Source organism: Setaria viridis, chromosome 2 (genome assembly GCF_005286985.2).
Source record: "Setaria viridis chromosome 2, Setaria_viridis_v4.0, whole genome shotgun sequence".
Taxonomy (NCBI): Eukaryota; Viridiplantae; Streptophyta; class Magnoliopsida; order Poales; family Poaceae; genus Setaria; species Setaria viridis.
Window position 1 is genome coordinate 30,909,834 of NC_048264.2, and position 70,129 is coordinate 30,979,962.

The 70,129-nt window shown below is 47.8% G+C and overlaps 4 protein-coding genes, 1 long non-coding RNA gene and 3 pseudogenes across 6 annotated transcripts; 3 read left to right on the forward strand and 5 right to left on the reverse strand.

The window, feature by feature from the left end:
* The first annotated feature begins 3,193 nt into the window (after positions 1-3,193).
* Positions 3,194-6,076, forward strand: LOC117843662 (uncharacterized). The gene is made up of 5 exons (XR_004637799.2): positions 3,194-3,483; positions 3,649-4,159; positions 4,255-4,422; positions 4,915-5,637; positions 6,006-6,076. It is a non-coding gene; the product is annotated as an uncharacterized lncRNA (long non-coding RNA).
* A 6,477-nt stretch (positions 6,077-12,553) lies between these two features.
* On the forward strand, positions 12,554-17,719 carry LOC117843661 (probable serine/threonine-protein kinase PBL8). 2 transcript variants are annotated; one of them, XM_034724320.2, is made up of 8 exons: positions 12,554-12,758; positions 12,845-12,932; positions 13,113-13,323; positions 14,584-14,918; positions 15,233-15,368; positions 16,244-16,380; positions 16,488-16,611; positions 16,961-17,719. In XM_034724320.2, exons 3-8 carry the CDS (start codon positions 13,269-13,271, stop codon positions 17,404-17,406), a joined length of 1,233 nt encoding a protein of 410 aa, XP_034580211.1. In that variant the 5' UTR covers positions 12,554-12,758; positions 12,845-12,932; positions 13,113-13,268; the 3' UTR covers positions 17,407-17,719. The 2 variants fall into 2 exon arrangements, with proteins under 2 accessions (XP_034580211.1, XP_034580210.1); XM_034724319.2 differs by having other exon boundaries at positions 12,850-12,932.
* A 625-nt stretch (positions 17,720-18,344) lies between these two features.
* Positions 18,345-22,374, reverse strand: LOC117842876 (trimethyltridecatetraene synthase-like; annotated as a pseudogene).
* A 2,857-nt stretch (positions 22,375-25,231) lies between these two features.
* On the reverse strand, positions 25,232-27,165 carry LOC117845810 (trimethyltridecatetraene synthase-like; annotated as a pseudogene).
* A 2,274-nt stretch (positions 27,166-29,439) lies between these two features.
* LOC117846447 (dimethylnonatriene synthase-like) lies at positions 29,440-32,483 on the reverse strand (annotated as a pseudogene).
* Positions 32,484-50,811: 18,328 nt separating this feature from the next.
* On the reverse strand, positions 50,812-52,888 carry LOC117842836 (trimethyltridecatetraene synthase). Its single transcript, XM_034723360.2, has 2 exons — positions 51,930-52,888; positions 50,812-51,565 (listed from the first exon to the last, which is right to left on the reverse strand). Exons 1-2 carry the CDS (start codon positions 52,851-52,853, stop codon positions 50,933-50,935), a joined length of 1,557 nt encoding a protein of 518 aa, XP_034579251.1. The 5' UTR covers positions 52,854-52,888; the 3' UTR covers positions 50,812-50,932.
* Positions 52,889-53,956: 1,068 nt separating this feature from the next.
* Positions 53,957-56,016, reverse strand: LOC117843313 (trimethyltridecatetraene synthase). The gene is made up of 2 exons (XM_034723883.2): positions 54,727-56,016; positions 53,957-54,654 (listed from the first exon to the last, which is right to left on the reverse strand). The coding sequence occupies exons 1-2, from the start codon at positions 55,642-55,644 to the stop codon at positions 54,022-54,024; spliced, it is 1,551 nt and encodes a 516-aa protein (XP_034579774.1). The 5' UTR covers positions 55,645-56,016; the 3' UTR covers positions 53,957-54,021.
* Positions 56,017-63,900: 7,884 nt separating this feature from the next.
* Positions 63,901-65,918, forward strand: LOC117842231 (trimethyltridecatetraene synthase). Its single transcript, XM_034722606.2, has 2 exons — positions 63,901-64,908; positions 65,076-65,918. The coding sequence occupies exons 1-2, from the start codon at positions 63,988-63,990 to the stop codon at positions 65,706-65,708; spliced, it is 1,554 nt and encodes a 517-aa protein (XP_034578497.1). The 5' UTR covers positions 63,901-63,987; the 3' UTR covers positions 65,709-65,918.
* Positions 65,919-70,129: the final 4,211 nt, after the last annotated feature.

Consider the following 70,129-nt stretch of genomic DNA (forward strand, 5'->3'; position numbering starts at 1 on the left):
CGAAGCTGAATCGGGTTGGCGAGGGTGTCATTCATCCTCTCAGGAAATATGATGCCGAGGCGAGATGCCATCGAGCTTGCTAGGGAGGATCTCACAATCGCCCCTACCTGGCACGCCAACTATCGAATTTAGTAGTCTGGCAGTCCACCAGGGGGTTACCCAAGTGGTAGATTTGTAGGCAGGGAGGATTGCGAGATCAAGAACTCGAAGGTAATCATGAGAATACGAAGGTTTAGACAGTTCGGGCCTCCGGAGAGTAATACCCTACGTCATGTATTTTGCTGGTTTGTATTGCTTTGCACGGGTGCGAAGAATAGATCGGGTGCCTTCGGGAAGCGCCTTTCACCACCTTATATAGGTTGACGACATAAGGTTACAAGTCGGTTTGAATCTAATCTAGTTGGTTGTTACATGGAAAGCAATCTGAGTCGGTTTACAACAAGTATCCCGCAATATTAAAGCTGATTTGAATCGCGCGGCCTCCTTCACTTGCGCTTTAAGTATCTTCACGTCCTGACACGCACGTTCTGGTCGGGCGGGTCCACTTGTCAGGGCCGGCCAGTATCCTGGTCGATGGGGATCCATGGAGTACCCATATCCCTCATGAACTATTTTGAGCACAAGAAAAATGTAAACTATTGAACACCAAGGAATTACCCATCAATAATAAAGATGTGAACTATTTCGAGCACAAGAAAAATATCCCAAGAAAAAGAATATGATGTCAAAATATAAGTTTTTGGAATAAATAAAACTGTTCCATAAAAAATTATTAAGAGTAAAATTAAAACGTTCCATCAAAAGTAGAATCGATTGAATGAAATTATCAGAAATTACTGCATCCTGCAACTCACGAAAAATCAAAAACGAAATTACCGCACAACTAAGAACACACTGTTGATCATAAATTACAAGACATGATAATAAAAAACAAGCACAACAACATCAACGAGATGAACACACTATTCATGATTTGAGGAGGGCAAACAAAATTTAATTTGCATGGGTCAACAAACAAAGCAGGAGAGAAAGAGATTCAAAAGCACAGCTGCGTGGTCTGCCAGCGCATGGGGCTTGCGGCCCGACCGCCTCACTTGGGCTGAATCGGACAATAAAACGGCCGGTAGGCACCATGAAGAATCAATCAATCGAAGGAAACCACGTAAGGCAGCCCACGAAACGTCCGCACATCTCTTAATAACGAAACCTAAGGCTAATCCCAATGGAGAGTTTCATTTTGATGTTTCCAAGATAGCCACATAAGTAACATGAAAATGAAATTGTATTTGAAACTACCTCTACAATGCAAAATTTCATGGTGTAGTTTCATATGCACTACATACAAGACACAAACTGTGTTGGTAACTGTGCATACATGATTTCATCTAGATGAAACCCCTCTTACCTCTCTCCTCATTAACTCACTGCCACATCATCAAAAATGCTGACATGACACCCTAATTAATGTGCATGAAACCTCTATGAAACCTGCACTGGGATTAGTCTAAGCCAAGCTCTAATATATCATTGGGCCACGTCTCTTTTTTTAATCTCTTAATAACGAAACCTAAGCCAAGCTTCTAGTGTATCATTGGGCCACGTCTCTTTTTTTTAATCAGCCGTCGGATGTTGATCAGGCGTCCAGTGTGGGCACTACAGCTAGCGTTCCAGAGGCTTCGTCCACACCGGTTTTCAGCTTGCACCGCCGCTGGTTGTTCCCCTCCGCGGCTCCGCTGCTGTCGCCTCCTCCAACTCGTTCGTCCTCCATCATCCCCATCCGCCTCGGCGCACATGCTCGCAGTCCTCTCCTCCAATCCCCATCACCCATAGCAACTGCGATATTGATGCCGCCACCCGCTACCTGCGCGCCTGCCTCCTGTGTCCGGGGAGAGGCAAGGAGAGATCCATGGCCACCGCTTTGGTGCAAGCACGTCGACGACATCCGCGGAGCGAGCTGGCATGGGATCGGCGAGCGGCGGAACTGGCACGGCACGTGCACGTGGGGCAGTCGACCGGTGGTCACAGGCACGAGGCGGCGGACCCGCTGGGCGAACGTGGCACTGGCGCGTGAAGAGGGCCACGGCCATCGGCAAGGCGAGACGCGCGTGCACGGTGTCAGGCTGCAACCGGCACGGCCGCGTCGTCCCCTGCGGTACTAAGGGTCAAGCTATAACTTCCTCGCTGCCTTCCACCTCTGTTCTTCCTCTTCTGCTTATGCATTGTAGCCTCTTCCGGTCGCGGTCCCGTGCTAGGGAACCATGGTGCAAATGTGGTGAGCGCCTTCCGAGCCGGTTTACCTCCACTCGCGGCCGTAGCAATGTCTGCTATTCTTCGTTCTTCCATCTGCCCGTGCGTATGGGAAAATGGCAGGTTGTCGCAACTGCAGACAAGTTGCTCGTAGAAATGCGTAAAGATAAAGAACTCAAGTAAGACCCCGTAATACTGAATATCAATGTGATGATCTGGACTCTGCTTATAATTAGTTCTGTGTGAGCCATGCACACAAGACAGGTCGTCGTCTCAGCTTTGATGAGGATTCCAAATCAAATTGTCTCTCCATTCGTAAGCATCTAAAGAAACATTCTGAGATTAGATTTTCATGTGCATAAGCAGATGCTAGGTTGAAATTGCGCGTACAACTATATACGAACCAATTTGGTATTCGAAAGTGAGTTGTTTATAGTAATGCCATTAGCCCATGGACCACGACAATGGCCAGAAGTGCCTTCATCGACTCAAAGCAACTGGTTAAACAGTGCCATATATCAGCTTGATTGCTGATCAACTTGGCTGCAGCATCTATCGGCTTCCTGAAATTATCTACAGGCTTTGAACCGGCTGTGGCCAATGCATAGATTTGTTATTCCTGAAATTAGCTGCATAGCTTTGAACCTTCAACTTCGTTGCTTGTCATGTGTATTAGGTATTCTAATCATTATAACGAAGAAAATGCTGGTCCACCCCAATTTGGGCGCGGCAAGGCCGCGCCAGTCTTTCGATATCCGAATGAAAACATCAACGAAAATCTTCCGAGTGATGATTAGAAATCCTGTTTTTCTTGAGGGAGAATTCCAATTTTGTTTTTTATGTCCCAAAGCCGTGCACGAGCCCAAAATCAATCAGCCTCACAGGCCCAGCCCAGACCACCCCACACGAGCACACGGCAACGGCCCGCAACGCCCACACAGTCCCTCCCCAGTCCCCACTCCCAAGCAGAAACACAAACACCACTGGCGTCAGAGCTCTGCTGCCGCCGCTCCCGACTTGCCCCTCGCCGATGCCACCGCTCTCCCTCCTCGCCGACGCCGCAGCCGCAGCCGCAGCTGCCGCCCCCAACCCACGCCCTTTGGTGCTTCCTCCCTCTCTTCTGGCGCACGCGGCGGCATACCCGCGACCCGCGACCTAACCCTAGAGGCCGGCCACCGCCCGCCAAGAATGCCGAGCAGCTTAGAGGGAGGTCAGGCGCAGGAACAGGAGAACAAGGTCAGTAAATAGATACTGTTCCTAGTATCGTGCAATGATTCAGCTTAGTTCGTTCGCCAATTCCGAAAATCGATTTCCCCCCACTGAATGGAATTTAGGCGAACCTAAAAAAGTAAGTGGATTAAATGGATTGATGCGCGGCCTGACGAGCAGCACGATCTGCAGATCACCTTGGGCACATACTCGGAGGGAGACATCGCCGGTGGCTGCCGGGGCAGCGGGACGGACCGCATCTGCGGCCTCCCGGACAACCTCCTCCACAGCATCGTGCTCCGACTCCCGGGCACCGCCGACGCCGCGCGCACCAGCGTCCTCGCCCGTAGCTGGCGTGGCGTCTGGGCCCAACTCCCCGAGCTCATGTTCCCTCCATACGCTCTGACTCGCTGGAGCGGCTCGAGATCACTAGTCAATTCCAGGGCTGTCTTCAGATTGCAACCCCGGAGCTTCAAACATTTTGTACACTCTCTGTGTCTGACTTTCACATTGCTGCACCAAAACTCTCAGAGGTCTACTGGAATTCCAGCATTTTCTTTGTCTACGACCCAAGCTGCCATCATTTTACAGAGTCCGGGCACCATCTTCAGTGGCTGGTGATAGCAGTAAACTACGGGGGGTTGCTGCTGATGCAGCGTTTTGACAACGTCAAAGAGTTAGAGCAGAACGTCCATATAAACAGGTGTGCGTGTGCCTATGCGTTTTTTTTAAAAAAAACTCCTATTTTCGATAAAAGAGAATTCTTTGGTGATGCCTATTCTTGTGTGGTTTTTGCAGGGCATAAAACAGTACAAGAGATTTTTGGAGGACACAAATAAACTTGCAAGCTGTGAGGTGTTGGTGGTGAGATTGGAAACAGAGCATGGCTGTAAGCCAACCATGCTACGTCTTCTCAGGAAATGTGCTGGGTTAAGAAAGATTGTGGTGGAATTAGGTTATCGTATGGTACGTGCATCTAATTAATCCATTTTCATTTCGGGCCATATGCTCTATAATGTTTCTTAGACCAATATCAAATAAGTTAGTAACACCATACGATTATGCAAATCTGAAGACTGTTCATCAATTAAGGGCTTGACTTTTACTTCTAGAAGAGATAATACTGTGCAACTGCGTGCATCACTCTTGAAGCATATGCGATTAAAAAAATAAAAATGTTAAACTGACAATGTACCTCTTGTATACGTGCTCCTACTGTATAGGCTTAGATCCTAGTTTGTGACCGAGCACTAGTTTGTTAGCCGTCGGTGCTTCTTGTACATGTATTTAACCATCTCCGCTCATGAATGAAAGTGTGTTGGATCAAACTCTTCTCTTTCGCATTCTCTAGTTCTACAAAAAAAATTAAATTGTCCATTCACAAATCCAAGCTCCATGATAGAGGTGGAGTCATGGAGTGCCTCTTGTCATAAATTGTGTTTTTATTCTTATTTTCAGGATGATTATGATTATCCGTGCAAGTCTGGGTCGTGCTGCCCATGCAGTTGTCTAGAGAATCGTATGACAAACCACATTGTGTTGGATTCAATAGAAGAAGTAGAAATAAGAGACTATGGAAGAGCAGCTGACAAAGTAGAACTTGTGAGGCTGTTTGCCACACTTAGTGCTAGGTGCAAGAAAAGGGTGTCCATCACTGTATCAGAAAGGTGCGAGGATATGCATGAGAAGATTCGCAGCATTTGTCCTCCAAACGACAAAGTTGAAATTGTTGTACGATCAACATAAGCTGGGACTTAGCTAGCTTTGGAGCGTGAGGCGATCCATATTCTAAAATGTAAACCCTATGCAAACTAGGTTTGAGCTTAGCTTAACTGGCCCAGACATACGTTAAGAGTTTGTGCAGCATTGATGTGATCAGTGTCCTCAGTTTGTCTAAAGTCCAAAATGCTTGAATCGAATCACCAAGTAGAAGGCACATACCATTTAAATAACTTAGAAGTTTAACAGTTGAGCCCTCTTATGTATCGAGTATCGACCAAGGGTAAAAGACAACATGCTGCAATTTATCGCAAAATGCTTGTCAATTATGTATATCAGGATGTTTCAAATCCATATGCTGTTCCAATGGCTGTGGGTATTTGCCATAGGCTGGAGAGCCATTTGGATATCACTACAAGTACCATTATAAGGAGAATTGTTGCTAACCGTGAAGCGTAACAGGTAACTAATGTGATCCTCCCCCCTTATATTACGCTTCTGGGTTCTGGCTATGGGTCTTCTGTATGCATGTAGACAGTAGTAAAGTACATATTTCAAGTACATACATGTTATTTGATTTTGTCCTGTTCATATCAATAATGTGCATATGAGAGCTATTGTTTACTGGTTTTAAAAGTGCTGATGCATTATTGCCTGAGTAAAGCTTCTTGCATGTGTACATTAAATACTGTCTGTTTCCCTGGGACCAATGACCGATCCTCCCCCCTTATATTACGCTTGGCAACATGTTCTTTGATGTGTGGTTGTGGTTTTCATTTATTCTGGTCCATGGGTCTGGTTGCTTTACATTCATTTTTTGCTTTTTGCAGAAATGGAACGAGAAGGAAGCCAGTGAGAAGAAGTACTTCGGCAGTAAAAAGCTCTGTCTATTGGGGTGGGGTTGGGGGGTGGGGGGGGGGGGGGGGGGGGGGGGGGGGTAAGTTATGACTGGCCATTCGAACTTTGATGAAGATGTTGCCTAGATCATTTGAGATTCCAAGCTTTCTTCACAGAGGCAGCAGATCCAGAGTTTTACCTTCTCTTCAGCATGTTTGATGTTTTGCTAACATAGCTTAGGGTAGGGAGCATCACGTGCATCATCCAGCCTATTGTTTCCCTATATATGCGCCTTTGAATTGTCTGTCGTTTCAGACTGAGTTCCATTTGAGCTCTATAGGTTCCAGAATTGTGCGGTGCAGTATGAATCTTAGCCTGATAAACTGTGCACTGCTGATCCTCACTGAGTTCCCATCTGAACCGCGTGCGCATCTTATGGCAGTCCTTTTCTTGCAAACCCGGTTGAGTTCCGTTGTGTTGCTGGAGGACTGAATGAACATGGACTGTCTGCTGTCGGCGATAGCAACCGTGGCTGATGGTACACCTGGGAGGGATAGCTGGATGAACCGAACGTGGGTTGGTGGCACGTTGGGGTCTTCTGATGATACGATATGGATCTGCGAGCAACTGAATTTGACAAGCGGTTGCCGCCAAGCTGCTGGGCCTGGGCTCCTGCCCGTTGTCGCGGATGGAAAGGGATGTGCTACCTGTGATCTGCATTGAGACCAGCCGGGGGCACACACATCTGGATGCTGGGCCTGCTCGTGCTTGGTGTCTTGCGAGCAACCTCTACTGTAATCTGCCACACTGATTGATCTGCTGGCCAACATTGGTTTCGCTTTGATTCTGGATTAGGACACCTGTCCCCAGTTTCTCGGTGTTGTCCATCTGACTCACATGAATGCATGACAAGGGGCTGGGGTTGCAGCTGTGGTGGCAGTACAATACTGGTAGTGGCCTTTGTGAGCACGCGTGAGCTGATAGACTCGAGTGCTTGCTCTGTTTGGGAAATCATTTGCGTCTTTCACGGCCACACGGGAAAGATGAGAAGTTGCAGAAGGAAGAAAGAGAGAACTGTTCTCCGGTCATCAGCAGTTTTGCACCATCCTTTCGATGTGCCTTTCCCTGACCATACACGTATCGGAAAGCAAATACTTTTATCTTTCTTTCTCATGTGCTGTCTATCCAACGGTGCATCGATCGATTTCTTTTGTCTACGAATGAAGAAGGCCACGAGCTTGTTAGTAATGGCGCGGTAATGGGCAGAGGAGAAGGGGAGAGATTTTCGCCGATGGAATTGATGGTGCCGACATTTCAGGGTGTTGCTCCTGTGGGACAAGACGAAGATCCGGCTGTTGCATCTTCCAACGAGCAGACCAGCTCTGACGCGCGACCGATCCTCTCACATGGTGCTCAGGTCAGGCCAGTGGGATTATCCGGGCCTTGTTTCTTCCATCGTGGGGGCCTGGAATTAATGAAATCCTGAATTATGTGCTCATGCATGTTTTGTGCCTTTCCTTGCAACTTGTTGCTTCCCCTTTTCTCTCTTCGTGGAACCCATGCCTGCATGCATGTAGATCTTGCGGAAGTGTAGCATATATAATTCCTCCACTCATTTTTATAAGCCGTAGTTTGGCTGTCAAAATCGGAGTATAACTGTAAACAAAATCATAATCATTGGAGATGCTTTTATATAAGTACAATCATAATCATAATCAAACTATGCCTTTTGAAATAAAAATGAACGGAGTAAGGATGTTGTTTGGTAGGAGATACTACCTCGGAACCTAATGCATTTGTTTTGTTTGAGATATGGATAAGCACAACTTCGATGAACTCCTTCCTCACAAACCCTTCGACCATATTGGGTCTAATCGAGATTGAGAAAGCTGGTGGAACATTATTCCAAAGGACGCTACCAACAATTCTACCTAGTCGACAAGTGCTGAGGACATAAAGCCGTTAGTGCCACCGAAGAAGACGAAATCACCAAAGAAGGGTAGTAGCTAGCTAGGGGACCAAAACTAACAAGCCTATACAACCATCACTGGCTCACTGCCACTGCCGAAGCGGTCCTCGCCACCGGAGCTCTAAATTTTCAAAATGCACATTTGTGAATTTACTAGAAACAAAATTTATTTACACTCAAGTTTGTTAGAGTTCCAAAACCCTTTTTCTAGATTATTTGCCCAAAACGTGTTTTAAGGAAGCTAATTTTCATAGAACCGAGTATCAAAATGAACAAACCCCAGATCAATCAATGGCTCCCTCACCTCGATGGATCCTTGCATGTGATTGCTTATGCGTCAGTCCTCAGTAGGACTGACACTGAATTGAAGAAGGGAAAAAAGAAAAGAAAAGAAAAGAAAAGAAAAGAAGGAGAGCAGGTCAGCCTTTGTCCTGTAGCTGGAGCGTGCACCTGAAAAATAGCAGGAAATCTAAAAAGCCTCCGGTGGAGTGAACTAACAAACCTACAGTTAGTTAACAATGATATCACCAGCAGGCTGCCATATATGTAGCTAAGTAATTAACGCATCCCGAGGAGTCTTAAAACTTGTAACCATGTGCGTGCACGTACGACGATCTTGCAGGCGTAAATCATATGTACAAGTATAGTGCTTCGTCGCAAGAGGACAAGCGCGTTGCACGTATCATGCCCGTCTCCCTACTACAAGTTGACATCTAGCGTCCATGCAACGAACGCCACGCATCTAGGGATGATTGATCAACTGAATAACGATAAACTCTACCTGCACACCTCAAGATAATCAGCCATGTACGCTAATGACGTGACGAGGTGATTAATTTGCACATGATGCGTGGCCCGAATGATGGGCATGGGGCTCTCTGAAACCGAAACCCTTGCAGGCCCGAGCCGAGCACTGCAGGCGCACGTTCTCCCCAACTGTCACTGCGGTGCAGGCATTTGTTTGCCTGCCCATGCCGCCTCCTTTCCTTCCCTTTCTTCATCGCCAACGAACTTTGCTAGCTCTTGCCACCACGCTGCGGCAGCAGTGTCATTATATTGCGGTAAGTACTGCTTGATGTGCTGTGCATTAAGCAGCTGGCAGTTATAGGCCACCAACGAACATGGTTACCTTTACATGGATCCCAAGCATCATTTAACAACCTAGTTGGCCCCTGTTTGGTTACTTCAGTTCATGAACTAAAGTTTAGTTCATGGACTAAACTTTACTCCCTACTCTGTTTGGATCCAGGAACTAAAGTCTATTAATGCAGATGAACAAAGAGGATATTATCCCTAATCAATTGGAGGGTTCGGGACAGGTGGGAATGACAATAAATGAGGAGTAGCGGTGTCTTCCAAGGCTTTTAGTCCATTTTAGTCCATCCCTTGACTAGAGGACTAAAGGGTTTAGTCCATATTTTAGTCCACATGTTTAGTACTTTAGGGACTAAAAAGTGCTAAAACGGATGGACTAAAGTTTAGTACATGATAACCAAACAGTTTTGATAAAGGTGATATTGTGCCTTAGCTGCAGCTTGGCTAAAAAAAAAAGAGTTGATCGCTTGAAAAGAAAACAAAGCGGTTGACAGATGCTAATAACTGTATTCTGCAGGGCCTGCCTGCAGGCTGCAACTGCAAGGCATGCAGCAGCAGCAGCTTTGTTCGTGGTGATGGTGCGTTAGCTTTTGCTAACTCCAAGGTACAAGATCTTCGTCCGCTGCGAGTGTATCTCGCCGCTCCTTTTCCTCCACGCCCCGCCACATGCAGCTCTGCCTCCATCATGGCCACGGACCTCCGTCGTGCCCCCCAAAGCATCACGGATTCACAGGCAGCGCAAACGCTTTGCCACTTGGCTTGGGGCTCCGGCCGGCTCTCCTCCGGGCGTCTCCAAGATAGCGTTGAACGGTGAAGAGCAAAGTTCGCACAACTCCTGATACTCTTCTCTCTCACTGCATGAGCTTCGAGGTGTCCTCTTTGGACTAATTTACTTTTCTTTCTCTTTACCGCAAGTAGCACTCGGCCTGCTGTGTGCTGGCGGCTGGCTGCTGCTTTGGCTCCAGTTGATGCAGCTGCTGCTGCTGTTGCTGGCAGGCAATCAGGCTGGGACATGCAGCTACGCCGGCCGGAACCACCCGTGCACAATTGCACATGCATGCATGGGCAGATCGCCAGCGCCATCCATCGTTTTCTGCCCGCTCGTGGTCCTTCCCCCCTGTGCTTGTGCAGTTCATTTCTCTCGATGGATGGAGGGCGTGTTTCTCGGCGCTTTTGCCCATCTCATTTCCCATACCATGCATAGATATCTGCAGGCACCACCTCTGCTTCATTCTTTCTTTCTGAATAGTATAATTATGTTCTGATTTCATTCTAAACAAAACAAATTGGTGATGGAACTGTGGCTCTAGTGACAATCGCCCTCGCGGTTCATGGTTGGTTTCCTCTACTCCTTTTCCATTCCATTTATGTCGGAGACAAGTGATTAATTGGTTGAAACTTCACATCATGGCCTGATGGCCCAGCAGCTTTCTATCACCAAAAAGGGAGACATGGAGATGAAATATCCTCCGGAGCATCCTCAAATAAACTGTTCGGTTTTATTTAATTTTCTCTTGTTTGAATTGTACCTTTTTTTTTTGAAAAGGTCTCTGCATGCTGTTCATGGCATCGAAGCTAGCTAGCTGTGGTGTTTGTCCGTCCCTGCAAAGCTTTTTATCCCAAGGAGAAATGTGACAGAAAAGACAATGCAACTAACTTTTTTATTCAAAATAACAATAATGATTCATTTCAGGACAACATCATATCTATAAAATACTCCGCTCCTGAGTTTTTTTCCCTCTTTCTCTCTCAGGCCGAAAAAGATAACTTCGATTTGGTCCCTGTTAACACGTGGAAATGTCGAAGAAAAAATCATACAACAAGAGGAATCAACGGGAAGTGGTGGATCCCTCTGCTCATGTTCATAGTACCTTGTTGTACTACTTGGTAGGGCTGAAACAAATCTCCGAAATGTCTAGTAAGCCAACTATTACAGACCCTGTATCTACAATCTATGGAGCCGTTGGTAACAGAGGAGAATTACAGGACTCATGAGTTTTTTTTGTTAACCCGCAGTAAATCATCCATTGTCCTCTTTATCTGTAGCAAAAATGGTAATAATTTTTTAAAATGGTAATAAAACTGATCAATATATTATAAAAATTCCATGATCAATATATTATAGTAGCGGGAAACTAATGGACCACCACGAAGCACACCACTGTAACATATTCTAACATATTTATATGTCAATTTTTACTCACATTTTTTTCTTTGCCTTTTCAATTTCGTTGCTACCCCACCACCAGCTTTATCTATTCATTCAGTACACACGCAATTCCAACTTTACCATGGATGGACTAATTACTAACTCTAGTTTGTCCCAACATTTTTGGCTTTTGCTTCACCATTATTGTCCCTTTATCTCGTGTTCGTATTTTGCTACATGTAATATACGAGAGCTACATACAAGGAAGATGTAAGAATAATGAGAAACTTTTCCAAAAAAAAACACCCCAATAACCAAACCATATCTTGCATAGTAAAGGTAAGCACGAACAGATGAAGCAAACATACAAATATGAGGAGACCATAAGAGGGGCCTGAAAAATAAATTCCAAAATAGGAGTAAAGCATCTTGATGTAGAAGAGGACTAGAAAAAGGGGTGAATTATTCTTTTTCTAAGAATTTGCATATGCTATATAAAAATGATTTGTCAAGCGCTCGCGCCATACTTAGATTTTTCTAAACTTTAAATATGAGTTCATAGTCGTTGGATGGACATTAAATGACTTAGATTATTGCTGCCAATCTTTTTGTTTCGACCATTTTAATACGTGCTCGGCGTGACTCTCCTTCCTCCGGTTGCATCACCTCCTACCATCTTTACTTTAAACCTCATCGTCCACCACCATTCATTCCGCCTTCTTGCCTCACCATCTCTAACCACCGCGCTTAGGGGCGGATCTAGGGGATGCAGGTGGCTCCAGCACCCTACAGCTAATGTGTCAATAGAGATTAAGGAGATAGTAAGGGAGAAAAAAATGGAGATGAAGAAGAACAATGAGAGATGGAGGGGGAAGAACATGCATCCGCCACTAACCGTGCTTCAAGCTTCCTGATTCCTAACTACTCCGTCTTTTAAGCTATAAGCTTTGGCAAGATTGGAAAAAAAATCTAAAGTGAAGCCAACTTCTAAATATCCATGGTTAAAAGAACTATTTCTTCAACTTATATTTTGAACTAACCAAAGTCAAATAAAACGAGATAGTATTTGTGAACTAGAAATAGATGAATGATTATAGAAAATCTATATCTGAAATCCAATGGAGTCATACGAGGTAGTGTTTAGTACTTTAGTTGGTTGTACGAATCCATCCATGTAATCTGACATAGTCGCCGTGTTTGGTCGATTGCATATTTGCATCGAAGAACCAATCGGTCCTGGATGGCCACGTACACAGATTCCGGGGAATATTCGTTTCACAGGCTGAACCGCACCGTGCTGCAAAAATCACCGAACGGACACCGTCAGGAGTTCAGGACGAGTCGAACGCATTTCTTCACCGCCCGACGCCCTCCTCCCGTTTCTGTTCTTCTTTCATCATCTCCCGCAGTCTCGCTCGCTCACCTCCCGAGTCCCGACCCCCTCCTCCTGTTTCGCTCCTCGCCCCGCCGCTCGACCCGCGCCTCCATCGCTGGATCTGCCTCGAGCCATCACCGGTGAAGAGCAGGCACCAGGTATGCCTGGGCCCCTTCCCTTCATCTTGTGGTTGCAACGCCATCACATGACCTGATGGAAATGCTTGTCTTGTTTTTTGGTCTAGCGCAGGAAAGGGGGTTTCGATTTTCCTTGCAGTTTGTGCCTTGGATTCGTTCTCTTCCTCAAGCAAAGGATCCTAGAGTCCTCTTCGTGTATGTGAGCTGATATTACAACTTGCAGATCTAGCTCTCATGTGATTGTTGCAAAAATTGGACTGTGTTAATTCTTGCAAACCCACCCCTCTTCCCCACATTTGCCTTTTGTCTACCGAGGTTGAGCACACTCTCTCCCACAAGCCACACTCACACGCCTCACAACTCATCCACCCGCAGCGCTACCCGTCGTCTATCTGGTGTCATCTCCGAGTCAGAGGAGGAGACGGATGGCATGAAGCAACCTGCCAAGAATGAAAGCCTGGGTTACCCCCGGCACAAGTAGAAGAACACCAGCAACTGAGCCACAGGGAGGAAGGGAAGGAAGAGGGGGAGATGGGCAACTGCGGCACGCGAGAGGAGAATGCCGTCGTCGCTGCGCATGCTCAAGGTATACTTTCATGCTTGGCCTCGGATTTCTTGGGGACTCTTGTCGGTGGTACTTTGGATCTCAGGTGGCACTTCGGATTGCATCAAAATTTGCTTGGTGGATTATTTCTCGGTTCTGGGTTCTCTTGGTTGGTTGGCTCGCTGCAGATTGCCAAAAAATGATTAATTTCCTTCCTTCCTTCCTTCTCTCTTTTGTTGTGATGGCTTTTGGTTCATCAGTATTCTCATAATGACTGATTTTGTTGCAAAATTCTATTTTTCTGGGGTCCATTCCAGCAGCATGCAAATGTGGTTTTAGTTAGAATCTCAGGTCAGTTTTTGCTCAAATGCTTCCTTATAATACTTCAGTGGAGCTTTTGATGAATTTTTCTGTTGATTTTCCCCCTTGGAGACGAAACCAGTCTTAGGACTCTGGTTTTACTGCTTTTGCTCAGGTTTTTATCTTCTTTGATTGAAGACTTGTTTGATTCTTCTCGTCACAGTTCTAGGTTGCTGATCTGTGATCTCTTGTCTGCTGCATCTTCTGTTCTAGTTGCCCAGCTGAATGCTCTTGTTCTTCCTCGTTTTCTTGATTTTGTATAAAATTGAAGGCCACTTCCCCAGCTGAATGTTTCAATTTCTGTGCCCTCCTCCCCACTATTGACTTTCAATTTCGCATGGATACAAAAATTACTTTCCTCTAAGTTGAATAAACATAATCTGCTCTAGTTGCCACTTGCATTTTCTAAAGTAATTTGAGGTTTTATAATTTACATGCAACTGTTTAGTAGATCTGGTCCCCTGACCTGTTTACCCTTGCTGTAATCAATTTGCGCATGCAAATATCTTAATCATTTTTTCCTGCTTACAAGTACAGTATGAGCTATTATTTTAGGAAAAAAGTCATTTAATGGATGGTAGCATTTGGCAACTCATTCATTTCCACCTGTTCTTACATTACATCAATAATCACCAAGTAGAAAATTGGTATTTCAGCATGAGTAGCTAGCTTTTATTCAATCATGTTTGCTAATGCTGATGATTCTACTTGAATCCTTGAATCATTTTTTTTCTTAATATATTCGTGACCTGTACACAAAGCAGAGTGTGAGAATCTTCTCTAGTGGATAGCTTTTGATACTTTTATCTTATACGCTGAGAAATCCTTGTGACTTCAATTAATCAGTTCTGTAGATACGTGGTGGGCAATAGTACTTCATTTTCCTTCATTTTTGGTCGTCGAGGACTTAAATTAACTTCTTGAATATTACCATGTTTGCAGTTCAGCAGCTCCACTTGTTACAACATCCTGCCAAGAACGCCATTGCCGATAGGAAGCACACCCGCACCTCATCAGATTTAAGTGATCCTTCAACACCTAGGAAAATTGAAGATGCCAAGAACATTTCCATATACAATGATGTGATTGCCTTTACATTGTTTGAGCTCGAGACAATCACAAAGAGCTTCCGTGCTGATTATGTTCTTGGTGAAGGAGGATTTGGGACTGTTTACAAGGGTTACATAGATGAGAATGTCAGGGTTGGGCTGAAGTCACTGCCTGTTGCAGTCAAGGTGCTCAACAAAGATGGGCATCAAGGGCACAGAGAATGGCTTGTGAGTAGCCAAGTTCAATACTTTTCATGCTTGAAAATTTAGAAACATAATATGTTACTTGCATGCTCAGAATAAGCAACATTATCGAGCAAAGAAACCAGATGCATTAAGATGGAAATCCATAAGCAATTGTGATTTTTTTAATGGTTAAGCAAGTGTGAATGGCTGCTAGTAAAATGCTATCGGCGTGCTTTTGCACACGGGATTTGATAGCTATCATGCTTATTTATGCCTAGAAAATTATTACTTAAGTATTATATTTTGCTCAAAAGGATATTGAAAAGGTTTATCCATCTTTGTTTTTCTTTGGTCAGACTGAGGTTAACTTCCTGGGACAATTAAGGCATCCAAATTTGGTGAAGTTGATTGGATATTGCTGTGAAGATGACCACCGGCTTCTTGTCTACGAGTTCATGTTTCGAGGAAGTCTAGAAAATCACTTATTCCGAAGTAAGCCTTCTACTCATGTTTGTCAGATTGTGAATGATATCATAACTGAGTTTCTGTGATGCCACTTTTTACATACTATTTTCTGTTTTCTTGAATGCCATCCACTGATCACAACACCTTGAACTGATAAAAGATACAAATGATAAGATACATTTCTCATTTTCATAACTATTGTTGGTATGATCTAACTTCTCTACCCAGCAGATGGTTTGGCATATTTTATTTACCTATTAACAACTGATTCATTTACCTTTGGAGATTCCTTTTTACATGATATTTCAAAATTTTGCGAAATAACTATTGAGCATCCAACTCTTGAACTTTGTGATGACTCGACATCTTGGATGATTACTTGCTCGGTAAACTGTTTGTTCTGCTTGATTACAGGTGGTACCTAGCTGGCTACCATCTATTTCTGGCTCATGTATAGACCCTTTTAGGCAACTTCCCGATTTGACCTTATGACTTCTTTTTATTTCTTGATGCGCAAATGCAATTATTTTAAACATTATCTGCCGGAAGATATAAAAACAATAATCCATTTCACATGACGCACTACCACACCTTCGTGTTAAGTTCTTCTGCATATGTTGATTTTTCCCATGCTCCTTTAATTATGGACTATAGTTGTTACTTGCTACATTTCTTGATGCTTTATACAAATTGGCACTGTCCCCAACAAAAGGAGAAATTACTGAATGCTTTGTACTGCTAGCATGTATGATATGTAATGCCAGTACACTATTTTCCACTGCTAGCATGTACGATATGTAATGCCAGTACACTGAATGCTTTCACTGCTAGCATGAATGAACTTTTATCTGGGAGGAAGGAAATTTTTACTGATCACAATATACTGTTTTTCATATTTTCAGAGACAGCTATGCCATTACCCTGGGGTACTAGGATGTCAATCGCATTGGGAGCTGCTAAAGGGCTTGCCTGCCTCCACAACGCTCAAAGGCCTGTCATCTACAGAGATTTTAAGACCTCAAATATTCTGCTGGACTCTGTTGAGTGTTAAATCAGCTCATTCTTTCTTCTTCATTTTCAGTTCTATGCATATTATCCATTGGGAATACATATGTTGACATATCTTTTTTGTTTCCATTGCCACAGGATTATACAGCTAAACTGTCTGATTTTGGCCTGGCAAAAGCTGGCCCTGAAGGTGATGAGACTCATGTATCAACACGGGTGATGGGAACCTATGGTTATGCTGCCCCTGAATATGTCATGACTGGTACTTTCCTCCTTGTTTCTCTAAGCTTCGTAATTGCATTCTTTAGAAAATATAATGTGACTGTTCGGATATGAACTTCTCCATGTCATATTTCCAGACACAAAACTACCGTTCCTACTCCATTATCTGAGATCACATATATTACCATTTCCTGCTTCTTTCAGTGTCTGAATATTATTTTGCAGCAAAAATGTAGTCTCGTTATTCATAATGCATGATCTGATATCACATATAGATTGTTTACTGCTTGTTTCTGCATTTGTAGAGCAAAGTATGACCAAACCCAACACATGTATGTAGTATTCGTCTGTCTTTGTGTATCTTTCTCATGTATATACCTGATGGGCAGGTCACTTGACTGCTAGAAGTGATGTCTACAGCTTTGGTGTTGTCCTCCTGGAGCTCTTGACAGGGCGAAAGTCAATTGACAAGTCACGGCCCAGCAGGGAGCAGAGTCTGGTTGACTGGGCCCTCCCCAAGCTCAATGACAAGAGGAGGCTTCTCCAAATAATTGACCCGAAACTGGAGGGGCAGTATTCGGTCAGAGCTGCTCACAAAGCCTGCAGCCTTGCATTCTACTGCTTGAGCCACAACCCCAAGGCAAGGCCACTTATGAGTGATGTCGTCGAAACCCTAGAGCCATTGCAGGGCAGCGGTGGAAGCGATGGATCCGGTCAATCTTCCGGCCTACCTGACTATAGAGCTCGTCGCAGGCTAACCGGGAACAGCGTCCACTTTAGGGCCATCCCAAACCCCAAGTGCTCCCCTGTTGTCCCAGCATGCAGAGTGAGGTAATGGTGATGCTTGAATTTCTGCTGGAATAGGTTCAGTTGTATATTGCGAGGTCTAAACCGCGGGTGGTGTGGGTGCATGTGTGCACTTGTTCTGTGGTGCTGTCACTGCTGTGTGCGTTTGGGGTCTTTTTGTTTTTCGGGTTTTGGCCAGCGTTTTGATGTGTAAATTTGATCCGCATACTGCTGCTTGTAAGGCCCTCTAATTTTCACAGTGGTCTTCCTTGACTGAGCGAGCCCTGCCGAAACAGGCGGGTTCAGGATTAACCCTAGAAATGAAAGGCTGAACGAAGAGAGGTTGGATGGTTGATATGGCATATGGTGGTGCTGTCCATATTTGTGGAATCAATTCGTATTGAATTTCTTGACAACTTTCTCTTGTTTGGTGTCTCGCCACAGGGAAGAACTTGTTTTGTTATATCTGAATTGTAGTCGTATGACTTCTCTACGCATTGTGCAATTGTGTAAGATTCATAGTTGTGGCTGCCTGCGATCTGGATGGCTGCCGATCAGTGTAACTGTTTTTCAGGCTGCACCAGTTTGCAGACACAGTTACGTTTTCAAGCATGGGACTGGGAACCCATCTCAAGCAGGAAGAAGTGGCCCAATTCTGTTTAGATGCCTCACAGCAGTAAGTTCTTACTGTCGCACACGCTGCTGCCGAATTGCTGATACCGTGATCGATCGAGAACATGCAGAGACAGATCCTCTGCAGTTCGAACTCTGTACTGGAGGGCACCTCACCTCCGCTTCAGGATGGCAGTGCAAGAGGCAACGGACGCGGTCACCATTGGCGTCCGCCTCCAAGGCTCCAACTAGACTACTAAACGCGGTGGCTCTGACCTTGGCCGGCGACAGGTGTGAAGGTTTGGCGCGGAGGCATGGCGAGGGAACACTCAAGTCAGCGCGTGCATCCAATGCTCAGGCCATGAGATGAGGCAATAAGGGAACACTCAAGTCTAATTAATGTCTTGTAAAATCCTGCACACACACCGTAGCGCACTTACTCACCCCATTTCAGACACATGCCAACAAATGCACGTAGTACAGGGATTTCAAGCCCCCGCATACAGCATTGCGGGCAGCTTGGGCTCGACAATGGCCTCGAGCGGGACCTTGCGTGGAAGCGTGAGCTGGTAGGTCTCCTCCATGCACAGATTCTCCTCAGTCATCCCATCCGAGAGCCTACACGCGAAGCCGTGCAGCAGGTTGGCGAGGCTCAGCGTGACCTCCCTCAGCCGAGGGTGTACGCCGGGCACATCCGCCAGCCTAACCCGAACGGCAGCATCTTGAACTTGAAGTCCGTCTCCTCCGCCGCTGCAGCGGCCTTGCTCCCGGCGAACCGCTCCGGCCTGAACTCCTCGGCCGCGTCCCACAGGGCAGGGTCTCGGCCGATGGCCCAGGCGTTCACGAGCGCCGTCGTGCCGGCGGGGATGTCGTAGCCGCCCACCGACACGTCCTCGCGGGCCAGGCGCGGCACCAGCATCGGCGCGGCCGGGTGCGCGCAGGGTCTCCTTGATGATGCAGTCGATGTAGGGGAGGTGCGGGAGGTCGCTCTCCCTGACCAGGCGGTCGCGGCGGACGACACGGTCCAGCTCCGTGGTTGCCTTGGTTAGGAGCTCGGGGTTCTTGAGGAGCTCCGAGACAGCCCACTCGATGGTCATCCAGGACGTATCCGTGCCTCCGATGATCAGGTCCTGAACCCCAAAACAGAGATGCATTTCTCAGTTCTCACAATTAAACAACCATGCATGTCTCGAACTAGTTAAAATGGGAAGGGAATTATGGGATCACCTGTGTGAGAGCCTTAACATTGTCCCTCCTGAGCGGCACCTCAAGGTCAGGGTCATGGGCCAGCTGCAGTAGCACGTCCACCATATCCCTTGCCACGAACCTCTCACCCTCGAGCCGCCGCCGCTCGTTGTGCTCGTCGAGGACGCGCTCGAGAAACCGACCAAACTGTCTGCTCATCTTCTTCGTCCTCCGAACGATACTCCTCAGGTCCAGCCAATCCAGCCACGACACATAATCGCCAATATTTTTAGTGAGCGTGACTTAGCACGTTTTTCATCAACAAGAAAATAGCTTACAGACACAATCTCAATGAAGTCAAACAGAGCTTGACTAGCACGAGAGCACAAAGGATTAAAGAAAGAGAAACACTGAAAAAACACACAAACAACCACCACACGACTCAAAGCAACAAACAGGAAGCATAATCAAACCCACAAACCTAGACACAACCACTCTCCTGAATCTGCCAAAAGATACAACCTTGTCAAGGACTCTAAAGGTCTAAGAATCGCAATGGTGGCAAAACATCCACCCAGACATTAGGATCACGGCAACAAATCATCCGCCCAAACATAACAGCGGTGGCAAAGCATCCACCCAACCAGTACAACCATGACGGCAAAGCATCCGCCAGAAGCAACCAACGACAGCGGCAAAGTATCCGCCAGAGAAGAGGGGGTGGCAAAACATCCGTCAGGCAACGATGACCTAAGCAACCCGAGCGAGGTGGATGAATGGAAGCGAAGGCAGGCGCAGAAGAAGACACTTCCTAAGGAGAGCATACGACCACCACGAGGACCCTGACCGGTCGGAGACGACTGGGGGAGGCGTTCAACAACGATCCCTGAAGTGACGGCAGCAAGAACCCGCAGAGCTTCCAAGACAATGCCTCAAGGGAGGGGGCGATGCCACTGGTGCCGTCATCGTCCGACCAACACAGTCAAGGCTTTCACCTGGAACCTCACCGGAGGGGAGGGAAAAGGGGAATGAATGATGCCTTCAAGAAGGGAAGCGGCGCCCGGGGGCGTCGCCGTCATTGACCTGCAAGCAGGCACAAGGCTTTCACCTACACCCTGTTCCCTCCCCAGACCACCGCCACCAGGAGCGCGGGGACTGCCGGGTGCTAAGGAGCTAAAGAATGCCGCTACAAACACAACCTGGGATAGCCAGTTGGCCGGTCCCTTGCCGGCGGAAGATGGCGCAACCACCAGAGAGGGGTTAGGGGGAGGGGCGGCCACCCAACCGATCACGCGGCAGCGGCGCACGGAGCCCCGCCCCCGACGTACCCGACAGCCGGGGAGACAGCGACCACCCTTGCCGCCCGCCCACCGGTAGCGGAAGGGGCGGCAAGGGAAGGGACACAAATTCGACTGTCGGGGAGGCAGCAACCTCCCGGCCGTGGTCCCCTGTCCTCCGGTCGGCGGAAGGGGCGGTACGCGGCAGTCATCGTCAGGAAAGGGACCCTCAAGCTAAGGATGTGTAGATCCGAGCTTAGGGAGGTGGATCTGCCACTGGCGGCCGACGGCCGGTGGTGGACCCAGGCAACCGGCGGTGCCTAGGGTTTGCAGAGTGAAAGTGGAGAGGGAGAGAGGAAGAGGGAAGGGGAGGGAGAGAGCGTGACGTGAGGGTCGGCTTCGGCACCGCTGTTGGCTGCCGCCGCCGGAGTCAGGTGGGTGGGGTTGGTGTGGGGGACGGCGCGGCCGAGAGGCGGATGGGTTCTCGCAGAGCGTTTGCATAAGAGTTGTGCCATAATCGCCAATATTAAACGCGCTGTTAAGCGCGAAGAACTCGTCGATGAGCTCCCTGAACTCGGCAGGCGTCGCCGCCGGCGGCATGCCGCCCCCTCCGCGGCGGCGTCCTCCGCCTCCACGTACTTCTTGCCCAGAACCATGCGCGAGATCACGCCGAGCGCCGCCATCTGCAGGTGTCCCTTGAGCCGCACCACGCTCCCTGACGCCCCGCGCAGGTCTCGCAGCAGCGCACGGACCTCCTCGTCACGGATGTACTCGAGCGACTCGACCCACTTGGCGCTGAAGAGCTCGGCGGTGCAGATCCTGCGGGCCTGGCGCAAGTACGCGCCGTAGGGGGCCCACAGGATGTCAGAGTAGTCGTACGTGGTGTGCTTGCCGACGGCGAACCTCGGGCGGTCAGCGAATGCCGCGTCGTGGGTCTTGAGGAAGAACTTGGCCATCTCCGCGGACGAGCCGACGACGACGGGCATGGAGCCGAACCAGAGCTGCACGAGCGGCCCATAGCGCCTGGAGAGCTCGCGGGTGGTGCGGCAGCTCGCCCACCAGGTTGAGGTTGCCGATGACCGGCCATGGCCTGGGGCGCGGTGGGAGGTTGTAGGTGCGGCGGCCGCGGGATTGGATGATGGTTTTGAGGAAGAGCGCGGTGATGACAACAAGCACGGCGGCGACGAACGCAGCCCATGGCGATAACTCCATTGAAGATGTGTACGCTTGCTTACGGCGTGGATCTACGAGGTATTAGCTACACACTTCTGCTTCTGGAAAGAAAACAGCGGAACAGAATAGAGGTCAGTGCGATCGTATAACCTGTGGGTCGACTTTGTTGAAGGATGAAGGCTGCTGGGCATGCGATAGCGGTTTGTTTTAATTAAGGAAATTATCCGGTTTTAACATTCACAATTGAATGTAAAATTATCCGATTTTAACATTCACAATTGAATGTCTACGTTCACAAAGAACAAATCCGTCACTCGTCCGGAGGTACATGAGTACTTAGACTTCATGCCTCAACACGATGATCAAAGAAAAATAAGAAAGCAAGCCACTAAGAAAGAAAGCTAAAAAACTAAGTTTCAAACTTCTTCTATGCTCTTACTCCCATCTAGTATGGGCCTTGTGCAGCAATTAATCCTTTCCATCTATCATTTTCTTAGAAACTTTAGAAGTTAGGATGATCCTGCTCAATGGCCAACTGTTTCTTGTTGTTTTCTTGTTGCGTAGAAACTGTACTCAGTCAATCTCTACTATGCACACTAGCAGTACACCGAAACCGCCATCCCACCAAGCTGAACCGGTACCGCCATCCCAAGGACTCTTAAACGACACTCAAGAGGAAAGCGACACCAAGACGCTGCTGCCGCCCGAACCTGCTTCGGTTCTTCGGTTTTTACCTAGAAAAAGTCCTTGGGTCAAGGTCCTCACCGCAACGCCTTCAACAAGGGGCACGATACATCGTGGCACCGTCGTCACCGGCACCGGTCATAGCTTTGTCCTGAGGACCTCAACACCCTGACAACCACCAAACTTTGATGGCTGCTGCCAAAGTCGGCCGCCCGCCATCGCCGCCCTCCATCTGCCACCCTCCGTTTGCCGCCACGCTCGCTTGTTGTCGCCACGAGCCGCGTTCGAGCGGATCCATCGCGAGCTCCCCACGGTGGCGGTCATCGGAGGCTAAGACGCCCTCCCCCGAGCTTAGCCCAGGAGAGGTAGGCTCACCGCCGCGGGCTGGGCAACCGAAAGGTTCGGCTCACTTAGTCACTTGGAAATTGGAATCCTCACTCTCAGATAAATTTGGCAACGGATCGGATGAACACTTACCGTCATGTGTGAGCGTGACTGCAATTTGGTTTGGTTCTACAGGCACGGTGTAGCGGGAGGTTACGATCTTGACTCGCCCGTTCTTCTACAGGGATGCTGTAGCGAGAGATCGCCATCTTCACAATCTGCTAAACTGATCCCTGTTTGTAGAATAAGAATAAGAATAGCAATGGCTTTGTATGCTAGCTATCTGTCTTATCTTCCAAGTTGTATATGGTGGAAACTGGAAAGTGATTTTGATCGGACTCGAAGATAATGACAGGATATTTTTTTCTGCCTGTTTGAAGAGAGAGAAAAAAGATCTTTTCTGAAATTTGCAGGCCCATTACTCGTTTACATTTTTTTTAATCGAGGGCTCTCCCCCATTTCCATTACTGATAACGGAAATATCAGATTATCGGGTACAGATAGAAAGAGGTAGAAGTGCAGAAGAGAGTACACCTAGGTTACCTATCCTGATTCAGGCAAGCGCCCAAGGATTGGGAGTTTGATAAGTACAAGTTTTCCACGTTCAGTGGCCATTACAGATCAAATCTTCGTTAAAGGTATTCATGGCAAAAGCACATCTTGCTGGATCATCAGACCTCCTCTTCCGGTTCTTCGTCTTCGGTAGGGGTCTCGTCATTAGATGGCATCCGTCTTGGCAGTTCACTCCTCTGATTGGCCATCACTTGACATGCTACCGACAGCAGCACCCCGATGCTTTCCTTCAGCTTGTCCTGGAAATCCGACTTGTACAGCACTGTCCAGAAGTCATTAACGAGCAGGCATAACATATTATTTCAGCTGGATGGTTTATTCGTTTGTTTTAAAAGCATGCCTTATTTCTTGTTTTCCACATTGCCCAGCAAATAGCCGCTAGTCCAAACGGGAAGGTTTCCTGCCCATTTGGTATTTAGCAACCCAGCTCCAATACCGATTCAGATTGGATGGAATGTCATTGGCCCCAATGCATTGGGCCACTATTCCCCACACCACTCTCGCTACCGGCCGGGAACAGATGATTTAAATTTTAAGGCTCACCACAGAATTGACAGAAAGGGTCACCCTGCCATTTCCTTCGCATCATATTGTCTTTGTTGAGTATGGCACCATTTTCCATCAGCCATAGGAAGATCTTAAATTTATATGGGACCTTAGCTTTCCATATTCTCGAGGTTCCCCAGAATCGCTAATGGTCAGGTGATCATAAGCCGTTCTGACGACTCTGATTTTCATATGTTTCCCCCATTTCCACCGATTTTCATCTTGGTCTGCGGTTAGATTGTTGTTTAGCACCGTGTTGCTTAGTGACTGCCATTGATCAAACAGAAAGGAAAGGAGGGCAACCACCCATAACTCGTTCACATGTCAAATTATCTTTCTCCTCAACAGCTGACAGGTCGTTCAAACACGGGCTACAGCCTACAGCCTGCTGGATCACTGTCAGTGTGCTTGGTGTGATCAGGTTTGCGAAACTACAGTACATCATATCTCTTTCTTCCCTGCAGCTTAAGTACGGTGGTATGGTACTCGGTGTTAGTGAGCAGCGGCTTAGGCAACCTCACCCCTGAGACAACAGTGGAGATTACACAAGATGCGTACGGAAGATTTTGAATTTCTTTCTTTTATCCTAGTTGTTTTCTTTTGTACATTAGAGTTACTGATGTCTTGGCTACATGTGCTTGGAACATGTGCCTAATGTGATAGCGCGGTAGCTACTTCTGTAATAACTTTGATCTTATGCATCCTCGAAAAAGGATATCTGAAGCCGGGATGTATCTTCCATTATCTTAAAAAAAGCATCTCTAATGATGTCCAACACGTATTTCTGATAACTAATTTTGGGAACAAAAGTGAAAAAACAATATTTCAATCTTATTCCCAACTTTTTCGCGTGTCCGATGCCGTCTCCATCCGGAGCCAAATTGCCCACCCCCTCATGCTCCCAATCCTAAGGAAAAAAGGTCGAGGAAAAAAAATCCCACACGGATCCTAAATTTATTTATTTATTCCTACGTGCATAGTAACTCGTGAGTTGGATGTGTCGCTCTTTGATACAGCACTGTGATACTACTGGATGGGAGTGCTTCATTAAATAACATTCAATCATGTCAGTCAATAATTCTACCAACTTTACCAAATGAATGTTCAGTGTAATATCATGCTATTACTACCTCCATGTTAATTAATTCTCATGAGAAGCACTAGAAAAAAAGATAAGCCATAGAAGTTTTCACTGATCTTACTATTGGTGCCTTTAATTCTCATGAGATACGATAAAAATCTCAAAGGAAACACATTGGATTTATTTTGCTTTGACTCAATCATTGGTGGTGACAACAGTCATTGTACCTATTTAATTTCCTTCCAAGTTACCACCAGTGCTATTATTCTTTCTTAGGCCATCGCAAACAGCTTAAGCTAGCTGCTGACTTTGAGCCAGAAGAGAGAGATAATAAACAGGGCAGCTTCGATTGAGCCAACTGACTTGCTGTGAGAGAGTTGAGCTTGGGAAATGTGCGAGCTAGGCACGGAAGGAAGCGCTAACCGCTTTATTTTTGCACTGTTCATCGATTAAAAAACTCGATGAGCTATCTCCACGTTACCCATTGGAGACACCCTTATAAGTTATAAGAACTCACCACTACATTCACCGCATGCCAAAGCATGCTTATACTTACAGATATTAATCATCTGTTATCTATGATCTATGTACGGCTATATGGGATCGATGACAGCCTCCAGAGGGATCTTACGCGGCATCGCGAGTAGGAAGGTCTCCTCCATGCTCAGCTGCTCCACTGTCGTGCCGTCCGGGAGCCTCCATGTAAAGCAGCGCAGAAGGTTGGCGATGCTCAGAAGGATCACCTTCGGTGCCAGGCTGAGCCTAGGGCACATCCGCTGGCCGGACCCGAACGGCAGCAACTCAAAGTCTTGCCCCTTCACGTCGACCTCGCTTCCGATGAACTGTGCCGGGCAGAACTCCTCGGGCGCGTCCCATAGCGCAGGATCACGGCCAATAGACCACACATTGACGAACACGGTGGTGCCGGCGGGGATGTCGTAGCCGTCCACGGAGGGGTCCTCGCGGGCAAGGTGGGGCGCCAGCACCGGCGCAACCGGGTGCAAACGCAAGGTCTCTTTGAGGACAGCCTCCATGTAGGGGAGGTGGGGGAAGTCTCTCTCCGTGACTAGGCATTCGCGGCCAACGACGCGGTCTAGCTCCTCCGTGGCCTTGGCTAACGACTTAGGGTTCTTGAGGAGCTCTGAGATGGCCCACTAGATGGTCATAGTGGTAGTATCTGAGCCTCCAAGGATCATGTCCTGCACCATAACAGAGTTGCACACTGGGAAAAATTAAATGGACATCTCTGGTAAAATCTATATGTTGCATCATAGAATATCTTTTTCAATTGACACGTCGTGCATGAGAGCTAAACAACATGGTCAACTGATCATTAGAAAAAAATATCCTAGTACGAATCACCTGTGTGAGGGCCTTAACATTGTCCCTGCTGAGCTGGGCCTCAAGGTTAGGGTCATCGGCCAGCTGCAACAGCACGTCCACCATGTCTCTTACCACGAACCCCTCTCCCTCGAGCCGTCGCCGCTGGTTGTGCTCGTCCAGGATATGGTTCAGAAACTGGTCAAACATACTGCTCGCCCTCTTCATCCTCCCGACGTACCCCTGCAGGTCCAGCCAGTCCAGCCACGGTACAAAATCACCAATGTTAAAAACACCATTTCAGCGCGAACAACTCATCCACCATCTCCCTGAATTCTGCCGGCGTCAACACCGGCGGCGAACCATCCTCGGCGGCCGCCTCCTCTTGGATGTACTTCTTGCCGAGAACCATGCGGGATATCACGCCGAGCGTCATCATCTGCAGGTAGCCCCTGAGCCGCACGACGCGCCCGGTCCCGGACGCCGCGCGCAGGTCGCGCAGCATCCCGCGCACCTCCTCGTCGCGGATGTACTCGAACGACTCGAGCCGCCTGGCGCTGAAGAGCTCCATGGCGCAGATCCTACGCGCCTGGCGCAGGTACGCGCCGTACTGGGACCACATGATGTCGGAGGAGTCGTACGCGGTGTACTTGCCGATCGAGAGCGTCGGGCGGTCGGAGAACGCCGCGTCGTTGGTCTTGAGGAAGAACCTGGCCATCTCGGCGGACGAGCCGACGACGACGGGCATCGACCCGAACCGGAGCTGCATGAGGTGGCCGTAGAGCTTGGAGAGCTCGTGGATGGAGCGGTGCGGTAGCTCACCTATGAGGTTGAGGTTGCCAATGATCGGCCATGGCTGGAGGCCCAGTGGGAGGTTGTAGGCGCAGCGCCCGCGGGAAACTATGGTTTTGAGGAAGACCGCGGTGATTAGCACGACGCTGAGGAGGAACGCGGCCCATGGTGGGAGCGCCATGAATATGTGTAGTCTTGCTTCAAGGGTTTAAGGGGCGCTAATGTAAGTGATCATGGGTTGATCTTGGCTTCGAGTGTAAAGTAAACCTCTCCTTGAGTCAATTAATTGAATCAATAAATATAAAATAAAAATAAAAATAATGAAATTATTAGTTGATTATATGAAATTGGAGCAATGTGGACTGTTCAGTTAAGATTGCGAGTAAATGCACATGAAAGATGAGTCAGATGCCGACAACGTCAGTCATGAATATTTCTTCGAACATTGAGTAAAATCAAGAACCACCAATGCTACACATGCTCTAATCATTTGACCCACTCGACAAGTCCAAAATTCCGAGTAGAGTATGCTTAAACAAGCACAACACAACAAGTAAATAACAATATACTATGAACACTTGAGTGCATAGGATATTATATAGAAAAATGATCAACCAATTATTTGAAAATCACGGACTAAAACATGGGCTTCAATGTTAAATGCCCCAAAAAATTTTATTTGTTTCAAATCTATTAGACCATTTCAGTGAAGTTAGATTTTATTTAACATACTTTGTGATCCATACTGATAAACACTTAAGAAACTCCACTTCACTTACCCTCTTGGTTCAAACTAATAATCTTAGGCCTTAATAAATTAGGCATGCAGGCCACGCCTAAATGGATATCCCACGCAATTATTCGGATGTGCTAGTGCCCGGACGTCAGATAATTTTTTTTATCGGACGCTCCGTCGCAACATTGAAAAATAACTATCAAAATATTAAAAATCAACACTTGCAACATGAAAACATGCACTAAATATAGTTTTGTAACTCATGCACGCCATCCATCTCATTATAGGATAAAAAAAATTCCTTGTGCGCAACATTTCATCATGTTTCACGCAACATTCATCAGAAGATAAATTTGCAACACCTTTACGTGCATAAAACATCTCGAATCGCTTCGTGCAACAAACAGACACATTGCAACAATAAAAATCACAAGTTGCAACATCTTGAATAGAAACAATCTTGTGATCTCGGCCAAATCAAGTATTGCAACAATAAAAAAAGAATCTCTTACAATATTGCAACAACAAAAAAACATCTCTTACAGCATTGCAACAATGAAAGAAGAAGAGGCCGAAACAAAGAAAACAACCATATGCAACATCGTGAACAAGTTAGTGCAACACCCGATTGCTAGCAAGTTGGACTGTTCCAACAAATGAAACATCAAAAGCCAATTGTTGCAACATCCAAAAATCTCTACTGCAACACAAGGAGTTACCTACCGCAACATGGAGCCGTCAATAGGCGCGAGCTTCTACTGCTCCGGTTTGCTACGACGTCGAGCATCACGCGAAGGAGACGGAGCTCGCTCAGATCCACGATGACCAGCCGGTGGGACAACCGTCCGACGCAGCCACTGGTGCCTCCTTCATCACTGAGAAGCCTCCAGAGGTGGGAGGAAGGCGCGGCACGACGGGGTTGTAGATGCAGAGGCCGGTGCGCTCTGCGAACAGGGCGCTATGGTGGAGGACGGGGAGGCCGCCACGGGACTCCATGGGCGTGTACCTGTCAAAACACATCTGACGCGAACGCCCGCCGCAGCCGCCGTGTGACCTCCGCGTGGTGCCGCATTTGGTGCTCATCAAGGCTCTGTTCATGGAGGAAGAGTGGCACCGTAGGGCTGTTAGGTGGCGGAGATCTGGGACCTAAGACCAAGGAGCAGCGCTGGCTCGACACATTCAACATGACGGAGGTGGTTGCCATCATCTACAACCACGCCGCTACGACTGATTGAGGAAGAAGGATGTCAAATTTTTTCTAAGATCAATTGGTGGAAGGTGGGACCTAGGAGCAGTAGAAAACGAGTGGATGAGAATGAAAGCATGTATCCTGAACGGTGGAAAGTGGGACCAAGAACGTCCGATTTTTCAAGTCCTCTCCGGATGTCAGGTTCCTAGCATTTCCGTAGAATCTAATATCGCAACCCCTCTTACTACTACATTTGAATTAACACTATCCATACCTTCTCGATTAGTCGGCCAATATGGAAATATCCACAATGTTTGCATCCCTAGAAATGTGTACCATATATATTTTTTTAAAATGTACCATATTTTAGCAAAGGATCAAAGACAACCGTTCTTTGTGTGGATAGATATCTTATTGAGTTAAAACATTATACGAACGGTTGGTCTCCACAAGACACAAAACATTAGCTTCCAAGAGCTTGGACACAACACGTCCTCCACTTCACACACATGCCAACACAGGTATGGACATCAAGCACCCGTATACAGGTGGGACGATAGCCTAGGCTCCACGAGGGCCTCGAGAGGGATCTTGCGTGGCATTGCAAGCTGGTAGATCTCATCCATGCACAGCTCCTCCTTCCTGATGCCATCTGGCAACCTCCAATTGAAGCTGTGGAGCAGGTTGGTGAGACTCAGTGTCATTACTTTCATCCCAAGGTTATAACCAGGGCACATGCACCGGCCGGACCCGAAAGGCACCAGCTCAAAGTATTGTCCCTTCATGTTGATCTTGCTCCCAACAAACCGCTCTGGTTGTAACTCCTCGGGTGTGTCCCACGACGTGGGGTCACGACTGATGAACCACACATTGACGAGCACAATTGTGCCTGTGGGGATGTCGTAGCCGTCAATGGAAGCATCCTCTCGGGACAAGTGTGGAGCCAACATGGGTGCAGGGGGATGCATGCGCATGGTCTCCTTGATTGTAGCGAACATGATGGCCTCATTAAGCCATAGTTTGTGATTTTGGTGATTGAGTGACAACATAGTCATTGGGACTAATGCTTTGTCTAGCCTGTACCTTGTAGGTTTTCTAAGTCCCAAGAATGCAAACCAAATCATGGCAAGGTCCAAATGATGGTATTCTTGACATCCAAATCATGGTATTTGAGTATCCAAGTCATGGTATTCGAGTATCCAAGCTATGGTATTTAAGTGACCAATCCATGATATCTAGTATTATTCTATGGTATTGAAGCATCCAAGTGACGATGTCTTTGGTGCTTGCATTGGACGAATTAGAATGAAAAATGCACCATCATATGTTCTGATGCCCCACCTGAGAAGCGTCGGAGCAACCATCGGAGTAATTGGTACAATGGGAAAAAATAGGGAAAAATCTCGAGTGCACCGGATGATTCGATGGGGGTAATTTTACAAGCATAGGAGCAATTTGCTGAGGAGGCAAAGGAAACCCTTTAGTACCGGATGTTCCGATGCCCTATGAAGTTGATCGTCGGACGAAGCATATTTTCTTTGAGAAGTTCTAGAGAGGTTTCTGGGCAAAAATCCTTCAGCATCGCCGGATGATCTGACGGCACCATCAGAGAAAGTGTCGGAGCAATGACGTCAGGGGGATCCAACGACTATGTGACGTGAACAGTGGCACCGGATGATTCGATTGGGGCATCGGATAAAGCGTCGGATGAATTCCTGAGGAACTTGTACGTGGGGAGACAACAACTAGTTGCACCGGATGTTCTGATGTAGGCCAAAAATAGACCATCGGAATATCCGATGGTACCCTTTTTCACTAGCCATTGGAGCAACGACAGTTTGAGTCCTTCGGGCTATTTATACCCCCATCACTCGCCCATTTGAAGTTGCTGGAGTATTCAGGGATGCATTGAAGATCAAGACTCATCAAGACCACATCCATACCACCAAAAGTGCTCAAGTGATCCATCAAAGGTTTAGCACAAGCTTAAGAGAGTGATTAGTGCTAGGATAGGCTTAGAGAGGAGTGAGTGCAAGGTGTGCCGACCTTGTGATCAGGTTCTAGAGTGAACCACCACAGTACAAGAGGTGTGCCGGCGTCTTGGAGCCTTGGTGGCTCGCCGGCAAGTCTTCGACCCTCCGGCTTGGTGTGGAGCGGCATCGACGACCTTGTGCGGGGGATGTGGAGACCCCCTTCCTTCGTGGAGAAGCTCCTTAGTGAAGACGACATCAAGGTGACCGTGGAACTTGGCATGAGCCTTAGTGGCCGAGCCTTTGTGGCAAGTAAAGGGGCACCTTGGGAGAGACTTGGTGATCGGGAAGCAATACTTTTATGTGAGTGCTTTAACAACATGGATTAGTGGTGGCTTAGTGCCTACCGATACCACGGGATAAATCCTTGTGTCAATAATTTGCTTTCCCTCATCCTCTCTTTACGTTTCCGCATTTCATACTTGCAACTTGTGTGCTTCTACTTTCCTAGAGTAGTATCTTGATAGGATTGGCTATAGGTTGCAAAACTTGTTTAGGAGGAGGGTTTCACACTAGATCAACCGTAGATTGCACATCTAGATAGTATGATCTAGTTTATATTTTGATGCAACCAGTGGAAGCCATAGGTTTAGCTTTTAAGTTGCCTAATTCACCCCCTCCCCCTCTTAGGCTATAAGCATCGATTCCTTTTATTGATGATAGCTTTAACGTAGGGGAGGTGTGGGAGGTCCTTCTCCGTGACCAAGCGGTTGAGGCTAACGACATTGTCCAATTCCTTAGTAGCCCGGGTTAAGAACTCAGGGTTCATAAGGAGCTCCAAGACAGCCCACTCTATGGTATTTGATGAAGTATCTGTCACGCCAACAATCGAATCCTGCACCAGGAGAGAGTTACATGGTTATTTGAGTGTAGGTGTAGCGTAGTGGGAGCCAATAGATAATGTTTGTTGATTGTTCAATGATTCATATAGCTTGACGAGATGTGACTCCTCCCATCATATTTTTTTTGCAATGACATGTTGTGCAAGAGTGGGAAACAACCTAGTATTTTTATACTTCAAAAGGAAAAAGAAAGATACTATCTAGGTGTGAAATTGTGAGATCACCTATGTGAGGGCCTTAACATTGTCCCTGCTGAGCGGGACCTCAAGATTAGGGTCATCAACCAGCTGTAGCAGCACGTCCACCATGTCCCTTGCCACGGACTTGTCTGCTTTGAGTCATCGCCGCTCGTTGTGCTCGTTTAGGACATGCTCCAGAAACCAATCGAATATTTGGCCCGTCCTCTTCATCTTCCTAACGTAGCCCTGCAGGTCCAACCAGTCCAGCCATGGGACGAAATTGCCAATGTTAAACATACCATTAAGCTCAAAGAACTCATGCATCATCACCCTGAACTCAGTAGGCGTCATCACCGGTGGTGATCCCCCCTTGCAAACTGCCTCCACTTCGACATACTTCCTACCCAGAACTATGCACGAGATCATGCCGAGCATCGCCATGTGCAGGTAGTCCCTAAGCGTCCCACGAGGTTGAGGTTGCCGATGATCGGCCACGGCTTGGGGTCTGGTGGGAGGTTGTTCGAGTGGCGCCTGCAGGAAACTATGGTTTTGAGGAAGAGCGCGGTGATGAGCATGACGGTGAGGACCGCAGCCCATGGCAGGAGCACCATGAAGTAATATGTCAGTGCTTGCTTTGAGGTTTCAGTGGTGGTCAAGGCTAAGCGACGGGTTTATCTTCTCCTGGAATGTGAGGGTTGTGACTTGTGAGCTTAAAAGGGTAAGCTGGTAACTTCTTCCCTTTCTTTACTTGTGTGAGGGTACGCGTGCGGTTACTTGTGTTGTAAAATTGTACTTCTAAGGATAATTGGCTAGATTCTTTAGATGTTTTTTTAATTAAGAAAATACTTCCAGCCTCCACAATCAGAAACTAAAAGCTTGCAGCTGTTGATTACAAACTGCAGTACTTAGACTGCTCACGCACCTTAAACTCAACAAGAGCTCAATAGAAAACACACAAAATTACCAACCCAACGTACTCCTAAGACCATCTAAGCTTCCAGCCAGTCTTGCTAGTTCTCATCAACTGATAGTCTTTGGCAAATTCAAACCTGCTCCAGACTTCCTAAACTGGACCTAAACAAACACCACAAACGGCACAGGAGTTCTAGACCATAGAAACAATGGATGAAAAATAGCTCTTCATGACAGAAAACACATTGTCCATCTGAGCTTACTGAAGATCCTCCATCAGCATCATTTGGCCCTCAGGCGCAAAGATAGACATTTCTGGGATGCTAACCAGCAAATCAACCAGACCTGATTTTCTATTCCTGTAATCTGTTTCTAAAGTTCCACCCATTCTTATTGAAGAAATCCAGGACAGTTGAAGCGTCCCCACATAAGTAGAGACTAAATGTGATACAAATATCAGTCCCAGGAGGCTGATAACACATTTATTCGACAGATAATTCAGTTACCGTACAACTCCCGAGGGAGTGGGCGTGAAAGCCACGCAGCGATAAACAGTAAATAGACAACGGCGGCTAACCAAGCGACTGCCAAAAGACAGCACTCGGGACTACACGGCAGCAGCAGCATCTTGGGCAGGGCAACACCACAGGCAGCGTCGGGTGCGGACACAACCTCTACTCGAGGTCTTCTGCGACGAACTCGGGGTCTTCTTCTGTAGTAATGAAGCAAGGGTGAGTACTAACGTACTCAACAAGTCCAACCCCATCCACGGAGGGGGATACAAGCAAGATTATGCACAAGTATAACAAGGGTAGGCTAAGGTTTATTTTGCGGAAAAGCTAATTTTTAACACATGCAGGGGATCGTTTTCGGAAAGGTTTTGTAAAGTTCCCTTTAATACCCGAAATACTGAGTGGGGTTGATCCTACACAAAGGATCCAAGCTTTTATCGCTATCAGACTCCCCGTCCGTCATAGCGCTCGGCACAACTGCCGGACTCTTCTGAAATTACACACACACACACACTCATGACATTCTTGCCCAAACACTAGTTATGTGACCAAGCCGTAATTCGTCCAATACCGTGGACACGGCTACCCGGATAGGTTTTAACTCTGCAGAGGTTGTACACTTTTCCCACAAGTAGGGTACCGTAGCGCAATCACCTTAGTGACGATACGGATCCTAACAAAGCCATTACCCACCTTAGCTAAGACTGGCTAGTTCTCACGGAACACCCCAGGGGTCCACGGCTCATTCAGGAGACCGTAACCGGGACTCAAGTCACCAAGATCTTAATCCTTTTCCGTGGGTTCCCGTTGCTCACCAGCACTCCTGAGGACTAACCATCCAGCTAGTGGGATTTATGCTAAGCCGTTGCCCATACAACGGTCGAGTGGTTGCACGATAGTGGAATTAGGCAAGATGACACATTAACTCGGTCCTTAATTACGACCGGATGGATATCTCCCAACATTGCCCAACCACCAAGGTACGAGCACAACAACTGGGCATCCCACACAAGGAACACCCATCCATCCCGTCCGCACATTTCTTTTCCCGAACCAAAAGCCATTATTCTTACTTGGACACACACACACACCTTAATTTCCCGAATACACCATTGTAATAATGTTTGCATTTGGGTAACAGGTTCCTAAGCGTTCTAGCGGTGGTTATCAACTAAACAGAGCGAGTCATATTTAGAGATAAGCATAGGATAACAAGGAATGTTCATAACAATCAAGGGGTGGCTATCCAACCATATCTTGCGATAAAATAATATGCATTTTGTAAAACAGGCCAATAGGTGGTGTTTGAAAAACTAGGTATTAAGTATGCATCAAAAGGGTGAGATTGGACTTGCCGTCTTCAAAGCCTTCCGGGAGTTCCGGTTCGCGGTACTGGTCCTCGGGCTCGGGCTCGCGGTCAAACTCTTCCTCGGGCTCCTCCTCGGGCAATCCGCGATCTACGGCACACACAAACAGGCACACAAATAAATAAAAGAGAAAACGGTTTTTAACCGGGAGCTCCGAACAGGAAATGCGAACGGAAAATAGGTAGAGGGATTATTTTTGGGAAATTTGGATATGGATCGGCGAAAGTATTCTGAAGGATGACGTGGTGAATTTTGGGATTAATTGGAGGAAGTTTGGCGCATGAAATGACGGGTTAAACAAGGATTAGGGGCTTAAACGGAGGTTTAGGGCTGATTTTTAATAAACCAGGGACCTATTTGTAATTTCTTTCGGAAGTGGAGGGGCTTATGTGTGAATTGGGGAAACTTGAGGGTTAGATCGGAATTCTTGGAGTTTTGGCTCCTTCTTCTTCCAGGAACCAGAGGAAGAGAGAGGGAGGGAAGTGGCCGGCGGCGGCGGCCGGCCGGCGGGGCTGCGCCGGCGGCGGCCGAGGGCCGGGGCGGCGGAGGATGGGGTGGAGGCCCCATTTTGCCTCACCTCCGGTGGTGTCGTCGAAGGAGGGGGGGTAGGGGCGCCGGCGCCCGTGGGCGGTGGTGGCGGCAGGGAGGCGGCGGCGGCTTTGGCGACGGGCGGCACGGAGGCGGCGGCGGCTTTGGCGACGGGCGGCAGGGTGGTTGTGGCGGTGTGTGGAGGAGAAGGCGGCCGGGCGGGTTCCTTTTATAGGCGGCGAGATGGCCGGCGGGGTAGGGGCCGGTAATGGCCGGTGGCGGCGGCGGCACGGCAAGCGGTGGGGGCTCGGCTCGGAGGGGGGGGTAGCGGGCGGCGGTGGCCGGCACGGCACCGGGGTTCGGAGTGGAGGGGGTAGGGGCCGGCGGGCGGCGCGCCTCTTGAAGGGGGGGCCAGCACGTCCGGCGGGGCCGGCCGGCGGCGGGTCCCAGGCGAGCGGCGGGCCGGGCCGGCCGCCGGTATGGCGCCAGGGAAGGGGAGGGGCGCCGGAGTAAATGCACCAGGGGGGGGGCCGGTCCAACGGAGTGGCGCCAGGGGAGGCGTGCGGTGCGCCAGGAAGAAGAAAGAGAAGGAGAGAGAAGGAGGGAGGAAGAAGGAGAAGGAAGAGGAAGAAAGAAGAAGGAGGAAAAAGAAAAGGGAAAAGGGGGAGGAAAAGAGAAAGAAAAAGGGAGAGACCGGCGGCACTCGCGGCACGCGGTCGGAGCACGCGCACGGCGTCTGACACCGGCACGCGGCGAGATTCGCGGGCACAGATAAAAAAAGATAGGTGGGGTCGGCATGGGTACCGGGACGGCGAAATTGCCGGGAAGGGTTCCGATTTCCGGGAGCTCAGCGGTAAAAAGGTTTTAAAGACAGTTTTTAACGGGTGATTTTAGTTAGTGATTTTTGCGGGCGTTACAAACCTACCCCACTTAAATTGAATCTCGTCCTCGAGATTCGACTGAGTCCTGAAGAGATGGGGAAATTCCTTCCTTAACGCGTCCTCGCGTTCCCACGTGGCCTCTTCTTCGCCATGCCTGCTCCATTGTACTCTGCAGATCCGGACTGCTGTATTCCTTGTCCTCCTGGTGACAGTGTCCAAAATTTTGACAGGTACTTCTTGATACCGAAGGTCCTTTTGTAGGTCTATTGTTTCCACCGGTACTTGTTCCTCCGGTACTCTCAAGCATTTTCTTAGCTGGGAGACATGGAATACCGGGTGTATATCCGACATTTCTTCGGGCAGTTGGATACGGTATGCTACGGCTCCCACTCTCTTCAACACCTGGTATGGTCCAATGTACCGAGGGGCTAGTTTTCCTTGCACCTGAAACCTTCGCGTACCCCGAATCGGGGATACCTTGAGGTAGACAAAATCTCCCTCATTGAAGCACAATTCCCGTCTTCTCTTGTCAGAGTAGCTCTTCTATCTGGACTGTGCAGCCTTTAACTTCTCTCGGATTTCTGCTACACGGTCTTCTGCTTCCTTGATAAAAGCTGGTCCGACCAGGGAACGCTCTCCGACTTCTGACCACATCAAAGGGGTCCGACACTTTCTACCATAAAGGGCCTCAAATGGTGACATGCCTAGGCTGGCTTGGTAATTATTGTTGTATGAGAATTCTGCATAGGGTAGACTCTGTTCCCAATCCTTCCCATAGGTGAGGACACACGCTCTTAACATATCTTCCATGATCTGATTTACCTGTTCGGTTTGGCCATCGGTCTGGGGGTGATAAGCTGAACTAAAATCCAGTTTGGTACCCATGGCTTTGTGTAAGCTCCTCCAAAACCTAGAGGTGAACTGAGTTCCTCTATCCGAGACGATTCGGCTGGGCACACCATGCAGCTTCACTATGTTGTCGACGTAGAGTCGAGCCAGTTTTTCTCCACCGTAGGTGGTCCGTACAGGCAGATAGTGAGCAACCTTGGTGAGTCGGTCCACTATTACCCATATGGAGTCATTTCCCTTCTGGGTTCTGGGCAAGCCTACTACAAAATCCATGCCGATCTCATCCCACTTCCACACCGGGATAGGCAAGGGTTGTAGCAAGCTGGCTGGCTTCTGGTGCTCGGCCTTGACTCTTTGGCAGGTATCACACTGGGCGACAAACTGAGCTATGTCTGCCTTCATCCCATTCCACCAGTACTTCTGTTTTAGGTCCATATACATCTTGGTGGATCCGGGGTGAATAGAGTATGCTGAGTTATGGGCTTCATCCATGATGGTCTGCCGGAATTCTCCGTCCTTAGGGACACAAATTCTGTGCTTATACCACAAGGTTCCCTTGTCATCTACCCTGAAATCCGGGGCTTTATTTTCTCCTGTCTGCTTGCGGATTTTTACTAGATCTTGGTCTGAACCCTGGGCTTCTCGGATTTTATCCTCCAATGTGGGCTGGACACTTAGCCTACGGCTAGCATTCTGGGGAACGATATGCACATTCAACCGGGCCACTTCCTCTCGTAGATGGACACTCTCGGGTCCGGGCTGTCCATAGGACTTTCTGCTCAGGGCATCAGCTACAACGTTAGCTTTGCCGGGGTGGTAATGGATTTCTAGGTTGTAGTCCTTTACCAGCTCTAGCCACCTCCTCTGCCTTAAGTTCAGATCGGGTTGGGTAAAGATGTACTTTAGGCTTTTATGGTCGGTGTAGATTTCACACTTATTCCCAATCAGATAATGTCTCCAGATCTTGAGGGCATGTACTACGGCTGCAAATTCTAAGTCATGGGTTGGGTAGTTCTGCTCATGGGGCTTAAGCTGTTGGGAAGCATATGCCACAACCTTCCCATCTTGCATGAGGACACAGCCTAATCCTTGTCGAGATGCATCGTAGTAGATGACGAAGTCTCGTTGGATATCTGGCAAGGTCAGTACTGGGGCTGTTGTCAACCTTCTCTTCAGCTCCTGGAAACTCCTCTCACATGACTCGGTCCAGGTGAACTTCTTGTCCTTTCTGAGCAATTCTGTCATGGGCCGGGCTATCTTGGAGAATCCCTCAATAAACCTCCGATAATATCCAGCTAAACCCAGGAAACTCCTGATTTCACTAACATTAGTGGGCTGCTGCCAGTTGGAGACGGCTTCCACCTTCTCAGGATCAACTGCTACTCCTTCTGCGGTCAAGATATGACCAAGGAATGCCACTTTCTCAAGCCAAAATTCGCACTTGCTGAATTTAGCATAAAGTCGGTGGGCTCTCAATTTTTCCAAGACCACCCGTAAGTGGTGTTCATGTTCTTGAACACTCTTGGAATAGATAAGTATGTCGTCGATAAAGACTACGACAAACTTATCTAATTCGTCCATAAAAACCTTGTTCATGAGGTTCATGAAGTAAGCAGGTGCATTGGTCAATCCAAAGGACATCACTGTAAACTCAAATTGACCATAGCGGGTGACAAAGGCGGTCTTCGGGATGTCGCTCTCCTTGATCTTGAGCTGATGATACCCCGATCTCAGATCTATCTTGGAGAAATACTTGGCTCCCTTTAGTTGGTCAAACAAGTCATCTATTCTAGGGAGGGGGTACTTGTTCTTAATGGTGACTTCATTTAATGCGCGATAATCCACGCACATCCTCATACTCCCGTCTTTCTTCTTGACAAAAAGCACGGGGGCTCCCCACGGGGATGAGCTGGGCCTGATAAAACCACTCTGTTGCAACTCTCCCAACTGTTTCTTCAGCTCGGCTAACTCTGAGGCTGCCATCCTATAGGGTCTCTTGGCTATAGGGGAGGTTCCGGGGACAAGGTCAATTACGAACTCTATGTCTCTGTCAGGGGGCATTCCAGGTAGTTCCTCGGGGAAGACGTCCGGGTATTCACTCACTACCGGGACTTCTTCTATGGTCTTGGTCTCCATACTGAACACCATGGGGTCTGGGCCACTTCCCTTAGTGTGACAAGTAATTTGCACACCATCTCGATTGGTCAAGTGCACCACCTTATCAGCACACCCTATATGACTGTCATGCAGGCTTAACCAATCCATTCCAAGGATCACATCTATCCCCTTAGACTTAAGTACTACTAGATCCGCTAGAAATTCTACCCCACTTAAATTGATCCTTACCCGGGAACAGCCTAGTCGACACTGAATGTCGGCCCCAGGAGTCCGGGTTAATAGGGGTAACTTTAGTAGTACTGTAGGTATATGATGTTTCTCCACAAAACTTGAGGATATGAAGGAGTGTGATGCTCCAGAATCAAAAAGTACTGTTGCCAAGACTGAGCTAACTAGGAACTCACCGAGTACCACGCCTTGAGCGTCGCGAGCCTCCTGCGCGCCCATGTGGTTGACGCGGGCTCGTCCGAATGACTGCTGGGGCGGCCTCATCTGCTGGCTGTTGTTGTTGCTGGGGTTGCCACTGCTGCGGACTGGCACACGGTTGGCTCCTGACAATGCGACCCTGGGCCCAGCTACTGAGTTGGACAAGGCTGATGCTGCTGGCTTGTTGGCATAGGGGCAGTTGGCGATGAAATGCCCTGGCTCTCTGCAGTTGAAGCATGCCCTACCATTGCTGGTGACCTGGCTGGCACTGCTCTGTGGGGCCTTGATGGAGTTCTGGCTCCTGAATGGGGCAGCAGTCTGATGCGAACCAGATGCTTGGGACTGGGTCCGATAATGCATGGGAGCTTGGGATCTGGGCAAGGGGTGACCGAAGCTCCTTGGCTTCTGGAATCGGTCCTGTTGGTGTGCCTTGTTTTCCAGGAACCGACGCTTGTTGTCCCTCCGCTCTTCTGCCTTGGCCCTCTCAGTTAAGATGGCCATGTTCATCAAGGTGTTGAAGTCGGGGTAGATCTGGGGAGTGAGCAGGGTCCTCAGCTCCGCGTTCAAGCCTTTCTTGAACATGTCCTGCTTCTTCTCATCCTTGTCCACCTCCTCTGGAGCATAACGGGCCAGCTCCATGAACTGGAAGGTGTACTCCTCCACCGTGCGGTTGCCCTGACGGAGTTCACGGAACTCATCCGCCTTACGCTTCATGGTGGCGGCGGGGATGTGGTAGCGACGGAATTTCGTCACGAACTCATCCCAGGTGATAGTAGAGGCATCCTGGGCGGCAGAGCAGTAATTCTCCCACCAAGCTAGGGCAGTTCCAGTGAGCTGGTGGGCAGCCAAGAGAACTTTGTCCCTGCCCTCACAACCAAATGGCTCCAGCTTCCTCTGGATGACACGCAGCCAGTCATCTGCGTCCAGAGGGTTGACAGACCCGCCAAAAGTGGGTGTCTTGGTCCGGAGGAAGTCCGTCAACTTCTCGTTCATGTTCTGCCCGCGGGGCCTCTGGCGAGTGATGGCGTTGGCTAGAGCTTCCAGTAGAAGGGTCTGGTTGTTCATTACTTGAACCAGATCAATAACCGGTGGGGGTGGTGGCTGCTGTGTCCCCACCTGACTTTCTCCCCTTCCTTCAGGCTGGCTCACTTCCTGCTCCTCAGGAAGTGCCGCCGGAGGCGGTTCTTGCCTTTCTGGCTGCCTCTCTGCACTGGGGGTGGCATGGGCCTGGCTTGGGGAAGTCCTGGTGGCACGCTTGGGCGGCATCTGCAGATTGGGTGAGACTTTTATGAGAGTATGATTTGGATTTTAGTGATCTTTAAAGTGGTTATTTCGTATTTTCGAAGAGACAGAATCCACCTCCTGTCGACAAACACACAGACTAACAAGCAACAAACACAAGCGATTTTATTTAATTTGCCACGGGGGTACAACACGGCTGGGGTAAGGCCAAAACACGCACTACACGACCGGTTACAGCAACACAACTGAAGGGGTACAACTCTAAACTGTGGACCATGACGGCTTCATCCCTTGGGCAATTCTGGCTGGGCATACTACTCACGGGGTGAGTCTTCTCCCTGGACTGAGTGATCTTCCAATGGAAGGAGAAGGGCCAGCACTTCATCCTTCAGAGTCCCGCCCGTGGGAGGGGTCTCGGGAACCACTCCATCCGACACCTCGGAGTTCCTTTCCGAAGGGGGTGGTGCCGGGGTGGCGTCCGGGCTCTTCCGCTTACTGGGTCCTGGGGCAATGGGAATCCCTTCGAGGATCGGGGCCTCGTCATCCTCGATGGCCACCATCCTCCTTCTGGCACGAATGGTGAGGTGGGCATCCTTCAGCTCCTTGGAGTGCCGATCCTCAGCCTCCTTGAGAGCCTCAACGGCAATGGCCTCATTGCTTTGAGCGGTCGCGGCTCGGGCTTCGGCGGCGGCTAACTTCACCTGGAGCCTCCTCACCATAACTTCTGCGTCCTCGGCCCTACGGAGTTGCTGCTTCAACTTAGCAGCCTGCTCGTCGTAGAGCTCATCCAAGGTGAGAAGGTAGGCAGCCATGTGTAGCACAGTGGGGTCATCCTCGCGCTGTCCACGTCCTTCCAAGGTCCGTACCCGGGCCAACCAAACCGGGCGGTTTTTCTTGACAGGCGGGTAGAACCTCATCGGAGTGCGGCCAATGTGCCTCTCATAAATCTGGCACAGGAAACGGAGGGCCTTCCGGGCTGCCACTTGATAAGTATCCTTGTGCCGGAAGCCAGTGGCAGTCACATTCCATGGCTGGATGTCCGGGTAGCGGCTACTCCGCCCGATGTAGATAATCATCTCACACCGAGGGGTCCCGCGGTCCTCGTACTCCCTGCTGGTGTACTCCGGACGCTCATAAATTCCAAGGCGGTCCATGCAGGCGAACAGCAACCTGGGAAAACCAGGCTCCTCCAGGCAGTGGCTGTTGACCCATCCTTCCTCGGCCATCTGGAAAAGATCCGGGGCACAAATTAGTTTTACAATAGAGCAAAGGTAGGAAGAAATTTTGTAATTCTTTTGTTTTGGTCAAAAAGGGCTAATCCGGTCCTAAGGTCGCGTCCTACAGCCAACGACGGCTCTGATACCACCTGAAGCGTCCCCACATAAGTAGAGACTAAATGTGATACAAATATCAGTCCCAGGAGGCTGATAACACATTTATTCGACAGATAATTCAGTTACCGTACAACTCCCGAGGGAGTGGGCGTGAAAGCCACGCAGTGATAAACAGTAAATAGACAACGGCGGCTAACCAAGCGACTGCCAAAAGACAGCACTCGGGACTACACGGCAGCAGCAGCATCTTGGGCAGGGCAACACCACAGGCAGCGTCGGGTGCGGACACAACCTCTACTCGAGGTCTTCTGCGACGAACTCGGGGTCGTCTTCTGTAGTAATGAAGCAAGGGTGAGTACTAACGTACTCAACAAGTCCAACCCCATCCACGGAGGGGGATACAAGCAAGATTATGCACAAGTATAACAAGGGTAGGCTAAGGTTTATTTTGCGGAAAAGCTAATTTTTAACACATGCAGGGGATCGTTTTCGGAAAGGTTTTGTAAAGTTCCCTTTAATACCCGAAATACTGAGTGGGGTTGATCCTACACAAAGGATCCAAGCTTTTATCGCTATCGGACTCCCCGTCCGTCATAGCGCTCGGCACAACTGCCGGACTCTTCTGAAATTACACACACACACACACTCATGACATTCTTGCCCAAACACTAGTTATGTGACCAAGCCGTAATTCGTCCAATACCGTGGACACGGCTACCCGGATAGGTTTTAACTCTACAGAGGTTGTACACTTTTCCCACAAGTAGGGTACCGTAGCGCAATCACCTTAGTGACGATACGGATCCTAACAAAGCCATTACCCACCTTAGCTAAGACTGGCTAGTTCTCACGGAACACCCCAGGGGTCCACGGCTCATTCAGGAGACCGTAACCGGGACTCAAGTCACCAAGATCTTAATCCTTTTCCGTGGGTTCCCGTTGCTCACCAGCACTCCTGAGGACTAACCATCCAGCTAGTGGGATTTATGCTAAGCCGTTACCCATACAACGGTCGAGTGGTTGCACGATAGTGGAATTAGGCAAGATGACACATTAACTCGGTCCTTAATTACGACCGGATGGATATCTCCCAACATTGCCCAACCACCAAGGTACGAGCACAACAACTGGGCATCCCACACAAGGAACACCCATCCATCCCGTCCGCACATTTCTTTTCCCGAACCAAAAGCCATTATTCTTACTTGGACACACACACACACCTTAATTTCCCGAATACACCATTGTAATAATGTTTGCATTTGGGTAACAGGTTCCTAAGCGTTCTAGCGGTGGTTATCAACTAAACAGAGCGAGTCATATTTAGAGATAAGCATAGGATAACAAGGAATGTTCATAACAATCAAGGGGTGGCTATCCAACCATATCTTGCGATAAAATAATATGCATTTTGTAAAACAGGCCAATAGGTGGTGTTTGAAAAACTAGGTATTAAGTATGCATCAAAAGGGTGAGATTGGACTTGCCGTCTTCAAAGCCTTTCGGGAGTTCCGGTTCGCGGTACTGGTCCTCGAGCTCGGGCTCGCGGTCAAACTCTTCCTCGGGCTCCTCCTCGGGCAATCCGCGATCTACGGCACACACAAACAGGCACACAAATAAATAAAAGAGAAAACGGTTTTTAACCGGGAGCTCCGAACAGGAAATGCGAACGGAAAATAGGTAGAGGGATTATTTTTGGGAAATTTGGATATGGATCGGCGAAAGTATTCTGAAGGATGACGTGGTGAATTTTGGGATTAATTGGAGGAAGTTTGGCGCATGAAATGACGGGTTAAACAAGGATTAGGGGCTTAAACGGAGGTTTAGGGCTGATTTTTAATAAACCAGGGACCTATTTGTAATTTCTTTCGGAAGTGGAGGGGCTTATGTGTGAATTGGGGAAACTTGAGGGTTAGATCGGAATTCTTGGAGTTTTGGCTCCTTCTTCTTCCAGGAACCAGAGGAAGAGAGAGGGAGGGAAGTGGCCGGCGGCGGCGGCCGGCCGGCGGGGCTGCGCCGGCGGCGGCCGAGGGCCGGGGCGGCGGAGGATGGGGTGGAGGCCCCATTTTGCCTCACCTCCGGTGGTGTCGTCGAAGGAGGGGGGGTAGGGGCGCCGGCGCCCGTGGGCGGTGGTGGCGGCAGGGAGGCGGCGGCGGCTTTGGCGACGGGCGGCACGGAGGCGGCGGCGGCTTTGGCGACGGGCGGCAGGGTGGTTGTGGCGGTGTGTGGAGGAGAAGGCGGCCGGGCGGGTTCCTTTTATAGGCGGCGAGATGGCCGGCGGGGTAGGGGCCGGTAATGGCCGGTGGCGGCGGCGGCACGGCAAGCGGTGGGGGCTCGGCTCGGAGGGGGGGGTAGCGGGCGGCGGTGGCCGGCACGGCACCGGGGTTCGGAGTGGAGGGGGTAGGGGCCGGCGGGCGGCGCGCCTCCCGAAGGGGGGGCCGGCACGTCCGGCGGGGCCGGCCGGCGGCGGGTCCCAGGCGAGCGGCGGGCCGGGCCGGCCGCCGGTATGGCGCCAGGGAAGGGGAGGGGCGCCGGAGTAAATGCACCAGGGGGGGGCCGGTCCAACGGAGTGGCGCCAGGGGAGGCGTGCGGTGCGCCAGGAAGAAGAAAGAGAAGGAGAGAGAAGGAGGGAGGAAGAAGGAGAAGGAAGAGGAAGAAAGAAGAAGGAGGAAAAAGAAAAGGGAAAAGGGGGAGGAAAAGAGAAAGAAAAAGGGAGAGACCGGCGGCACTCGCGGCACGCGGTCGGAGCACGCGCACGGCGTCTGACACCGGCACGCGGCGAGATTCGCGGGCACAGATAAAAAAAGATAGGTGGGGTCGGCATGGGTACCGGGACGGCGAAATTGCCGGGAAGGGTTCCGATTTCCGGGAGCTCAGCGGTAAAAAGGTTTTAAAGACAGTTTTTAACGGGTGATTTTAGTTAGTGATTTTTGCGGGCGTTACAACAGTAGTATCTAATTTGCGACAATTGTTCTTGAAAGCATATTTTTCTTCCTCTTTAGAGAGCATCATCCAAGTTCTTGTCCAGAAAGTCCCCTAAAACTCACCTGCACAAACAAGTTAGGTATAGTTCTTTTGAACACTATCTCATTTCTATTCAACCAGATCGCCCAGCAGAGAGCTGATGCACCTATCAACATCTGTTTCTTAATTTGCTGTGAAAACCCTCTAAGCCAAGGTCCCAGCATATTAGACACACTAGTTGGGGGTTGAATTTCAAAAGAAAGATACACCACATTCCAAATAAATCTTGCCATCAGGCAATTAAAAAGTAAGTGTTGCATTGTCTCCTCAGAGTAACAGAAGCAACGTTTAGTGCTTCCTTGCCAGCTTTTTTTGTCAAATTATCTTTTGTCAAAAGAACACCTTTTTCAAATACCACATGAACACCTTGATCTTGAAAGGCACTTTTATTTTCTAGGAAGCACACAAAGAAGGGGTTCCTTCATGTAGCATTATTTGTTTGTATATTGATTTTACTGTGAACTCTTTATTTTTATTGAACTTCCATTGGAAGACATCTTTTTGGTCATTTAACCCGTGTTCTACCACTTCAGCCACCAATTTAAGCCATTTCTTTATTTTATCTCCAGTCAAAGCCTTTCTAAAGGACATATTCAGTGGAGCCTTGCTACACACATTGGCAACTGTATCATGTTTCTTTCTAGCTATATTATACAAAGATGGGAATCTTTTCATTAAGGTTTCCTTTCCAACCCATTCATCTTCCCAAAATCTTATTTGCTTCCCATTATTTAAATCAAACCTTCCCATGGACAGGAATTGCTCCTTTATTTCCATGAGGCCGGTCCAAAACTATGAGTCCCCCGACCTCTTTGATACTTGAGTTAGTGGATTGTTTGACAAATATTTACTTCTTAGCAAACTCTGCCACAATCCCTCCTCATTTAGAATTTTAAATAGCCATTTGCTTAGCAAACATCTATTTTAGACTTCTAAACTAGAGATACCCGGTCCTCCCATATTCTTTGGGGCACAGAGGATACTCCATTTAGCTAATTTGTATTTTTTCTTTTGCTCATCACACTGCCAAAACAATCTAGATCTAAAGTAGTCCAATCTTTTAAGAACCCCTTTAGGGATTTAAAAAAGGACACCATGTACATTGGCAAACTGGATAGGACAGATTTTATAAGCACTAACCTCCCTTCAACAGACAACATCTAGCTTTTCCAACTTCCCAATTTTTTCTGAAACCTCTGTTCAATCCCATTCCAATAATTATTAGCGAGTTTTATATGGTTCATGGGGATGCCAAGATATTTAAAGGATAAAGATCCTTCATGGCAGCCAAAAATCTGCACATAGTCTCCCACTCTCTCATTTGCCTCACCAAAACAAAACAACTCACTTTTATGGAAATTGGTTTTAAGTCCTGAGACCTTTTCGAATGTACAAAGTACTAGCTTCAAGTTTTTTGCCTGCTCTAGATCATTTCCATAAAAGTACTGTAACATTTGCATACCGGAGAATTGATAATCCTCTATCTACCAGATGTGGTACTAGGCCCCTAATTTGATCATTGTCTCTAACCCTAGAAATAAGAATAGCTAACATATCTGCTACCACATTAAATAGGACTAGAGATAAGGATCCCCTGTTTCAAACCTTTTTTTGTTTGAAAGAAGTGCCAAATATCATCATTGACTTTAACCCCCACACTTCCCCGCTCACTATGGTTTCAATCCAATTACACCATTTTGAAGAGAACCCCTTCATTCTTAGAGCCTCTTGCAAAAAATTCTAATTGACTTTGTCATATGCTTTCTCAAAATCTAGTTTGAGAATAATTCCACTATGTTTTTTCCTACGTAGTTCATAGATAGTTTCATGTAGAATTACCACCCCCTCCATAATGTACTTTCCAGGTAGAAATGTTGTTTCTAATGGTATAATGATTTTATTGGCCTATGCTCAGTCTATTAGCTATGACTTTTGTGAAAATTTTGAAGCTAACATTTAGCATACAAATTGGTCTGTACTGCTGAATCATTTTAACCTCCTTAATCTTTAGAATTAAAGTTAAGATCCCAAAATTTAAGCTATGTAGAGGGAGTATGCAGTTATGGAAGTCTTTAAACATGACCATTGGGTCATCTTTAATAAGACTCAAAAAACTTGGTAGAATTCTACTGGAAATCCATCAGGTCTTGGCATTTTATTGTGGTTCATCTGAAAAATGGCATCTCTCACCTCCTTTTCAGTAAAACCAATTAGTGCCTCATTTTCCTCCCTCGACACTTGAGGACGGACCGGGCCCAAGTTCCCTGGAAAGGGATGCCTGGGAGGGTGAGATTCTTCAGATGTTGAGTCAATTATTACTTGATCTGTGAAAAATTTGGATATGGAAACCATAATTTAGACTAGGAGTTACTATAATTATTTAGTGTCAAGATGCTTTTTTTGGCAAATTATGGTACAATCGATTTATAGTAAAGTACGACATAAAAGAATGGGTAAGTCGACTACGTTATTGTCTGAAACCAATCAAGTTATTGTAACAATTTTAGTACGTTGGATGAGCTGGCAACAGAATAATATATAGATCTATTTTTTTTGTTGCCGGCAACAGAATAGTCCAATTCTGTGGCCGGACCCAATCCTCCGTCTTGCCGGTCCGTGTGCAAGCAAAGCAAAATATATATATCTGCTGTCCTTTCACGTCGCACGCCATACGCGTGGATCGACCATGCACTAAATCCCTTCATATAGGTATATAGGCGTCAGCTGATTAGTCTAAGTCAAGTCGGCATCCATGTAGTTTCACGTCATCACGTATAGGTCATAGTTCATGTTCGGATAAATCTACAATATACCCGGGGTATATATAGGTAGTTCTTGTTCTTGGAATTTACGAGGTGTCAGCGTCGCATCAGTGGCACATTGTGGAACCATGAAGTTATTCCTAGGGATATTGAAAATCTTGGTTTATCTTAGAGATTAAAAATTTAATTGATTATAAACTTTATAGCAGAATGTCAATAAAAGTTGTTTGATTCAAAAACTCGAGTTTGTTTACTTCTCAATAAAATGCGAGGATGGTGATGGCTTAATATCTTTGGGGCTCCAACAGTACCCTAAGTTTAGAGGGAAGTGAAAAAACACACACCGATCTAGCAGATTCTCTACTAGGTTTTCCATTTTTAGGAGGCCTCCAAATTGCCCAGGAAGGCCTCTATCCATTGGAGCTATTGCTGGAGTTGGAGATATTCTTATGGTTCTTAAAAGATTGAGAACCTCCATTTGGTCTTTGATGGTTTTGATCTGAGGGCTATTGATAGAGTTGCTCCAAGATTCTAATAACTATAACACACGAAGATTTTTTATGTGGTTGCACTCGTTACCATATAAAGATTTGCACTCTGGTTTCTAATCCTAGAGACTATAAATGGCAATTCTAGAAAAGTTAAATTCTTAATTTAAAGAGGTAGAGAGCTCTCGCACAACGAATTTTAACTGAGATATTAGAAAGCTCTGTGTTGTGTAGCCTTTCGCAATGGTCAACCAGTTAGGTAACTTCATGATAGCTAGAGACTTTCCCACTTACAAGTAGGTCTTTGAACTTTTGTCCCCCAAATGCTACACAATATCTTTACTTGGTAGAGCTTTGGGGAAAATTCGACTAGCCTCCTTCGATGTACAAGCATTGCGTGGCCACTTCACAAGCTCAGTTAAAACATCTCAAAAGACTTACATGCAGGCCTCAATCAAGGAAATGCAGGAGGTTTATGTTCATCCAAATCCATCACCCTGCATTGAGACTACATCATCGTATACTAGCAAACCTTGTTAGTTCAAATAACCATGATGTCAATAGTTATTAATCACCAAAATCTCATGAATCCTATGCTAAGGTCATTGATTGTTCACATATCACGGTTGCATGTACCGCCTGCCTGCCTGCCTGCCATTGGCTAGACTAGTCCATCAACCCGTGCTCTTGCATGGGCTAATATTTTTAAAAACTATTGTATTTGAAAATTACTTAGAAATTAAACTCCTAACTAATAATCAAAAAATTTTACCTACTACTCTCTCATTTTTTCAATACTTCAACATGATACTCATATAGATGTGTACTTATCTTTGTCCAGTTATAATTAATTTTTAATTAGTAATAACTCCATACACGTTTTGATCCACGTTCACTTTTTTTCATTTTGTATCGCACCTCCATACATTATGTTTAGCACAAAAATTAATATTTTTTATCACTTCCTCACATACATGTATAAATGGTCTACATGGCGGCGCCCATCATGCGTATATACCTTAAATTATTATATCTATATCATTCGTGATATAAATAGGTAATTTAATTAGAGTCATATTAGTTTACTTTTGAACATTTATGTATGATGCATATGAAGATAATTAGATTAAGATTTAGGTGTGTACTTCAGGTTACTTTTAATAATGATACACGTGGGTAACTTAGATACAAATTTAAAATGATATTTTAAGTTATGCTTTCATAATAATATGCATGAGTAAATTAGGTGAAGATTACGGATACTTTATATTATTTTTTATTATGGCAGCGCTTGGTAATTTAGATATAGGTTTAGGGTTTATTTTAGAATATTTCATAATAATAGTGGTGGGTAACTTTTTGAAAATATAATAAATCAATGACTATAATTATTAGAGTTTAAAGGATTGATGTTTGATGTTTCTGAGTTTTATGAGAATTTCTAGGATTTGAATTTTTTTTCTTGCATGTCTCGTGAGAACTAATTGGGCGTCTCCAGTGGAAAAAAAATTAGGCTACACTACTACAAAACTATTACCTTGAGCTACCTCTCATTTGTTAAATATTTAAACATTATACTTATATAGATATATACTTATTATTCTCATTCAATTGTGATAGATTTTAGTTAGTAATTACTCTATAATGTTTCCGTCTACATTTATGAACTTTTCACTTTGCAACACACATATGCGCTTGGATGTGTTAAATGGACCCTAAGTTTGAGCTATAATTTTAACATAGAAATCTATATTCTCAGCACTTTCTCTATGTCTTTATAAATGGTGACACCCATCATACGTATAAAGCTTAATTATTATATCATATATTATTATATAATATATCAGTAGCGTAAGAAATAAACGATTTAGAATCATATATTGTTGTATATTTTTAATTAAGATGATTTGGATTAAAACTTAAGGTTACCTCATGTTATTTTTAATAATGATGTATGAGATGCAAATTTAAGGGTTACTTTAAGTTATTTTTTAAGTATTAGTTGTGGGTAATTTAGTTGCAAATTTATCAGGTTATTTTAAATTATTTTTATAATGGTACAAGTGGGTAATTTTGATGAAGATTAGGAGATTACTTTAGTTTATTTTATATAATGGCAGAGGTGGGTATTTTTTTATAAAACATAATAGATGCAATGGCTACGATGATTTAAGTCTATCGATTGATGGCCAGATGTTTTGCTTTTTGCTAAGAATTTCTAGGATTTCTCTAGTAGATTGGTGGAATGAGGTGGCATCAATGTACCATTCTCATATGCTACTGTGTGCACCTAGCAGTATGAAGAAAAGATATGAACCTGTCTACAACTGCAGAGAACATGTTGTTCAGTCTGTAGTGGATTGTTATTACATATATGTATCACGTCTTTAACATTTGCACAGAAGATAGACGTCTTTTCAGTGGCGAGGTATCTTATTGAGTCACACACCATAATATATGGAGCACCACCATTGATACATGAGACACAACATAGCTTCCAAGAGCTTGAAAAATAACGTACTCCACTCATCAACCACCCAAATAGAGGTGGGCCGGCAACCTAGGCTCGACAGTGACCTCGAGTGGGAACTTGCGCGGCATCACAAGGAAGAAGGTCTCCTCCATGCTTAGGCCCTCCACTGTCACACCTTCCGGAAGCCTCCACACGAAGCCATGAAGCAGGTTGGCAAGGCCCAGCGCCATCACTTTCATCGCGAGGCTGTATCCGGGGCACATTCGCCGGCCGGACCCGAACGGCAGCAGCTCAAAGTCCTGACCCCTCACGTCGATCTCTCTCTCGAGGAACCTTTCGGGCCGGAACTCCTCCGGCGCGTCCCACAGAGCAGGGTCACGGCCGATGCCCCACACGTTAATGAACACGGCCGTGCCCGCGAGGATGTCGTAGCCATCCACGCGTGTGTCCTCACGGGCCAGGTGGGGTGCCAGCATCGGCGCGGCCGGGTGCAGCCGCATGGTCTCCTTGAGGATGGCATCGATGTAGGGGAGGTGAGGAAGGTCCTTCTCTGTGACCAAGCGGTCGGGCCCGATGACGTTGTTCAGCTCCTCGGTGGCCTTGGCTAAGGTCTTGGGGTTCTTGAGGAGCTCAGATAGAGCCCACTCCATGGTGTTTGCAGAGGTGTCTGTGGCTCCGATGATTAGATCCTGCGTCATAGGAGAGTTATTTCATTGTTGACAATTAAATGACTATTTAGCTTTGCATAATCTATGTTTGCTGTTCAGTGATTCACTGGTGAATGTATAACTGTGGCGTCATATTGCTTCCTTACAGAAATGAGAATATGAGGTTGAAATGATTTGCTAACTTGATCCTTCTCAGAAAAAAAAAGAAGCTCAAATTTTTGAAATTTTTGCAATATTTTGTTCAGATATGTGAAAACTGTGCTTGTAGATGTGAAAAGCCACTGAATATATTATTATATTTTTAATGAATATATTAAAAATGTGACCAAAGCTAGCTAGGCACGTCAAATTTTTATGCCTAAAGTAGTAATCTAAGAGTAATCACCTGGGTGATAGCCTTAACATTGTCCCTGCTGAGCTGGACCTCAAGGTAAGGGTCGTCGGCCAGCTCCTGCAGCACGTCCACCATGTCTTTGGCCACGAACCTCTCTCCCTCAAGTTGCCGGCGCTCGTTGTGCACGTCCAAGACATGATCCAGGAATCGATCAAACATGGCGCTCATCTTCTTCATCCTCCTAACGTAGCCCTGCAGGTCCAGCCAATCTAACCAGGGGATGAAATCGCCAATGTTAAACGCGCCGTGGAGCACGAAGAACTCATCCACCATCTCCCTGTATCCGGCGGGCGTTATCACCGGCGGTGAGGCCCCCTCGCCGGCCGCCTCTTCTTCGACGTACTTCCTGCCCAGGACTACGCGCGAGATCACACCGAGCGTCAGCATCTGCAGGGTGTCCCTGAGCCGCACGGTGCGCCCGGATGCTCTGCGCAGGTCGCGCAACATGACGCGCACCTCCTCGTCGCGGATGTGGTCGAAGGACTGGAGCCGCTTGGTGCTGAAGAGCTCGGCGGCGCAGATCCTGCGTGTCTGTCGCAGGTACGGACCGTAGGGGGACCACAGGATGTCGGAGCAGTCGTACGCGATGTACTTGCCGACAGCGAACCTCGGCCGGTCGGAGAACGCCGCGTCGTTGATCTTGAGGATGTGCTTCGCCATCTCGGCGGACGCAGCGATGACGACAGGCAACGACCCGAACCGGAGCTGCATGAGGGGGCCATAGCGTTTGGAGAGCTCGTGGATGGAGCTGTGGGGCAGCTCGCCCATGAGGTTCATGTTCCCGATGATCGGCCATGGCTTGGGGCCGGGCGGGAGGTTGTAGGCGCGGCGGCGGCGGTGCAAAAGTAAGGTTCCGAGGAAAAGAGCAAGGCCAAGGACGATGGCGAGGAACGCGGCCAATGTTGGTAGCTCCATCGATCGAGTGGAGTGAGGTTTAGCTGAGCTGATGAGAGGGTTGGGAGCTTATTATAAGGTGGCGACCTGGTAGTGACTGAAGCTTGTGTTTTACTAAACTGCATTACTGCACAGCTGACCCGTTTTTCAGTGTATCAATTACTGGTGAAAAAAAATATCCAAGCACTTCAGGGACGTCCGGAAATTATAAATGCCGCGTTTAATTTCGACTGTACTATCATCTTACTCCTTGTATGGATTTCTTCATTGGTTGCCTTTATCTGATTGAATGGTTGTTTGCATTCGATCGGTAGGTTATGGAGTACTCAGTACTCTATTAGTCCCAATCATGTCTGCATCCGTGTAGTTCCACGAGGTAATTATTGTAATCAGTTTACTGTTGCAATAGTATTACATATATATTTATCTTAACAATTGGTTAACGCAAGAAAAAGGAATCAGCTACACAGCAGAGCAATATAAATATGCCTGCAGACTGTTTGACGGTGTCATCACAATCTCTAGTGTTGAGTGTGTGATAAGGAACGACGATGAAGCTAGTATATAGCAGGATATGGAAGGGAAACAATGAGGATACGTCGTTGTTGGCATGTTGCACATGGCTTAAAACTTGTAGTTCAAGATACTGGCCATAAGAAGATGAAAGTGAAAGGCGTAATCCGCAGATCATGCATGTAGCTCCCAAAACCAGAACAAAACCAAAACAAAAAGGTATTCAATTGGAATTATAAAGAAAAAGGCGAAAAATGTATCTAGTATATTAAAGCAAAGTGATGTAGTACAGTTAAACAAAGTGATGACCGCACGAGAAGTGGATAGAAAATCCTAGAAATGCTATTTTTGTGGACAAAGGGAGTACATATTTGAATCAACAAGGATGGACTTGGATTTATACAATTGGATTATGTGTATGTAACACATGTCAAAAACAAATGTATACTGGAAAATCTAGGAAATTTAATTCTCGTGAAAATTAAATCAAGTTCCACAAAAAAAAATAGGGAAAAGCTGGGCCATATTCGCAGTTTGCACAGCACGAGAAAAGCCAGCTGGGCTAGGCCTTGGATGGGGGTTGTAGAGGTAAAAACTCTGCAAGATGGGCCTTGACAGAACCAGTTGGGTATATATTATTGAAGAAACAGAACCAAATGCAAGTCCAGTTTGTTCATCAAGCAGCAGTGTACAGGTGGGCTGGAAGCTTGGGCTCGACGACGACCTGGAGCGGGAACTTGCGCGGCGTGGACAGCCCGAAGACCTCCTCCATGCTCAGCTCCTCCTTCGTCATGCCATCCGGGAGCCTCCACGCAAACCCGTGCAGCAGGTTGGCGAGGGTCCCCTGGATCACCTTCAACCCGAGGCTGTAGCCGGGGCACATCCGCCGGCCGGACCCGAACGGCAGCATCTCAAAGTCCTGGCCCTTGACGTCGATCTTGCTCCCGACGAAGCGCTCTGGCCTGAACTCCTCGGGCGCCTCCCACAGCGCGGGGTCCCGGCTGATGGTCCACGCGTTGACGAGCACGCGCGTGCCCGCGGGGATGTCGTGGCCGCCCACGGACGTGTCCTCGCGCGACAAGCGCGGCGAGAGCAGGGGCACGACCATGTGCAGGCGCATGGTCTCCTTGACGATGGCGTCGACGTAGGGGAGATGAGCCATGTCCTTCTCCGTGACCCAGCGGCCGCGGCCGATGACGGAGTCCAGCTCCTCGGTGGCCTTGGCGAAGACCTCGGGGTTCTTGAGGAGCTCTGAGATGGCCCACTCCACGATTACTGCGGCGCTCTCGGTGCCCCCGGCGACGAGGTCCTGTACAACAGAAACGATTAATTGAGCACTTTTTTTTACAGAGTCTGAAATCAATCGGGAACAGAGACAGACCTGCGTGAATGCTTTTACGCTGTCCCTGGTGAATTTCACCTCGAGGTTGGGATCGTCGGCAAGCTGAAGCAGCCTGTCGACCATGTCCTTGGCCACGAACGCGTCCCCCTCGCGCCACCGCCGTTCGTTGTGCTCCTCCACCACGTTCTCCATGAACCGATCGAACATCTTGCCCACCCTCTTCATCCTCCTGACGTACCCCTGCAGGTCCAGCCACGACAGCCAGGGGATCCAGTCCCCGATGTTGAGCACGCCGTTGAGCAAGAACAGCTCGTCGAGCATCCACCTGAACTCCTTCCACGTCGTCACGGATCCCCCGCCGCTGGCGACCACCTCCCTGTCCACGGCCTTCCGGCCCAGGACCATGCGGGCGATCATGTTCAGGCTCATCGTGGACAGTCGCTCCTTGAGCGGCACGACCTGCCCGGCCGCCCCGTGCAGGTCGCGCAGCAGCGCGCGCACCTCCTCCCTGCGGACGTGCTCGGAGGACTCGAGCCGCCTCGCGCTGAAGAGCTCGTCGGCGCAGATCTTGCGCGCCTGCCGCCAGTAGGCGCCGTACGGGGACCAGGCGATGTTGGAGTAGTTGTAGGTGGTGTACTTGCCCGCCGCCATCTTGGGCCGGTCGATGAACGCCGAGTCGTGGGTCTTGAGGAAGAACTTGGCCATGTCCACGGACGACGCGATGACGACGGGGAAGGAGCCGAACTGCACGCGCATCAGTGGGCCGTGGCGCTTTGCCAGCGCGTCCAGGGAGCGGTGCGGGAGCGCGCCGAGGAGGTTGAAGTTGCCGATCACCGGCCACGGCTTGGGGCCCGGCAGGCTGCTGCACGGCCGGCGCCTGCGTCCGGAGACGGCTCGGAGGAACAGGACCGTGGCGAGCACCACGGCAAGGACGGATGCCCATGCTGGTAGCTCCATTGGAGAGAATGTGATGATGGGCTGACGACGGCTATAGCCTATAGAGGTGATCGCCGGAAGGTACTGTCGTACCGTACTTCAGCAATCAGCACCGTGTGTGCTCATGGATGGGATCGGTTGTAGCTGGACGGGAAAATGGCGACGACTTTAATTTGTTGCGTTGGAGTAGTGCCTGCCAGTGCTGGAGTGCTTGACGCCTTCAGCTGACACGAATATTTAACAGTAATGCGGAGTGGACTTGGATTCAAATTAGCAGTAGTAAATCACTACGCCAAAAATAATTTGTGCTGACATGTCGAAATTAGCATACTGGCGGGTGAAATTGGCACCTGCCAGTACAAAGGTGACCGGAACCGTCGGGCTAGTGCCCACCAGCACAGATAGGATGCATCTGTGCTGGCGGGTGCGTTAGGTGGGCCGTCAGCACAAATGCCACTCCCTTATCTCTCCAGGAGCAGGCACCAACGGGGTGGGTATCAACCCGTACCTCTCCCTTGTCTCTTCTTATCTCTATAGGAGGAGGTACCAGTTGGAGCGGCGGCCGTGCGGATGGGCCGCGGGTGCTAGGGGCAGCGCGCCCGGGCGGAAGCATCGGCGGCCTGTGGGCGCGGGCGCTGGCGGGAGCGGCGGCCGGTGGGGCAGGCCCGCGCGGGCGGGGACCGGCGCGCCCGGTTGGATGCAGCGGCAGCCAACGCGCGCGGAGACCGGCGTGGGCAGGCAGGCGGCGTCAGGTGCTCTGTCTCTCCCTTACCTGTTCCTTTCTCTTATCCTCTCCCCCTCTCTACCTTATCTGTTCCTTTCCTCTTCGGTGGGAGGGCGAGCTCCAGCGGCGCCCAAGGGCGGGTGCCGAGGGCGAGCTCCGGCGGTGGGCGCCAAGGCCGAGCTCCGAGGGCGAGCTTCGGCGGGCGAGCGCCGAGGGCATGCTCCGGCGGCACGCCCAAGGGCGGGCATCGAGGGCGAGCTCCGGCAGGTGTGCAAGGGCGGCGTGGGACCGATGTGACCAGCCGGCGTGACGTCAGGCAGCTAGCGGGGCCTGACGTGGGCGGACGGCACGAGTACGGGTGGCCGGTGGGTGCATGGGCTGGCGCGGGCGATGACGGAGAAGCAGTGCAGAGTCGTGGGACGGCGGCGTGAGGTGAAACGAGCGGCGGCGCTACCGTGGTTGTAGCAGCAGGAGCCGCGGTTGCGACAGCAGGAGCGGCTACAACCATCTTTTTTTTATTATCCCAAAAATATCTTTGTTGGCAGGCTATCTAAACACCAACCAGCGCAAATTAGAACTGTACCTGGCGGGTGGACACCCACCAACACAAGGACTATTTGTGCTGACATTGAGTTGTTAGCGGGTGTGAAATCCACAAGCAGAAACTGGTTTTGACCGCCAGCGAAAAAGTTTTCTAGCGCAGGAATTGAGACTTGAGACTAGGCGATGTAGTACAGATTAAAGGCAAGTATATTTTCTTATTGGATAATTAATTACTCCCTCCATCCCTTATTATAGAAAAGGACAGAGGAGTACTTGTTAAAGACTTTCTAATGCAACTGGTACTTTGGCACTTTACACCATTCTGATAGGACAGCGCGCCGCCCAGCGAAAAGTCAGCTGCCACTAAAATACGACATGTCGCGATTTTTTATCCCTGAAAAGAAATGTTTCGATTTGGTACAGCTCGGCCTTTAGTTAAATTGTTTAGACCAGTCTCAGCAGGAGCTTCATGAAAAGTTTTATGAGCATTAAATTTCAAAATTTCATGTCACATCAGCAAAATTGTTTACTTGGCAAGGTTTTTATGAGGAGAGAGAAGGATAAATTTTATCATATATGAGAGGAGTTTCATCCCCATGACACTCAACATGCACAATTAGCTAATTCTTAATCTAGATAAAAGTACAATAAAACTGTGCACTGAGACTCGTCTTATAAAAACATGCAAGTCTTTGTTTTAGGTGTCAGCCAGTGTGTTATTAGCGTCTTTCCTGCATGAAGAAGTGAATGGTATATTCTCGATACAATTTTGTTGGATTATGAGTATCTTCCTATTGGATTAGGAGTTCAAGATTATATGTTGCAAATGGTATTTTGCACCATTCTTGGTAGAGAACCAGCTAGCACGGCCAAAGTCAGCTGCCACTCCTATGCAAAATTGCAAACAGACACGTTAGTTAGCTATAAGGTGGTACACATTAGCATTTATATCCTACGTGAACGAGAGTTAATGAAGGGAAAAATACAGTCAGCTCTTCAGAAAATGAGACGGTTATCACTACATTTTCTCCAATTCCATACGGAGACGGGCTCAGGATTTTGACTATATGTATTCAAAATTTCAAATGGTAAAAAAATTGGCAGCCTAAATTATAGTCATAACACAGAATTGATTCCAACTTGAAATTATTCAACACATGCATGTACTAATTGATCCCAACTTGAATTCACAAACATTGGCAAATTCAACACATACATGTTAGGCTGTTTACTTTTTGTTTTATATACATATACATTGGATACATTACATATACAAATTTTTTTGGCAAAAATAATAGGTATTCAATTGAATACCCTATGTAGGCCCGCCCCTGGTTCCACACATATTCGAGCTTTAATATCAACAAAAGACAAGCTTGTCGCGAAACCAATGGAAAAGTTAACTTTAGCCTAATATATGACAATGGAAATGTTAACTTTTAGCATAGTTTATATGTGAGATATACAGACTTATAGTTAGAACTACTTGTAGTGATTGGAGATGCTATAAATTATGACATCCATACACTTCTCGGGTCCTTCGTTAAAATAGACAACTTACTGTTGTAGGCATAGTAAAAAAATGGGACCGGGTCACCGATTTGATCGGGAAAGCCTGAACCGGCGATATTGTCTATTCGGTTCGAGTAAAAGATTGATTTAGTAAAAAAATTGGATCTAAAACGCATATTCCTTACACTATTGGTGTCGGCCCAACACAACAGCCGAGAGGCCAAGGCCATGTTTACTCCACTCCAAAATCCTAACTTTGACACTATACAAAAAGAAGATTCCCCATCACATCAAACTTGCGGTACATGCATGGAGTACTGAATGTAGATGAAATTAAAAACTAATTGCACAGTTTTGTTGTACTTTGTAAGACGAATCTTTTGAGTCTAATTAGTCAATATTTGGATAATAATTCACAAATACAAACGAAACGCTACAGTGTTGCTACAGTAATTTGAACATCCTAAAGTTGGGCAACTAAACAAGACCCAAAGTGGAGATGGGATTTTGAACCCTGTTCTAAAAGCTGAATCCCACCTCAGTTAGCCATTTACTGCTCTTTGTGAATGAAGAGATTATACGTTTGATATGTACTTTATTGAACCGGGTTGAACCGGTTAGATCACTGGTTGGACCATTAAACCATCAAACCAACATCTCCACCTATTCGATCTCCGATCCAGTTTTTCATTCTATGGTTGTAGGTTGCATCCATTGTTTTAGCATCCCTCTGGATGAAAGAGTGTGGATGGTATTTTGAACATCATAATTTTATTTCAGCTTATTTTAGCTTATAGCCATCATCTTAAAGTTTTTAGATGAATTCTACTCATTTTAGTGAAAATATGAATCATAATAATATATTGTATATCATTTGACATCTATCATTAAATCCATTATAATATATGTGATACAATTATGACAATATATATGAGTTATTCTTGGAAAAATACATTCAAAATAATATAGAGAATGAACAAGGATTGTCAAAGACCATTGGGCATCAGCTGGCCCAAAGCCGAAAGAGATCGATCCGCTCAAGTTTTGCCTCACAGCAACCCAGAGGGGAATGAAGCCCCCGCAAGTCTATGAAGACCCAAGCTTTGTCTCAGAAAAGGCATCCAAGATATTTGTTGTCTCACAAAAGATAGAAGAAAATATCCAAACGAGCAAACTAAGAAAGAGCACCAAACCGCAGGAATAGGGTAGAGCAAAAAGTGAAAAACTGCATGATTCCAAAACGCAGGAATGAAAATTTTGGGCTGTTTGGAAGGAATGCATAATAAAATAATTTGAGTTACATATGAATAAAACACCATTAATATTGAATACACATGTAATTAAATGGTGCTTTGCATCTCTACCAACTCCCCTACATGTGGGACCAATGGTCCATAGACCTAACGCACCCACAGCCAAGGCACAATCCAACCTTATCCTCCCATCGTTCTCATCGACTGCTTGCCTGCTGCCCTGCTCCTGTAGTCAACGCTCATCCAAATGGCGCGGGCAGCCGGAGCTCGACGAGGCACGGCGAGCGCACGCCGCTACTCCCACTGTCGAACAGCTTGAGGCCTCCCCTCCTGCCTTTGTTTCTCCTATTTTTTCCTTTGGATTTTTATGTCTAGCTACTTTTCCTTTTCCCCTCTTCTCGGGTAGAGGCAAATCAGGGTCGCAACGAGCAGGAAGAACGGAGGTTAGCTTGGTAAGCGCACGAGTTTATGCGCGAGTATTGCAGGAAGTTTTCCCAAGAGCTCCGAGCACATTTTTTGATTCCTCCATGAGTACAGGCGTGCGAGCCGTTCCTCCGGAGAGTTTGTCCCGACTTCCTTCATTCCAAACATAAATACGCCATTCCTTTCCTCTGGAATGAAAACCTCCACTTTTCCTACGATTTTCCCACGTTCCAGACAGGTCCTGACCGGTTCATTGGAGTATTGTGTTTAGGCATGTGTTATAGTTACTTTATATATGTCCGTGCATGTACTATGTTTTTTTGGGGGGGGGGGGGGTGGGGGGGTGGGGTGGGGGGGGGGGGCGAGTAGGCAAACTGGTACGTTTTTGTTAGGAAATGCAAACTGGTATGTGAAAAAGAAAATGGTGTATTACTGTGCCTCAGGGGCAAAAGCCCCATTCTGTGCAGCCCAGGATGGATGGGCTGCTGCGAGCCACACGAGCCGGAAGAGCCCGGCAACACAGCCTGATGGGTTATCTGTGTGGTAGGTACGTGGGCCTACCGTGGCCCCAGCGAAAAGACAGACCCGAGCGAGAGAGAGTGTTTGTGGTACGCGCGGACGCGGGCCGGGACCAGGCACCGAAACGTGAGGCCGCACCGGGTGGGCGAGGTAGTCAGTCTTCTTTTTTTTGATCAGGGATTTCATTCATTGATCATGAAAGGTTACACTCAGACTCTAGGTATTGCTGCACATATGATGGAGCTTGGTGCCACTCACCCATCACACACGCTCTAGATACCTGCTTGGCTAGCACATGAGCTACCAAATTATAGACTTTGCTAGCATAGCACAAAGAGAAGCTAACTAGAGAGTTACAGAGCTCTTGAATCTCCCTGAGAATCGTAGAAATTGACGAACGCTGCTCGTTTCCCAATAACCACAAGTGAACAAGCTCTTGGCAGTCCGTCTCAAATACCACTCTTGTGGCGTTGCACTTCCTCACAAGGATCAATCCATCTCTGCAGGCTAAGGCTTCCATGGTTAGCGCGAGCACTAAGTAGAGAATTCACCCTCCATGCGTCCCATTTTATCCCGGTTTAAAGTTGGCTTGGGATAAAAGGTTCACCAACCGGGACTAAAGCTCGGTCACTAGTGGGGGGCTCACCAACCGGGACCTTTTACCCCGGTTGCAAAGGCTAGTGGAAAAAAAAGATCCTGAGAGACCTTTTATCCCGATTTAAAATACCAACCGGGATAAAAGGGTCGAGAGCCTTTTATCCCGGTTTGTAATACCAACCGGGATAAAAGGGGGTCTTTTATCCCGGTTGGTGTTTCAAATCGGGATAAAAGGGTCCCTAACGGGGTGGCTGGAAGAGGAGTAAATCCCTCGAACCCTTTTATCCCGGTTTGTAATACCAACCGGGATAAAAGGGGGTCTTTTATCCCGATTGATGTTTCCAACCGGGATAAAAGGGTCCCCCACGAGTTAATACAAAAGGATTGCATCCCCTATAGAGTCAGATGCCCACGCGCGAGGCTGGAGGTTGTGGGTTCGAATCTCACGCAGCGTGCACGCGCATATTTCGCGTGAAAAATCGTGTGACTTGTGACTTGCGTGTGGGGGCCTCCTAGGATTTTTTTTTGCAGCGCCTGCCGTGGTGACCCGTTTTATCCCGGTTGGTATCTTTTATCCCGGTTGAGTGACCCGGGACAAAAGGACCCCCTTTTGTCCCGATTGGTTTATCCTGGATGTTTTTTCGGGAGATTTGCACCTTACCAACCAGAACTATAGGCCCAATTCTCTAATGGAGGTAGTCAATCCGGGGTGCTCGGCGCACTGCTCGTGTCGTCGTCGCGGTCGCTGGTCTTGGCCTCTTTGGGCTTGTTGGCTTTCCGCAGATGCGACTGCGACGTTCTTCAGAAAAGAAACATCGCACGCACGGCTAAGCAGCAGGCGGTCAATACCGTGATGTGCGTGGGTGGCCTGTGGACGCGAGAGGTGGTGAGGCACGTCGCCGTGAAACACGCCTGTTCGATCGATGATTGGTGTGTCCACGGGAGTTTTCGGGCGGCGAGGTGATGTTCGGAAGTTTTTGGGTGCCCATGATGCTTTTAGCACGAATCGTACAGAAATGTAACGACTCAGCAGAACTTCACCCGCAAAGCAAGCCAAGGATATCTTACAAGGAAGTTGCTACGGCGATACCACGCGAAAATCATCACCACAAATTCCGAAAGCAATTCTACTCATGAGCTGGCGATGGTTTTAACACATGAACTGCAATGATTTTAGCTCATCAACCTGAGATGAGATCGTCCCAAAAGGAGAGGGGGAGATGAATGACCTGTGAGGGTCAAGTCCTTAACACTTGAACTGCATGCATGGGCTTTAACTGTACGCTGTAACAAGATTCTCCCGTTTTTCTCCCGCTCCAGCGCAACACGAAAGCAATAGCTGCTGAATAACGAGGCCTGCCTGACCGCAGCAAAAATCCAAACATATCGCTGTCGCCAAAGCCAAACACCACGAAAAAGGGAAGTCAGTCAGTCCTCGGTCAGTCAGCATATTCAAATGGGGGAAGTCGGTCCACAGCAGTAGGTGTTTCCGTGTGCTGCCCCAGCAATTCCCCTCGCAATTGCGCGTAAATATCACTAGAGAATTCCATTCCTTCGGTGTCAGGCAAGTAAACACATGGTATTCGTCAGTCAATGATAGAGCCAGTTTGCAAACAAAACTGCAAATTGCCGATCGATGTAACAGTTTCGATTGGCGGCTACTGGCTACGGGGTTGCAGGATGATATTACCTGCTCCGAATGGTTTTTAAGGACCTGACTCGATATACAGCCTCAACGCCAGTACTTTTAAGTGAAATTTCGAGTCAAAACGTCAAGTCCTTGATGGTTGGTGCATTTCGTTCACAGTTCGGCGAAGGTGTTACGATTGGATTCTTCCGATCGGGAGCGATACTTCCTGCAGATAAGAGATAGATCGCACTGGAAAATGTCAAACTGAATGTAAGCGTATCCAAATTTCCATTCAGTTTTCAGATTTCACAGCCGTGCCGTTTCGCCAATTGCGTCACACAGGTGGACGCCACACGCAGACGATAGTACGCGTCAGTTATCAGGGGGTTCGGTGCAGACATAGGGAGCGCCTTGGTTCAGGACGATTTTGGGCAGCAAGTGTGTGCTGAAATCGGGTGTCCTGACCATGCCACCACGTGCTATTTCGGTTTGCAATTCCGATTGATCATTGATACCACACTATGTGGCCATGAGCGTCTGATGCCCCGTGCTCTCTCACTCCTTACCTGCTCTCCCGATCATGCAGTGGCTGCTGAAAACGACACGGATTAGGGTGTTCCCCCGGCGAATGATGAACAAACAGAAAACTGCTAGTGTCCCTGTACCGTGCCCGGGCCCCGGGGTGACTTTTCACCGCGAGAGCACTTCAGTGGTAAAATGCAAAACCTGAATCTCATCACTCTGATGGTGAGAAAAAATTACTGTCAGTGTTCAGTTAGTGAAGGGAACACTACTGCACAAAACATAGCTCAGACTGAACTGCTACCATGAACAATCTCTCGGAGTTTTTACTGCCAAAACCGTGGGCTCGTAACTGAACAATAGATTGTCCCGGGCGCGTGTTTTCCGGGAGACGACAGACTAGTGTCATTGCCGTCCCCTCGTCCAGTTTCCTTTGGCTCAAGTCGTCTGCTGATTTCCCCGCCCATTCCCACCAAGTCACACTCAGCTTCTGCACGCGCTCCACCGCTGCGCCCGCCTATAAGAAGCCCGCGCGCTCCGGCACCACCTCGCAACTCAACTCATCACTTCACCAGCCACCCACACTTCCAGTCTACCATCACCACCACAGCCTCCTGTGCCTGCACCACCGCAGCGTCCCAATGGAGCTTCCACCATGGGCGTCTTTCCTCGGCGTGGTGCTCGCCACCGTGATGCTTCTCAAGGCCATCGTCGGCCGCCGCCGCCGCGCGTACAACCTCCCGCCGGGCCCCAAGCCGTGGCCGATCATCGGCAACCTGGACCTGATGGGCGCGCTCCCGCATCGCTCCATCCACGAGCTGTCCAGGAAGTACGGCCCGCTGATGCAGCTCCAGTTCGGGTCGTTCCCCGTGGTGGTCGGCTCGTCGGTGGACATGGCCAAGTTCTTCCTCAAGACCCACGACGTGGTGTTCACTGACCGGCCCAAGACCGCCGCCGGCAAGTACACCACCTACAACTACCGCGACATCACCTGGTCCCCCTACGGCGCCTACTGGCGGCAGGCGCGCAAGATGTGCCTCACCGAGCTCTTCAGCGCCAAGCGCCTCGAGTCGTACGAGTACATCCGCGCCGCCGAGGTGCGCGCGCTGCTGCGCGACCTGCACGCCGTCTCCGGCTCCGGCCGCGCCGTCATGCTCAAGGACTACCTGTCCACGGTGAGCCTGAACGTGATCACCCGCATGGTGCTCGGCAAGAAGTACCTGGACAAGGAGGTGGCTGCCGGTGGGTCTTCCGTGACCACCCCCGAGGAGTTCAAGTGGATGCTCGACGAGCTGTTCCTGCTCAACGGCGTGCTCAACATCGGAGACTCCATCCCGTGGCTCGACTGGATGGACCTGCAGGGGTACATTAAGAGGATGAAGAAGCTCGGCAAGATGTTCGACCGGTTCCTGGAGCACGTCGTGGAGGAGCACAACCAGCGGCGGTTGCGCGAGGGGAAGAGCTTCGTCGCCAAGGACATGGTCGACGTGCTGCTGCAGATCGCCGACGACCCTACCCTGGAGGTCGAGCTGAACAGGGAGAGCGTCAAGGCTTTCACTCAGGTGAGTTGTTGTCCGAGTAGGATTCTGGTTCTCCTGGTTCTGTTTTACTGGAATATACATCGGAAAACATTATCCATTCAGATCAGTACTTTGTGTAGCTTTGGTCTAATAAGTAATAACCTTGTCAACCAACTTTAAAGAATCATTTGGGCATGTGGCACGCGCAGGACCTCATCGCCGGCGGAACGGAGAGCTCGGCAGTCACCGTCGAGTGGGCCATCTCAGAGCTCCTCAAGAAACCCGAGGTCTTCGCCAAGGCCACGGAGGAGCTGGACCGTGTGATCGGCCGCGGCCGCTGGGTCACGGAGAAGGACATTCCCCAGCTCCCGTACGTGGACGCCATCGTCAAGGAGACGATGCGGCTGCACCCGGTGGCGCCCATGCTGGTGCCTCGCCTGTCCCGCGAGGACACGACCGTGGCCGGCTACGACATCCCCGCCGGCACGCGCGTGCTCGTCAGCGTGTGGTCCATCGGCCGCGACCCGACGCTGTGGGACACGCCGGAACAATTCATGCCGGAGCGATTCCTCGGCAGCAAGCTCGACGTGAAGGGGCAAGATTACGAGCTGCTGCCGTTCGGATCCGGCCGGCGGATGTGCCCCGGGTACAGCCTTGGCTTGAAGGTCATCCAGGTGAGCCTTGCCAACCTGCTGCACGGTTTTGCGTGGAGCCTCCCAGATGGCCTCACCAAGGAGGAGCTGAACATGGAGGAGATCTTCGGCCTGTCCACGCCGCGCAAGTTCCCGCTCGAGGCCGTCGTCGAGCCCAAGCTGCCAGCACACCTCTACGCCGAGGCTTGATCGATGCGTTTGTCTTCAGTAGAGGCGTGGTCCTTGCGTTCCTGCCCAGTGTCCACTTGCTGCTTGCTTTTTTGTTGCTGTTTTTTTTTGAAAGAAGCTTTTTTGTTGCTGTTGCTCTACTTTGTAAGTTCTTTTCAAGGTTTGCGTGATGTATGGCCTTATGACGACTATAGCGGAAATGCGGAATAACTTCCCTACACATTGCAGTCATCTCCGATGTTCGTAAGTCTCTTTGGCCGCTATTTTGCAACCTTGATAATAACTTCTCCATAGATAAAGCTATTTTCTACCACGGATATCTATCCATGATTGAAAATAATTTTAGGCTGCAATCTTGACACGATCCGTCGTAGCAACATTTCCTAGACTTGATAAGCTGTAAAACATAAATCAGCTAAATCTTACCGGGACCAAACAATAAAACCGCTAGCACCGACCCAAACGTCACACCACCACCATCATATACCTAAACCACAAAAAAGAAAAAACAAATGATGCGCCTAAGCTTGGAAATCAGGACATGTTTCTCAGAGCAGGGAGCATGCATATGGAGTAGTGTCTATATTGGTATTGGATAATGAACGATTGAAACAATTGTATTTGATATATCACGAATGACGACGAGTCACAAGGGTGACAATGGAAGTAATTTTACTTCACCGCGGAAGCCATCCAATTTTGATATATCATGCATCACAAGGGTGACAATGACAGTAGTTTTACTGCACCGTGGAAGCCATCCAGCAAGTTCCAAACAAGACTAATAAAAATCACATTTGAGTGTGCAAGATGTGGACATATTTTTGAAGGGCCGTTATTGAGCAATGATAAAAATAACAAAAGCTAGATGATTTTTTTTCTAGGCTCCATACCTGATACTTGAATAAATGTAAATACAATAAGGAGATCCGGTCGAGTAAGTACCTATATGAATGGTGGCTATTCAGTATGCACACTTTGTTCCACCTTTTTACATTATTGTGGCATGAATATCTCATACTCCTGGCCTATGAACTGTTCATGCCTTACTAACATCATTGGATATCACTAAACATAATTTGACTCTGATTATTTCAAGAATGTTGTGTCAAGATAAAAAAAAGGATAAACAAATTGATATAATATATTTGAACCCTCCAATCATCATTGTTGATCTTATAAAAGAATATGTGGGTATAATCAGGGTTTTATGGGAAAGACTATGTAAAATACAACGAGAGGACTAATCACAGATTCTTATACACTTTAATTGTTATGCTACCCAAATAGAATATGGTCCGGTTCCAACTCTCTCATGTTGATGAATGTCATATTACCTTTCAATCATCATTGCTGAAGACTGAATAAATTGTCAGAAAACACAAAAAGAGTAACTACATAGCGAGAAAACACCAATACTGTTTACGATTGATTAAGCCATCAACTTTACGTGATGATGTTCTTTCGCTTTGAGTACATGTCCACTTGTCTCTGTACATGATACTTAAACTTGTATGATCCTATTCTTGAACCGTAGTCCTTGTAATCATTATACTCGACTTTTTTTATATGTGCTTAATTCAGCCGAGGTAAATGTATTTTGTTTGATTTTGCCTATTAAATAATGAAAGTATAAACAATTTTCATAAAACAATAATCACGGATTAAAGAAACGTCTGTACATGTGCAATATTTCCGATGTGTAAAATTAAGAAGACGTGTTTTATATTAAATACAATAGCAAGTTATTTGCCAATTTACCAATTTAATGTAGGTTTCCATGAGATAGGGATGCAAGTGGGGCAGATTGCGGGCTACCCGCACCCGTCCGCACGAGCCGCAATCCTATATGCGGGATTAAGCGGCAGCCCGCGTACGTCCGCCAGATTGTTGCGGGCTCTGCGGCCACCCGCGTGACCGCTGGCACCGCGAAGTGAGTCTTCTGTCGCGGTGTTGCCGTGTTCCTTCTGTTTCCTTGGTTCTAGAATCGGCATCGTAACCTCTGCTATTGTGGTCACCTAGTTCACTTGGTTATTCAGGTTTGTCTTGCAATGCTGAAATTCCATTGAAGCTGAAGTAGGGTCCTGAAATTTAGAGGAGCAGCCACGCAAGATTCTGACACTGCCATTCTCAGACCTTCGCATGAACTCTGTTGTCCTTGGTTGTATGATATTTAGAATTTTAGATAGTGTTGTAATGTTGTTGGATTCGCACCACATATAGTAGAGATCAAATCTCAATTCTCAAGCGTGTAACTTGCCACTCGACCAGGGTCGTCGCTGGGAAGCACGGCGTCCTGCCCGATCGGCCTCCACTCCACCACAAACTCCCCTCCCACGCACAGGCCATAGATGCTGTGTGTGCCGGCGAGTACTCGGAGAAGGCACAGGAGCTCGGAGATGGAGGCTTGTTGGCGTGCGCGGGTCCCTCGTAGCGAATGCCTAGAATTAAGTTGTGCCATCGCTGATGACAAAATCGGAGGATGCGACGCGCGGTGTGGAGAGCAGGAGGTCCATGGTCAAGCTATCGAGGTGCATGACCGGTTGTTGCCGTGTTGGGCGGCGCCGAGGTGCGGAGTGCGCGAACGCGGGTATGCAGCGTGGCTAGGTTACGCGGGTTGCCCGCATAACGTCGCGAAGAAGATGCAGGTTAGATGCCTTGTCTTTGCGGGCTTGCAGCACGAGCTGGCCCAGCGGGCTAGCAGCTCAACCCGTGCTGCTTGAAACTGTACCATGAGTTGACTGCAATTCACACTATACAACAAATGTCCTTTTACGAACCATCATATATGTATCAACTTTAGAGACAGTCATTTCCTTCTATCTGATTCATGTTGGCAAAAGCAAGCGTTTTTATGTATTTTTAACATTGTCCATTTGTCTAAAAACATGAAGTTTCTTTTATTTTGCTTGGGCGTCTGAATTATGTGTTATTCCAAGCTGTCTATGGCATCTATGATTTTGGAAGATATCGCTAACTCATAGATGCAAACACTTCAAACCATGCATATTAGCTAATGATATTTAGTTGACTATGAGGCCATAACTTCAAAAGATTTCACCTCCAAGCTAGTTATCTTTCCAATTTCGAAGAAATTGCTATGATAAACCATGAGAAACTCATAAAACTCTGATGACAAATTGTTATAGTATGGTTGTCTAAAACGACAGCAGGTCCCTCTCAAAAGAGTCAAAAAGGTAGAAAACGCCCAGTGAAAGTCAAGCCTTCAACGTAGGAACGAACCACATAGATTTAAATGTTTAGTGGCAATATGGTTCTTAAGAAAAATCATAAACACATCAAGAACCCGACAGAGCAGTTGCACAAGGGCTAAAACAAGAGCTTTTGTTTACATCAAGTAGCAAATCCATCGCTGTCACCAAAGCAAACTCCATGGGGCAAATAAAAAATTGCCTTTCAGCTCTTTGGTCAGTCCACGGTCAGTCAGTCGTTTCAAACGTGGTCCAGAAGTCTGATAATCAATGGCAATAGGTGTTTCTCTGTGCTGTCCCAGAAACTCCCCTTGGAATTATTGTATATCTAAGCAACGTCAATACAGTAAAAGACCTCCAGAAGAAGTAGGTGAAGCCCACGCGGACCAAAAGACTAATGGTCATAACACCATCAGTTCACATTAGAAATTGCAACTTGCCTATCGAATTGCATCAAAGCATGCTAACTGCTCTGAATCTTTCTTTTAGTACTTGACTTGCTACAGAGCCAGTAATTTGGGGTGTCATTTCAAGTCAAACGTCAAGTCTAGAGGGTTAGTGAATTTCTTTCACACTCCGACGAAAGTGCCTTGCCGTTTGATACAAAATTCGAAACTAAGTGTTCGACACAAAATGCTCTGGAAACTTTGCATGATTCTAAATCAATCATGGTCCCCCATCCTCACCACACACACACACAAACTTTTCAAAAAATTTCACATCTCAAATTTACATCGAGTCGTGTTACTAATTGATGCCACACCATGCGGACATGAACCTCTGATACCTATGCTCTCCAACTACCTGCCTGGTCTGCTGATCATGCAGTGGTCACTGAAAAAGACACGGTTCGGACTTTGGAGTGCTCCCAGTAGGGTAGTACATATATGTGCAAATAAACCAGATTTTGGAGACGGTAAAAAATCATCCAAAAAATACTTTTAAGTGTATACGGGGTGAAATGCGAATGCTGAATCCGCCAGAATGCGGATCTGAACAAAGAGCACAACACACAGAGTGAAATTTCTGCCACATCGAACAATCTGCCAGTGCTCAAGTCGTCGTTCCTTTTGCAAAAGCTGTAGCTTCATCTGCACGTGTTTCCCGGGACTTGATCAGACGAACGTCGTCGTCGTTCCATCGTCACCGTCTAGTTTTCTTTGGCTCAAGTCGTCTCTGATTTCCCCATCCTTTCCCACCAAGTGACACTGCAGCTTCCGCACGCGCTCC

Excerpts from the sequence above, each read along its gene's own strand:
- LOC117843313 (XM_034723883.2), bottom strand. The coding sequence starts at position 55,644 with ATGGAGCTACCAGCATGGGCATCCGTCCTTGCCGTGGTGCTCGCCACG. Across the intron at positions 54,655-54,726 it reads GCGTAAAAGCATTCACGCAG|GACCTCGTCGCCGGGGGCAC; the intron begins GTCTGTCTCTGT and ends TCTGTTGTACAG.
- LOC117843661 (XM_034724320.2), top strand. The coding sequence starts at position 13,269 with ATGGGCAACTGCGGCACGCGAGAGGAGAATGCCGTCGTCGCTGCGCAT. Across the intron at positions 13,324-14,583 it reads CGTCGCTGCGCATGCTCAAG|TTCAGCAGCTCCACTTGTTA; the intron begins GTATACTTTCAT and ends CCATGTTTGCAG. Across the intron at positions 14,919-15,232 it reads AAGGGCACAGAGAATGGCTT|ACTGAGGTTAACTTCCTGGG; the intron begins GTGAGTAGCCAA and ends TTCTTTGGTCAG.
- LOC117842836 (XM_034723360.2), bottom strand. The coding sequence starts at position 52,853 with ATGGAGCTACCAACATTGGCCGCGTTCCTCGCCATCGTCCTTGGCCTT. Across the intron at positions 51,566-51,929 it reads ATGTTAAGGCTATCACCCAG|GATCTAATCATCGGAGCCAC; the intron begins GTGATTACTCTT and ends CCTATGACGCAG.
- LOC117842231 (XM_034722606.2), top strand. The coding sequence starts at position 63,988 with ATGGAGCTTCCACCATGGGCGTCTTTCCTCGGCGTGGTGCTCGCCACC. Across the intron at positions 64,909-65,075 it reads GCGTCAAGGCTTTCACTCAG|GACCTCATCGCCGGCGGAAC; the intron begins GTGAGTTGTTGT and ends TGGCACGCGCAG.